Source organism: Bombina bombina, chromosome 9, assembly GCF_027579735.1.
Source record: "Bombina bombina isolate aBomBom1 chromosome 9, aBomBom1.pri, whole genome shotgun sequence".
In the NCBI taxonomy this organism is placed as follows: domain Eukaryota; kingdom Metazoa; phylum Chordata; class Amphibia; order Anura; family Bombinatoridae; genus Bombina; species Bombina bombina.
The window spans coordinates 258,722,159-258,794,247 of record NC_069507.1 but is presented as its reverse complement, the minus strand read 5'-3'; the positions used below and the strand labels follow the sequence as shown (position 1 = coordinate 258,794,247).

The window sequence follows — 72,089 nt, the reverse complement described above, 5'->3', positions numbered from 1 at the left end:
GCAGAGAAACAGTTAATAAGAGAACCACACCTTGCAGTCTGCATTATGCAGTGTTTGCAGGGTGCGGTTACCTAATTAACTGTTTTACTGCTGGGCCGCACATAAAACTGGCCTTAGAAGGGGCACTTCAGTTGAGCCTTTTCCAGCCCCTTATCTGGCATGGCACAGTGAATTTATATAATTGGGTAAATTATTATTGTATGTTTTAGATTAAGGGTACAATTAAATAAATTAAGCTATCTATCTATCATCTACTGTATCTAACTGCATGTCTGTTTACCTATTAGTTGATTAATGAAATATATTTATTAATTAATTTCAGATTCCAAGTTAACAAGAATTCTGTTTATCTGCTTTATCAAGCAAGTCTATTTCCCTCTTGTTGAAAAACCTCAAGCCCATGGTCTTTGGTCTTGTCCAGAGATCAGAATAATTATAGAATTTCCTAAGAAAAATAAACTATATCTATCTATATATCTATAATCTATCTTTCTATCTATCTATCTATCTATCTATCTATCTATCTATATCTATCATCTATCTATATATATATATATATATTTATCATCTATCTTTCTCTATATCTCTCTTTTTAGCTATCATCTATCTATCTATCTATCTATCTATCTATCTATCATCTATCTATCTATCTATCTATCTATATCTATCATCTATCTATCTTCTATCTATCTATCTATCTATCTGTCTATCTATCATCTATCTATCATCTATCTATCTATCTATCTATCTATCATCTATCTATCTATCTATCATCTATCTATCTATCATCTATCTATCTATCTATCTATCAATATATTATTCAATATATTATAATCAATATAATATATATAATCAATATTATTATCGTTTAAAATCTATTGATTAGTAGCTTTACTGTCCCCATCTGACCTGCCCATTTCAAAGAAAACACAGAAGGGTTGAATTGACTTTAGCAATTTATTAGAGTATCAGAAACACAGATCACTAAAAGGAGCCAAGATAATTAAGTGTTTGTTCATAATGGGAGCTTGATTTAAATAATTCTGTAGATTAGAGAGAAGAATGACACTTTAGTTGGCAGCCATGGTGTTCTTGATCCAGGAGTTGTAATTGCAGACTTTTGTGTAGACACCAGGATAGTTTCGTTGGGCACATCCGTAACCCCATGAGACAACACCCTGCAGCTGGCCATTACATACTACAGGTCCTCCAGAGTCACCCTAAAATTTGGAAGATTATTATAACAGAGAACCAAACTCTTTATTAGCACATAAATCATATTATATTTGCTAATATATAGAAAAATTATACATATATGTGCAAAGTTTCAAATTGTTATATATGATAAGAAAAAAATTTAGTGCACACATCGACGATAGCAGTTATAGTTTTCTTTTGGATAATATATTTAATGATGTTTTAATAATATTGTGAGAAAATGGAAGTTATAGCAATTATAGGGAGGTCTTTTATTTTCTTACTACAGCTTCCGGTAGGCACATCATTTGATATTGAAAATAATATATGGAAGAACTAAAAGAGAATATTTAACTAATAAATATTAAGAAGTTACCTGGCAAGAATCTTTTCCTCCAGCCAAGTACCCAGCGCAGAACATGTTTTTGGTAATCTCTCCAGGATAGGAGCCACTGCACTGACTGTCACTTAAAATAGGAGCACTCAGACATTGCAGGAGATCTGGGGAATTAGCTAGAGAGACAACCAGGAAAAACAGTTATTGTGAACCTTAATTAGAGATGGAATAATAGTGTTAATTTAAAAGTTACTAAAGTGTTTACTCACTGCCACTGCTGAGTGTGTTTCCCCAGCCAGAGATCAGACAGCTGGTGCCAGCGGCGGCACATCCAGAGGGCAAAGCTACAGCCTTCACATAGGAGTTGAGAGTAGCAGGAGAGGCGAGCTTGATGAGCATGATGTCATTGTCCAGGGTCCTGGAGTTGTAGCTGGCATGTCTGATGACCTTGGCAGAGTTGATGAACTGCTCTGTGCCCTCACTGTTAAAAATGTTGTGTTCTCCAAGTCTGACCTGGATTTTCCTGCAATATATGAGTATTATCAGAAAGGAATGTTCAAAGTATAGAGACATTACAATAAAAGAGAAGCATATTACAAGCCACTGCAATAAAAAAATAAAAAAATAGTTCCACTTCAAAAAACGTCTTTTTATTTATAACTTACGATTTGTAGCAGTGAGCAGCAGACACAACCCACTGGCTGGCTATCAGGGACCCACCACAGAAATGGTAACCAGAGTTCAGGGACACCTGATATGGGACAGAGTTCTTGCCGCAGGTGTAACCTCCTACAATCTTATCATCATCATCAAAAGCAGCTGTAGAGGAAGACATTTAAATAGATATTTTTAGGGGTTAATAAAGTATAAATTCTCACTAAGTTACTAACTATCAAAAACTTGCTGGCATTGAGAGCAATCACACAAACCCTTTCTTTAGTATTATATTGTAATGTAAGTGTAATTCCTTCACATCTGTAACCTTGCATGTTGCACAACTATTCTTCTATTCTACCAGAAACACTTACAATAAATCCGCTTTGGATATGCTAGTAATAATATCCTCTGCATTGTGTAATGGATGTAATAATCTCTGTGTCACCTCCACTCATACTTGCTCACAATTAAATCATTAACACCAAGTATAGATTTTATGTGCAGCGCTACTTAGGAAAAGTTCTAGAGATATAGGCGCCTATTTATTATGGTGCTAGCGGACATGATCCGATATTGTGGATCATGCCTGCTGCACATCGATAAATAGCGACAGCATACACTCTCGGCATTTATCATTGCACCAGCAGTTCTAGTGAACTGCTGGAGCAATTCCACCCCCTGCAGATTTGCGGCCGCTAGCAGGGGAATTCAATCAACCCGATCGTATTCCACATTACAAAATGATAGCTTTACAAAAAGGGTTTGACTCTAACACATCCACTAAATGTATCCTATATCTCTGGTGTGTGTGCACTAAACCCCATTCTACCCTTCTGGTATGTCTGTTGGTGTATGTGAGTGCACGTGTGTTTTATAACTCATCAGTGTGTGTACCTATCAAAATTGATCCTAACTCTTCTATATCCCTCTCAGCTGGCTCTATTGTCACCTGAGATATTTTTTAGACAAGCTGACATTGTTTGGAGGAGTAAATTACTTCCTTTGCATATTTCTTTGTTGTTCGTTTATTGCTCCCTATTTGTCCTACGACCTGTGTCGATTACATCTTTGCTTAGAATATAAACTTTTGTTACACATACACACAGACATGCATATTTTATATCAGATATAGGTCTATGTATATAAATATATCTACTAGCATTGCATAGCAAGTCAAAAAGCTCTGAAGCTAAAATCTGCCTATCTAAAATTCTTTGAGGGAGCTTTCAGTACTGACCAGACTTTTTACAAAATCTCACAAGACCAGAAAGCTTTAAATAATAGGGTCCTAAATGATCTAATCTAGATAACTGGTTGGAATTAAGCTACAGTTAATCTAAGAGACAACGCACAATGGGGCCTATTTATCAAAAGTCTTGCGGACCTGATCTGACAGTGCGGATCAGGTCTGCAAGACATCGCTGAATGCGGAGAACAATACGCTCTCCGTATTCAGCATTGCACCAGCAGCTCACAAGAGCTGCTGGTGCAACGCCGCCACCTGCAGACTCGGGGCCAATGGGCTGTCAACAGGGGGTGTCAATCAACCCGATTATACTCGATCGGGTTGAATTCCGGTGATTCCTGTCTGCCTCCTCAGAGCAGGCGGACAGGGTTATGGAGCCCGCTGAAGACTCGCCAGAAACACGGATCGTCAAGCTCAGTTCGCAGTTGATAGATAGGTCCCAATGGGCTAGATTACAAGTGGCACGCAAACTTAGCTAGAAGTAAACTTTTAACATGGGCGGGTTAGCCCATGTATTAAAAGTTGAAAGTAAAAGTTTGTGCTATGAAATACATAATAGCCCTTTTCAGTCAAATACCTTGTCATATATCACATACCTAAACATTTTTTATTATATTTATAAAAAATATCTTAACAGAAAGTGTAAATATGAGTGTAGCACTTTATTTTAATGTATTTTTGTTGTGTTTGGTGCAATTTTTTTTAACCCTTACACTTTACGCAAGGTCTTCAGTCACTCTAACCTGCAGAGCGCAAATTTCTTATGCGCTTTAGCACACCGTTTACTTTCAACTTATACTATGCAATATGCAAGTTGCAATGTTGTTTTTTTGCGTCCCGCACTAATACCCTTTGTAATCTATCCCACTATGTTACTGTTACTAAATGTGAATTACTAACTTTGCACAAACGTTCAGTTTTATAAACTATTTATTCATATTTGATCAATAAAATGTTATAGAGGTAAAAAAAGAACAACAACTTACCAGCTGCTCCAAGCAAAACGGCAATGACTAAGAACTTCATGTCTGCTCTCTGTATTGTACAGGTATTACTGTGCTGGATAGCACATTTATATATTGCTTCAGATGCCCAACTCAAGGACATCAGCCTCATTAGGGATAAATAGCTGCAGATAAAGAACTGGCATATATCTGGATGAAACTGTGCCCAACCCCCAGATGTTCCCTTTTCTTCATGTGTTAAAATATTCCCATATAATAAGTAATTCCACTGTACGTACACGTACTCGGTATCCCCTTTTATGTTAACCAATTAATGGAGATGTGTAGCCAAATAAAATTGATTTGGATAATATTTTTTGTATTGGTATTCAGGGAAATTAATTTCCCTGAATATTTAGTGGCTGCACTATTGGTATTCGTTTAGTTTAAAACTAAACGAATAGGGAATTTTCATTAAACATTTACATTAGTTTTCCTTAAAATTAATGTAATTGTTTCAAAGCTACAAATGGAAAGTTCACCTGTAGCTACAAAACTTACCTTAGTATTCTCTGCAGATCATGGAGAGTGTGCTAAGGTAAGTATCACCTGTAGCTACAATACTTACCTTAGTATTCTCTGCAGATCATGGAGAGTGTGCTAAGGTAAGTATCACCTGTAGCTACAATACTTACCTTAGTGTTCTCTGCAGATCATGGAGAGCGCGCTAAGGTAAGTATCACCTGTAGCTACAAAACTTACCTTAGTGTTCTCTGCAGATCATGGAGAGTGTGCTAAGGTAAGTATCACCTGTAGCTACAATACTTACCTTAGTGTTCTCTGCAGATCATGGAGAGTGTGCTAAGGTAAGTATCACCTGTAGCTACAATACTTACCTTAGTATTCTCTGCAGATCATGGAGAGTGTGCTAAGGTAAGTATCACCTGTAGCTACAATACTTACCTTAGTGTTCTCTGCAGATCATGGAGAGTGCGCTAAGGTAAGTATCACCTGTAGCTACAATACTTACCTTAGTGTTCTCTGCAGATCATGGAGAGTGTGCTAAGGTAAGTATCACCTGTAGCTACAATACTTACCTTAACCCTTTGACTACCACGACATCCAGACAAACACTTGCCCAAAATACCAGAGCATTTTTAGCATTTTTGCTATCACTCACTTTTTATTTACCTATCAAATCTATATATATATTTTTTAGTAGACAACCCAAGGTATTGATCTAGGCCAAAGTTGGTATATTTCATGAAAAAATTGGTACTTTGGGTTTCTCACAGAAATTATTTACATACTGCTTGTGCAATCATGGCACAAATGTTTGTAAAAGTTTCTCTGAGATGCTCTTTGTTCTGTTCTGTGCTGTAGCTACAATACCTTAGTGTGCTCTGGAGAGCATGGAGAATGCTCTAATGTAAGTATCACCTGTAGCTACAATACTCACCTTAGTGTGCTCTGGAGAGCATGGAGAGAGCGCTAATGTAAGTATCACCTGTAGCTACAATACTTACCTTAGTGTGCTCTGGAGAGCATGGAGAGCGAGCTAAGGTAAGTATCACCTGTAGCTACAAAACTTACCTTAGTGTGCTCTGGAGAGCATGGAGAGCGAGCTAAGGTAAATATTCCCTGTAGCTACAAAACGTATCTTAGTGTGCTCTGGAGAGCATGGAGAGCGCACTGAGGTAAATATCCCCTGTAGCTACAATACTTACCTTAGTGTGCTCTGGAGAGCATAGAGAGCGTGCTAATGTAAGTATCACATGTAACTACAATGGTGCTCGGACATCAGGAAACTTATAATTTAATTTTTAGTATTATAAAAGAAAAAAATACAGATATTAATCCTATATCAATTACTGTAGATTTTGAAAGAGCAGCAATAAATTGCTTGACACATTTTTTACAAAATACAATAATTTACGGATGCTTTTTCCTTTTTTCCCAATGCCTTTGGATAAAAATACAATCTTTGGGCTTAAAAATATGGTATAATAATGAAAAAAATGCTCTGATCATAAAATGCTTAGAAGCATTAGCATTTGTGCCAGTGGAAGATGTAGGGGCCTATCTATCAAGATCCGTAGGGAGCTTAAGGGCCCGTGTTTCTGGCGAGCCTCAAGGCTCATCAGAAACACCAATTATGAAGCAGCGGTCTAAAGACTGCTGCTCCATAACCCTGTCCGCCTGCTCTGATGAGGCAGACAGGAATCGCAGCAATTCAACCCGATCGAGTACGATCAGATTGATTGACACCCCCTGCTGGCGACCGATTCGCCGCAAGTCTGCAGGGGGCAGAGTTGCACCAGTAGCTCTTGTGAGCTGCTGGTGCAATGCTGAATACGGAGAGTGTATTGCTCTCCGCATTCAGCGATGTCTGTCGGACCTGATCCACACTGTCAGATCAGGTCCGACAGACATTTGTTAAATAGGCCTCGTACTTGAAACATTTAAAGGGACACTGTACCCTATTTTTTTTATTTTGTAATTCAGAAAGAGCATGCAATTTTAAGCAACTTTCTAATTTACTCCTATTATCATTTTTTCTTCGTTCTCTTGCTATCATTATTTGAAAAAGAAGGCATCTAAGCTTTTTTTTTTTGTTTCAGTACTCTGGACAGCACTTTTTTATTGGTGGATGAATTTATCCACCAATCAGCAAGGACAACCCAGGTTGTTCACCAAAAATTGGCCGGCATCTAAACTTACATTCTTGCATTTCAAATAAAGATACCAAGAGAATGAAGAAAATTTGATAATAGGAGTAAATTAGAAAGTTGCTTAAAATTTCATGCTCAATCTGAATCACGAAAGAAATTTTTTGGGTACAGTGTCCCTTTAATGACTTTGTAAAATCAATAGAAAAACAAAACAGTAATATTTTATCTGAATTTTTAAATTATTTTGAAAAAACCTGGATTGGCGAACTACAACAAGGTACAAGAAGAAAACCTACGTTCAATATTACGATGTGGAACACTTTTGAAAGAACAAAACTAGGGTTACCTAGAACAAATAACTCTCTAGAAGGATGGCACAGAGCATTTGACCAACGAATGTCTGTAACTCACCCACGCATTTGCAGACTAGTTTCAAAAATAAGAAAGGAACAAGCAGAATGGGAGTTAAGAATTGAAAAAATTGATTCTGGAGTTGAACTGAGAAAAAAAAATAAAATATGAAATCATAAACAACAGGATAAAGAAAATTTTAGAAAAATACAGTGAATACTCAAGATAAGACTTTTTAAAGCCAGTAGCACATAATATATAAGATTTACTTAAATAAATCACAAGACATTCGGCCGAGGGCACATACGATCCAAAGTTTTCTGTTATATTCAGTGACTCTGGCGCAGCAACTGCCTCTGGGAACCTATCCATGGGTCCCTACCCTCACGATGTACTTTTAACACATAATATAATTATAAGTTAATATATTATAATATGTATATGTACATTATATAATATATATGTATGTTTTTATATATATATATATATATATATATATACACGTTAATATATAATATATATGTATGTTTATATATATGTATGTTTATATATATATATATATATATATATATATATATAGTATGTATGTATATATAGCAAAGCAGTTTATATATATTTATGTTATATATAAGTTAATTTAACCCCTTAATGACAACTGACGTACCAGGTACGTCATGCAAAAACTAACAGTTAATGACAATAGACGTACCTGGTACGTCAGTTGTCTAACAGAGTGCTGGAAGCGATCGCAATTGCTTCCAGCAGCTCTGAGGGTATTGCAGTGATGCCTCGATATGGAGGCATCCTGCAATACCCCTTTACAAGCCTCCGATGCAGAGAGAGCCACTCTGTGGCCCTCTCTGCACCGGTAGCGATGGTGCCGTTGCCCGGGTGGGAGCGCGCGTGTGTGCGCGTGCATGGGGCGCGTGCACATGGGGCATGCGCGTGCACGGGGCACGTGTGCACGTGCACACGCACGTGCGCACATTAGCCACACTGACACCAATGAGGGCAGAAAGGGAGAAAAAAGTAAAAAAAAAAAAAAATTTTATATAAAAGGATCTGGGAGGGGGAGGGGGTGGGGGTATTGTGGGGGGGCTGCTACACTACAGAAAGAGTTGTAAAGTTAAAAATAAAATAAAAACTTTGGTTTTTGGGGCCAAACTGGGTACTGGCAGACAGCTGCCAGTACCCAAGATGGCGGTAATTAAGTAGGGGAGAGGGTTAGAGAGCTGGAGGGGGGGGGGGGGTCAGGGAGGTTGGGGCTAAGGCAGGGGTCCATCACAGCTAAAATATTTTATTATTTTTATTTTAAAAAAAAACAAACTCTTTTATTTAGTACTGGCAGACTTTCTGCCAGTACTTAAGATGGTGGTAACAATTGTGGGGTGGGGGAGGGAAGAGAGCTGTTTGGGAGGGATCAGGGGGTGGGATGTGTCAGGTGGGAGGCTGATCTCTAAAATTAACCCTGCAAGCTCCCTACAAGCTACCTAATTTAACCCCTTCACTGCTGGGCATAATTCACGTGTGGTGCGCAGCAGCATTTAGCGGCCTTCTAATTACCAAAAAGCAACGCCAAAGCCATATAAGTCTGCTATTTCTGAACAAAGTGGAGCCCAGAGAAGCTTTTACAACAATTTCTGCCATAATAGCACAAGCTGTTTGTAAATAATTTCAGTGAGAATCCTAAAATTGTGAAAAATGTTAAGTTTTTTTTTCATTTGCTCGCATTTGGCGGTGAAATGGTGGCATAAAATATACCAAAATGGGCCTAGATCAATACTTGGGGTTGTCTACTACACTACACTAAAGCTAAAATTTACCCTACAAGCTCCCTAATTAACCCCTTCACTCCTGGGCATAAAACACATGTGGTGCGCAGCGGCATTTAGCGGCCTTCTAATTACCAAAAAGAAACCCCAAATCCATATAAGTCTGTTATTTCTGAAAAAAGGGGATCCCAGAGAAGCATTTACAACCATGTGTGCCATAATTGCAGAAGCTGTTTGTAAATAATTTCAGTGGGAAACCTAAAGTTTGTGACAAAATTTGTGAAAAAGTGAACTTTTTTTTTTTTATCGCATTTGGCGGTGAAATGATAGCATGAAATATACCAAAATGGGCCTAGATCAATACTTTCGGTTGTCTTCTAAAAACAAATATATACATGTCAAGGGATATTCAGGTATTCCTGACAGATATCAGGGTTCCAATGTAACTAGCGCTAATTTTGAAAAAAAGTGGTTTGGAAATAGCAAAGTGCTACTTGTATTTATTGCCCTATAAATTGCAAAAAAAGCAAAGAACCTGTAAACATTGGGTATTTCTAAACTCAGGACAAAATATAGAAACTATTTAGCATGGGAGTTTTTTGATGATTGTAGTTGTGTAACAGATTTTGGGGGTCAAAGTTAGAAAAAGTGTGTATTTTTCCATTTTTTCATCATATTTTATAAAAAAATTTTTACTAAATTATAAGATATGATGAAAATAATGGTATCTTTAGAAAGTCCATTTAATGGCTAGAAAAACGGTATATAATATGTGTGGGTACAGTAAATGAGTAAGAGGAAAATTACAGCTAAACACAAACACTGCAGAAATGTAAAAATAGCCATTGTCATTAAGGGTAAGAAAATTGAAAAATGGTCCGGACATTAAGGGGTTAATTGTCTTTTCTTTTCTTGATTCCCAAAAATTCCAATAGAGGACAATCTTTTAATATTTATGTTCTTGTTGTTAATAAAATAAAACATTATTTTTAATAAATGTCATCAAGTTTATTAATATTTTATACCCAGTCCACTATTAAAAATGTTTTAGCTAAAACCATAATTTTTAAGCCTCATTCCCACCCAGCAGCCGGATAAATGTCTTTCGGATTATTATTCGTCAGACAAGTGTCCGTCAGACAAGTGTCCGTCGAATAACAGTCCAGCCACAACTATGAAACTTACCTTAGTGTTCTCTGGAGAGCATGGAGAGAGTGCTAATATAAGTATCACCTGCAGCTACAATACTCACCTTAGTGTTCTCTGTAGAGCATGGAGAGTGTGCTAAGGTAAGTATTAACCCCTTAAAAATATGAAAGTAAACAAATAAATACTGACGATTTTCATCAGTATTTTTTTATTTTCTTTCATTTTTGTTTTGTGCATTCAGATTCTTGTGACGAATGTGCAATTGTCCGAACGTGAATGCACATGTCTACCAATTAAAAAACAAAATATTACAATTGTAAGATTGTATAGTATTTTTGTATAGGATATAATATATATATCTGATGTTCCACTGTTCAGAGCTGCCTAAACTGTTGATACATTTTAATTAGAAAAAGTGGGATATCTTCAAGTTGATAATTGTTGTAGAAAATGATAATGTAAGTTCTATATATTTACATATGGTATTAAAAAGAAATGATGTATGCATGCAGGTGCTAGGGTGTTTATATGAATTTATGTATTTATTTATTTATCTTATTTCATTATTATTTTGTGTGCAAACCCGAAGCGGCACTAGACAAAATGTGTCTATGTGACAATGAAATACTTTAAATTCCTATCTTAAAAACATAGACATTTCAAGTATTAAAAACACATAACAACATATTAAAATTGATTTAAAATTAAATTGTATAATTCAAGGTATTTGACTGGGAAGTTTGTGTATATATATATATTTAATGTATATATAAATAGGTGTGTATACATGTCAATATAGGTGTATATTTGTGTATATATGTATGTATTTACTTTTATAAACACATAAATACACATGTATACATACACACATACACATATTTAGACATATATATTTAGTGTATATACACCTTTGATCCCTTCCCAGTGAAACACCATGTTAAACCCTTTTTTTTTTAAAAAAAATCAATATAAAAGATACTTTTTATTATAAAATGTGTATATATGTGTGTAATACTTTATTTGAAAATGTTTTGCATGTCTTTTGTGAAACTTTATTTTAACATTAACACTTTAATTCAGCACTATTTTGTCTTTCGCTCTAGTGCAACCACTAATTTTCAACTGTTAATATCAGCAATATTTAGCGTGGTCTCAATCTTCAAAGAAAGAAAAGGACGCACTAAACCTTCTCTGGTAAATTTCTTTTACCATGTAATTGTAAAATCAATTTGTGACCTAATTTTAGTGCATGACCCCACATTTCTAAGTCATCTATTCCATGACAACCCAAAGAAAACAAGACCACCAGTTTATGGGGAAGAAAAGGCAGCAGCTTATTTATTTATAAACAATCAACAAGTAAAATTTTTATTATAAACATTTATAACCTTTCTTTATCTTAAAATACACACAGTGCTTGCTTAGTGTCCTCTCTCTAAGCCCCCACCCTCTTTTTGGGGTGGGGCGTACACCATCACTTTTCTTCCTGTTACCAACAAGCGTACCAGCAGCCATTATCCATCAGGCGTAAGCCTCAATAGACCATAGCAAGCACCCCGCCATAGCTGCGACAACCAACCTCTTCAAGACCTAATTTAGGGGAGGGTGGGCGGGCAAAATCCTCCTTCCGTGCTGCTCCTGGGCTTATTTGTGATGTAGCTCTTCAGGGGAGGGATATTTAACACCTTCACTTAACCTCCAGCCCATTTCTTAGAACCTTCCATTCCTTTAATTAAGTGGGGGTCAAATGTGCCCTTATTCCACTTCTGTCAACCGGGCTTTTCTTTCCAGTGATATTGATATCACATCCAGCAGTAGCATTAGAGCTCCACTTGTAATTTGGGTCTAAGTGTGCTTTAGTTCCAAAATGTAATACATTAAGATAAACACCATCCTGCCCTAAAGTATTCCTAGAAGGCCAGATTTCTTGGAGTGTTGAATCATCTATTTTCAGATAGGAAAATATTGCTAGGGCTTATGTATTTGAGAAACCCTGCATTAATATTATGTAACAACTATCGAAAGCTATATGGCATCTTATAGTTTAGAATTTTTATTTATTCTAAGGTTTAACAACATCCTTGACACATTTCATAGGATAATTGTATCTTAAAGCCATATTTAATTTTCTGGAGCATATTTGGTTGATGTTCTTATTTGCAAGTTTATTTCGGTATTCATCTTCCAAATATTTAAGCAATACTTGATTTCATTTAATCTTAATTTTAGATACAGATCCCTTCAAGTGAATGGCTGCTTTTCTGGAGAATGCTGCTGGTAGAGGGCGGATTAAACCTCAAATAGCTAAAGTTCCTGATTAGTTAAAGTACCTTTAAATACAGTATAATTGCATAAAAACAAGGTCATAATAAAAAGACGATGCAATAGCACTTATTCTGAATTTTAAATGGCAGTACATTTTTTTTCTGTCAAAATTCACAATTTACTTCAACTTGCCGGACCCTGTATCATGTGACAGACATTGGTCAATTACAGACTCGTATATGCATAACCTGTATACTTCTGTGCATAGTAGCTGGTAATCGCTTACCAAGTGAAAATAGTTTTTTTTGTGTAATTATGTGAGAGGAACTTGTTATAGTAAGTGATGATACATAAGACCTGCTTTAGTAAATAAAGTTGGAACTTCCCCATATTTAATGCTTTTTGAATACTTGCATATAGTCAAATAGTGACCCTTTTTTTCAGAAGGCTTTACATTTATAAATTAGGATTTCACCTTAATTAGAAGCTGGTCATTCCTACATATGTATTTACAATATGTGTGAGAAACCAGGGCATCTTCATTAGGTATCAGGTGCAAGTGTACTCCTGAATTCAACCCAAAGTTTCAGTGATGTACAAAAATAGATGTTCAGTGCATATCCCAAACCTTCATCAATTTTACAACTTTTCACATTTAAACACAAACATTTGTGTTTCAATTTAAAGGGACACTGAACCCAAATTTTTTCTTTGTGATTCAGATAGAGCATGAAACTTTAAGCAACTTTCTAATTTACTCCTATTATCAAATTTTCTTCATTCTCTTGGTATCTTTATTTGAAATGCAAGAATGTAAGTTTAGATGCCTGCCCATTTTTGGTGAACAACATGGGTTGTCCTTGCTGATTGGTGGATATATTCAACCACCAATAAAAAAAAAAGTGCTGTCCAGAGTTCTGAACCAAAAAAACCCTTAGAAGGCTTCTTTTTCAAATAAAGATAGCAAGAGAACAAAGAAAAATTGATAATTGGAGTAAATTAGAAAGTTGCTTAAAAATTGCATGCTCTATGCTCTGAATCACGAAATAAAAAAAATTGGGTTCAGTGTCCCTTTAACTTTCTGTTGCTACTTCACGCTGCATTTTAATACTTTACCCTTTGCCTTGGCTTTCCCTGCTTATTATTATTATTATTATATCTCTTAATGATGCATTGCATCATTTTGCCCCTTTTTAAGTGTAAAGCTTCCCTTTAAAGTCCTAAAATATTTGCAAAATTATACTTATATATAAACAAGACTCAATTCATAAGACATGTAAAATAAATAACCTATTTATTTAAAATATCCATGAGAAAGATCATCTTATGTTAAATTAAATCCAGTCAGGATATATCTCGTAATACAAGAGCTTTAGTTGGCAGCGATGGTGTTCTGGATCCAGGAGACGTAGTTGCAGACTTTGGTGTAGACACCAGGATAGTTCCTGAGAGCGCAGCCATAGCCCCATGAGACAATACCCTGCAGCTGTCCGTTACACACCACAGGTCCGCCAGAGTCACCCTGAAAGACGGAAAATTATTATCACAGAGAATTCAACTCTTAATTATAATCTTAATCATATTAGTTGTGAGCATCTAAAGGAAAGTGTACATATATATGTCAAGTCTAAAATAAAATGTGTTTTATAGACTGTATCTAAAAACAAATGTCAAAAATAAAACAAATATGGAAATAAAATATCATTTGCAGAAGAAAAAAAATGCAATTATAATGCACTGTAAAAAAGCTCCATCTATGAGGACAGGCGATGTTACCTGGCAGGAATCCTTGCCACCTTCCAGATATCCAACACAGATCATGTTGTTGGTGATCTCTCCTGGGTAGGCACCGGTACACTGGGCAGTAGTCAGAATGGGGGCGCTCACGCACTGCAGGAGATCTGGGTAGTTGGCTACAAATGAAACAGACATTTATATAATTATTTTATTACTAATTATGATTTAAAAAAACTGAAAAAAAATATTTTTGAAAATTATTTTTTCTTGTATATTTTATTTTGATCAATAAGTCTGTTAGAAATACTGAATATAGGAAAGACTCTTTTAAAAACATCAAATAGTTCATGCCTGTTTGCATCAACTGATATTTTCTTAAAACATTGTAAACTGTGTATTTAGTGATAGTTACTCACTGCCACTGCTGAGTGTGTTTCCCCAGCCAGAGATCAGACAGCTGGTGCCAGCGGCGGCACATCCAGAGGGCAGAGCTACAGCCTTCACATAGGAGTTCAGGGTGGCGGCAGAGGCGAGCTTGATGAGCATGATGTCATTGTCCAGGGTCCTGGAGTTGTAGCTGGCATGTCTGATGACCTTGGCAGAGTTGATGAACTGCTCTGTGCCCTCACTGGTGACAATGTTGTGCTCTCCCAGTCTGACCTGGATGCTTCTGCAGGTGTGATGAGATCAAGAATTAAAAAGGAATGTATAACACAGTCTTAAATAAAAATGCCTTTTATAAAAGCAATAAATATAAAAGGCATATTTAAAGCATCCAGTCATGAGAAAAGTTGTAAAGCCTAATGAACTAAAGTTAACTCTTTAGAATTAAATAAAGAAATTAAAATACCTTTGAAAAGTACACAAAAAACAAACAATATAACTTATAACATAACGAAAACAATTCATGTAACTTACGTTTTGTAGCAGTGAGCAGCAGACACAACCCACAGGCTGTTAATCAGGGACCCACCACAGAAATGGTAACCGGAGTTCAGAGACACCTGATACGGGAGAGCATTTTTGCCACAGGTGTAACCTCCTACGATCTTATCATCATCATCAAATGCAGCTGTAGAGTAAGACATTTAAAATTGATATTTTTATAGGGGTTACTAAAGGATGCTTTCTAACTAAGGGATGGTTTTAAAATAGGTGCCAGCATGGAATGTAATCACAGTATGATATTGTAATCAAATTATACAGAACAATATTAAACATAGTTTCCTAATTCATTTATTAAGAAAAATATTTTGAATGTTTGAGAGAAAGTGCCATAAATAATGCTATACATATTTATTTCTGATTAACAAATAGTTTGTATCATTAGTGAATATAGGTTAGTATATCAATGCTATTTACAATTTCTAAAATTACTATTTATATGTTTCTTTACAATAATTGTTAATAATTTTAATTAAAAAATGTCTATTAAAATTAATGCTGAATAAGTGTTTTAATTAAAAAAATAACAATTCAAAAATATAAAAATTAAACTATGATGTATTTAATGTGTGACATACAATCAATTCATCAATACAGGTATACTCAATTTATTCATTCAATATTTATTTAGTACAGACAAATGGTTAGCATATGTAATTTGTAATGACTTTTCAATAACATTCAACAATCCCTCATAAAATACTTGACATTTTTAAATATTTTAAATACAAAGTGGTTTTAGTGTTTCAAAAGAAAAGTTTTAGATACATAAAATTATACATTTTCAATTTATAACTTAAATTTCATACACAACACATATCATATCCCACTAATCTGAAAGTAAAAAGGCATGAATATATTTATTTATGTATTGGTTACAAAGAGTTAATATGATTAGATATAATATATTGGTCAGTCTACATCAACTTAGTTGTCAGAACTTCAGTACAGATTGTTCTGCTAAAGGCATTGACATATCTGATTATTTTAATTGACACATTTAACTTCTTATCAGATAAATACCTGGATTAATTTATCATCTAGTGATTGAATGTAATTTTTTTAACTATTTTACAAAGTAGAGCAAGTCTTTTAAATTTTGGGCAATAACAAAAGTTTTAGTTTATTTTGAGAAACTTTTTAAACTCACAATTTGTATATTTGAGAGGGAAACAAGTCATTGAATATTTAAAAATAAAATGGAAAATTATTGAGTACGAATATTATTGAAAAAACAGATTAGTATTGTTTTTATTTTTGGACTTATTGACTTAAGATTATTATTATTTAGATTTCTCAGTGAGATTATTTGCTTGTATTAAAATAATAATGGTTTGTCTGTTTTGTTATCTATAAAATTGGCAGAAATCAAAATATAAAAATGACTATGTAGCTACAGTTTCCAGTTGTATCACCCATTACTATATTACACAGAGAGGCTTGGAGGAAATATGGTTTGTTACATTTCAACAAACGTTTAATGCGTACTGTTGTCTTTCAACTCATAGTTGATATATTATCCTTTACCAAAATGAAACACCACATCTACTTTGCTTTTCTCTATATTCCAATACAAATTTTTACTCATGTTGCTTAAAATATTTTTATTTAATTGTATTGTGCAATTAATTTGCATTCTACTTAAAATGAAATAATACAAAAAAAATCAATAGCACTGGGTTATATGTAAATAATAATTTGATTGATAGAGAGATTGGTTGCTGCCTGGATTGAGTTCCTGTTATAATCTACTGGAAATAATGTTTTCTATTTCAAAACTTACCAGCTACTCCCAGGAGCACACAGAGCAGGATAAACTTCATCATGGATATTTGTTAAGGAATAATTTTGTTGTAGACCAGCTTGGTATTTATACTATTTGTTAATGTTAATCATTCTAAACCCAATACTTTTTTCCATTACCATATCACAGTATGGAAACATGATGTAGTTAATCTATACACAATGTATAGAGCTGAAGAGGAAGCTTATCAACAAACTTGCTATTTTAGTTATAGAAGGTACGTTAAGAAGGTTATAGAAGGTACACAAGGAAGAGATAAGCTAGCTAAAGATATTTGTAAATAAATATTTATAACAGACACTCATTTCACAGTTATTCTAAGAAAAAAAAAACACTGAGTACAGAATTACGCCTTTTGAAGAATTCATAAAATTATTTTATAATTCAATAACAAGTCTCTCCAAATATGTCAGAGATTTTCACCCAATAGTCTAAGTACGTGTTCTACACCACTGTTTGAGACCTATAACTATAGTAAAGTACAGAAGAAAGCTACACGTTAACGCACATTCATCAGCTTTTATGACCACCAGGGCAATTTTAAGTATAGACACTCATCTATAAAGACATTTATTTTCTGAAATAAAAGAACAAATAAACATACAAACTTTAAAGCACTAAACCCATAATAATAAAATATAGAGAAATTGGAAAATTATACTATAAACCAATGCAATTATTTCAAGTCAATTTACTGTCCTGGACTTTTGCTCAACACCTATCAATATTACAATGGTTAATTTTCAAAGATGCCGTTCATCATCTCTATTATTTATTTCTCCTGATTTATAAAGCTATTATAATATGCAATACATCATAATACTGATATTTAATAACTAGCCAACAAACAAATAAAACAGAAACTCAAGTTCTTTGTGGATTTCATAGAGAGTTTAATTAAATTAGTTTATTAAAGGGACAGTAAAGTCCAAATTAAACTAGAGCATGTAATATTAAACAACATTCCAATTTACTTTTATCATCAAATTAGCTTTTTTCTCTTGGTATTTTTTGTTAAAAGCTAAAGCTATGTAGGCTTCTAGGCTGATTTCTGACTCTGGGGCTGTGAATAGCTAATAACATGTACTGTTTGTTTATGTGTGCATTATAGATAACATTGTGCTCATTCTAGTGGAGTTATTTAAGAGTCACTCTAACTAACGGGAATGCAAGTCTGTCAAAAAATCTGAGATAAGGAGTCAGTCTGCAGAAGTTTAGATACAAGGTAATCACAGAGGTAAAAAGTATATTTCTATAACTGTGTTGGTTATGCAAAACTGGGGAATGGTAAATAAAGGGATTAGCTTTCTTTTTTAAAAATAACAAATTTGGTGTTGATTGTCCCTTTAAGATAAATTTTATTACAACAATATCAAATGGGATAACTGGGATCTTTCTTCTTAACTGCACTTCATGTAGTGTTCAAAACATGTGCATATCTCTTCAACAAAGACTTACATTAGAACAAAGAAAAGTTCATAATAGAAGTAAATGGGAAAGTTGTTTAAAATGTCACACTCTCATTTTTTTGTGTTTCATGTCCCTTTAACCCCTTAACTGCCAAGAACGTACCAGGCACGTCCTACAAAAAATGGTCATAAACGACCAAGGAACATACCTGGTATGGCCTCAGGGGTCTCAAGCGGGGGAAGTGATCTCGATCACTTCCAGCCGCTTTCAGGGCATTGCAGTGATGCATCAATATTGAGGCATCGTGCAATACCCTTTTTTAGGCAAACTGATGCAGAGAGAGCCAGCGATGGTGCAGATTCGTTGGTGGCGTGGGAGGGATATGAGGGAGGCGGGTGGGCGGCCCATCGCTGGTGAAGTTCCCGATCCTGTTCCTGCGGTCTGCATGAGGGGGCGGGGGAACGAGTGCGCACGCTACATTAAGTGCTAATGCTATGTATGGGAAGGAGGGAGGGGGGAATAAATGTTGCAAAAGGGATCTGGGAGGGGGAGGGTGTTGAGTGGGGGGGGGTAGCTACACTACAGAAAAATGTTTTTTTTATTTTGTTTTATAAAGCAAGGCATTTTTTTTTAGCAAACTGGGTTCTGGATCCCAGAGAAGTATTTACAACTATTTGTGCCATAATTGCACAAGCTGTTTGTAAATAATTTCAGTGAGAAACCTAAAATTGTGAAAAAAGTAATTTTTTTTTTTCATTTGCTCGCATTTGGCAGTGAAATGGTGGCATAAAATATACCAAAATGGGCCTAGATCAATACTTGGGGTTGTCTACTACACTACACTAAAGCTAAAATTTACCCTACAAGCTCCCTACAAGCTCCCTAATTAACCCCTTTACTCCTGGGCATAAAACACGTGTGGTGCGCAGCGGCATTTAGCGGCCTTCTAATTACCAAAAAGCAACCCCAAAGCCATATAAGTCTGTTATTTCTGAAAAAAGGGGATCCCAGAGAAGCATTTACAACCATTTGTGCCATAATTGCAGAAGCTGTTTGTAAATAATTTCAGTGGGAAACCTAAAGTTTGTGACAAAATTTGTGAAAAAGTGAACTTTTTTTTTTTTATCACATTTGGCGGTGAAATGGTGGCATGAAATATACCAAAATGGGCCTAGATCAATACTTTGGGTTGTCTTCTAAAAACAAATATATACATGTCAAGGGATATTCAGGTATTCCTGACAGATATCAGGGTTCCAATGTAACTAGCGCTAATTTTGAAAAAAAGTGGTTTGGAAATAGCAAAGTGCTACTTGTATTTATTGCCCTATAAATTGCAAAAAAAGCAAAGATCATGTAAACCTTGGGTATTTCTAAAATCAGGACAAAATATAGAAACTATTTAGCATGGGAGTTTTTTGGTGATTGTAGTTGTGTAACAGATTTTGGGGGTCAAAGTTAGAAAAAGTGTGTTTTTTTTTCCATTTTTTCATCATTTTTTATAAAAAAATTTTTAGTAAATTATAAGATATGATGAAAATAATGGTATCTTTAGAAAGTCCATTTAATGGCGAGAAAAATGGTATATAATATGTGTGGGTACAGTAAATGAGTAAGAGGAAAATTACAGCTAAACACAAACACTGCAGAAATGTAAAAATAGCCATTGTCATTAAGGGTAAGAAAATTGAAAAATGGTCCGGTCATTAAGGGGTTAATTGTCTTTTCTTTTCTTGATTCCCAAAAATTCCAATAGAGGACAATCTTTTAATATTTATGTTCTTTTTGTTAATAAAATAAAACATTATTTTTAATAAATGTCATCAAGTTTATTAATATTTTATACCCAGTCCACTATTAAAAATGTTTTAGCTAAAACCATCATTTTTAAGCCTCATTCCCACCCAGCAGCCGGATAAATGTCTTTCGGATTATTATTCGTCAGACAAGTGTCCGTCGAATAACAGTCCAGCCACAACTATGAAACTTACCTTAGTGTTCTTTGGAGAGCATGGAGAGTGTGCTAATATAAGTATCACCTGTAGCTACAATACGTACCTTATTGTGCTCTGGAGATCATGGAGAGCGCACTAATGTAAGTATCACCTGCAGCTACAATACGTACCTTATTGTGCTCTGGAGAGCATGGAGAGAGTGCTAATGTAAGTATCACCTGTAGCTACAATACTCACCTTAGTGTTCTCTGTAGAGCATGGAGAGTGTGCTAAGGTAAGTATTAACCCCTTAAAAATATGAAAGTAAACAAATAAATACTGACGATTTTCATCAGTATTTTTTTATTTTCTTTCATTTTTGTTTTGTGCATTCAGATTCTTGTGACGAATGTGCAATTGTCCGAACGTGAATGCACATGTCTACCAATTAAAAAACAAAATATTACAATTGTAAGATTGTATAGTATTTTTTTATAGGATATAATATATATATCTGATGTTCCACTGTTCAGAGCTGCCTAAACTGTTGATACATTTTAATTAGAAAAAGTGGGATATCTTCAAGTTGATAATTGTTGTAGAAAATGATAATTTAAGTTCTATATATTTACATATGGTATTAAAAAGAAATGATGTATGCATGCAGGTGCTAGGGTGTTTATATGAATTTATGTATTTATTTATCTTATTTCATTATTTTTTTCTTATAGGATCCACTAAATAAAAATGTGTTATCCAAATAGGTAAATAGGCCCCTTTTAAGTCCAGATTCACAAAATAATTCTGCAGGTCAATACAGCTGATGTACCTTAAAGTGATGGTACACATTTTTTTTTTTTATTTTTTTTTTATATCTTTATTTATAACCAGCAGTGGATACAGAAAAAAAATCAAATCACCAATCTTGCGCCGCACAGGACCCATAATCACATGTTACATATAACAAAAAGAAATAAAAGGCACAGTTAAACAATTCTCGATATTAAACAAGATTCTGCCAATGAATAACTTCCATAATAGGCTGTATACCCTGCTGGGGTTTTTGTTTTTGATTTTACACACCTAGACATCACAGACAACCTAAACATTCTAGGGCCAAATAATCTTAAAAATTTAGAGATAGTGGAGGAAATATAGAGACACTAACAAAAAACATCATATATAATAATCATGTCCTCTCTCCGGAGGATCATCACCATCCCATTTCCTCCCGTTTTAATTGAAAATTCAAAAACATAATCATCTTAAGAACATCCTAATTATGCTAAGTATATTAAACAGTTAGATATCACACCTAAAGTAATACATTAAATCTTATCCAGCTCCTCCATGGAGTCTTGAGTCTAGTGCACATGACTAACATAATTCAAAACGTGCTCCATATCGATCTTAAGAAGAAAATAATAAAATAAATGGGTAAATTAATCTAATTATCAAGAGAGTTTAAAGGAGCCGGGCCAGTCAAGTATGAAAGCAGTGAGAGATATCAATACTATGGCACATCTAGGCCATGATTCACTGGTCAGATTCCCTCAGAACAAAACACAGCACCCTCCCCTTAACCTCTCCTATTATCTAATAAGAAGTGATACCTATCTTGCATCACCTTCAGGGATCCATAACTGGCCCGTGCTAACCACACACACCCAGTCACTCAAGAACACCTATACCACATCGCAACAACAACAACAACAACAAAAAAAAAAAGAAAAGAAAAAAAAGAGAAGGAAGGAAGGAGAGAAAAAAAAAAAAAAGAAGAAGTAAGTAGTGTCCCCCTTCCCTTACTCCTCATCCAACCCCGCCACGATCCCTATGTCATTATCAGAAACAACTGCCCATCCTTGAGGGAAACGACCTATTAGGATATTCTGGGAGACAAAACTAGATTTACTGATATAGCTAATCAGTTGACTTTGAATATTATTTGGAAATGATTTAATTACACCCTCCCATTTATATAAGAAGAGCTGGATCTGCTCATTGTTTAGATTTTGTATATTATATTGTTCCATTATTATTTGTCTAGTGACTGCTTTCTTAAATTCTGAAAATGTTGGTGCATGTACCGCTTTCCAATTTTTTTATATAATGTTGCGGGCTAGAATGAGCAATGTGTTAATGAGTTTATAATCCTTACCACCCTTCGCATATTTAATCAAAAATACCATGTCATGTGGGCCTATGATTATTCTAGGATTGACTGAACGCTTAATCCAGTAAATTATCTTGTGCCAGAATTGCAAGATCTTAGGACAGAGCCACATACAGTGCAAAATATCTGCACTCTCTGTATTACATTTTGTACAAAAATGAGCTTTTTTGTACCAAACAGTCATTTTACTCGGAGTGATATATACATTATATAGTAATTTTAAATGGGCTTCGCGCCACACTGTGGGTACCCAGGTATCGTTGATTAATAAAAGGCTATCCTGTACATCTGTGATCTCTATTTCTGGAAAGTATCCTAACCAGATCCGCTGTATATATTTAATTTGTCTAACCTTATTATGAGTATTTAATATATTATAAAATGTAGAGATTGAAAATCTTCCGGTTTGATATATTTTTATCCCAATCGCTAATGGGCCTAAATTCCAATTAGATTTATGTTCTGTTTGAATCCGGGATAAATAGTGTCGTATCTGGAGATAGGCAAAAAAGTCCTTACTCTGAATTCCATATTTAGCTCGGATTGAGTTGAATGTGTCAGTTAAATCGGGTTCTATCAGTAGCTGCCTGACATATCTCAAACCTCTCTCCCACCAGCCCTGGAAGACTAGAGTCTCATATCCAGGTTGAAATTCTGGATTTCCTTGAATTGTTAGAAATTCTGTCGCGAATGGGCTAACCTGTATTTCCAGACAATATTTTTGCCATGCCTTGATGATGTTTTTAAATGTTATCAAGTTATCAACATTACAGGGCAAGTTCCTAGTTAGGCAATGTAGAATGGCGTTTAAATCGAAAGGAGCAATAATACTGGATTCGAGCTGATATGAAGTGACATATTCCTTTTCGGTAATCCAGTCAATAGCATATTTTAGCAATGTGACCCAATTATAATATTTAATGTTAGGGAACGCTAAACCTGCTGCTGTATTAATGTTCATCAGCCTGTTAAATGCTATCCGGGGCTTCCCCCCCTTCCAAATGTATTTAGAACACATTTGGTTAAATTTCGAAATATCTCTATTTTTAAGGAACAAGGGAATATTCTGTAGCAAATATAATAGCTTAGGGAATAGGATTGTTTTGATTAACATAATACGTTGTATAAGGGAAATTGGGAGATTAATCCAATTATCTAAGGAGATCTGAATTTCCTTAAAGCAATTTGGAAAGTTCAGAGTATACCACTCTGAAGGGTTGTTACTTAAGACTATGCCAAGATAATTTATAGACTTGGTTTCTTTAAATGGATGTTTCACATTACCTTTTGATGGTTTCTTTATCCAGAGTAACTCGGATTTACTCGAGTTGACTTTATAACCTGCTACTGAACCAAACAACGACAGAATTCCCAACAATTTCGGTAAGTTGACTTCCAGGTTATTTAGAAAAACCAATAAATCGTCTGCATATAATGATAGGATAACCTTATGCCCTCGAATAGAGATACCCTCTAGTTGATCGCGCAGCATAATAGCTAATGGCTCGAGGGAAATATTAAATAAGAGGGGGGATAGGGGACAGCCTTGCCTTGTGCCTCTAAAGAGAGAAAAGAAGTCTGTGCATGCATTATTTATAATAATAGCAGAGACCGGGTTACTGTAAATTAACTGAATAAAATTATTAAACTGACCATTGAACCCGAATTTATCCAGTGCCATAAATAGATGGCCCCAACTTATGTAATCAAATGCTTTCTCTGCATCTAGAGCTAATATGGCAGCATCTCTTCCCCCCTTTTTACCGGGGAAATTATTCCAGAAGTAATCCAGAACAAGCATAGTCTTACGAATGCTTTTTACTGGATTTCTCCCTTGCATAAAGCCGACTTGATTCTCGTGTATGATATCTCTGAGAACAGGTTGTAATCGAGTTGCTATGATTGATGTTAGTAACTTATAGTCAGCATTAAGCAATGATATAGGTCTATAAGACTCGACCCTCTCTGGATCCTTATTTTTCTTTAGAATGAGCGTAACATTAGATGCTGTAAAATACCTGGAACAACTTGACTGTGAACCATAGTAGCTATTGAAGAGATTACATAAGATTGGGGTCACCTCCTCCTGTAGCATTCTGTAAAACTCTATAGGAAGGCAATCGGGACCAGGGGCTTTATTAAGGCGAGCTTGTTTAATAGCTGCATTTATTTCTTGTAATGTGATTGGTGAATTTAACTCTTGTGCATCCTCTACCGAGATTCTTGGAAGCTTCAGCTTGGACCAGAATATTTGACTATCAAGATTATTAGGAGATTCGGCTTTATAGATATCCTGGAAATAATTAAAAAATACTTTCTTTATGTCATCTGTCTGCGTAAATCGCTTCCCATTCTGCTTTACGGCTGTAATCCAATTACTACCCTTGGGTTTAGCGATTCTGGCCAGATATTTTGCAGCTCTACCAGTAAACCCTCTATATAGGGCCTTCTGTTTTAAGCCCTCTTGCATAGCTTTGTGTTTTAAAAAGATATCGCGTTGGGCTTTGGCATCGATGTATTTCTTCCAATTACTGTTGGATCTAGAGGCGACATATGTATTATAGCAGTTTCTCACTGCGTTTGAGAGTTGTAATTCTCTCTGCTTTATTTTCTTATTAAGTCTACATAGATATGCCTTAATGTGCCCTCTAAGAACAGCCTTTGCTGCTTTCCAATAAGTTTCCAGTTTCTCTATATAATTCTCGTTAAATCTATGATATTCTGCCCATTTATTTTTAAGAAAATTCAGGAATTTGTTGTTAGTTGCTAAGTATTTGGGGAAAAATAGACTGTTATTATTACCCCTCTTGAATGCGTTGCGGCCAAACTCCAATGAAATGATCGCATGGTCCGACAGGACAATCTCTTTAATATCAGCCTTGCATTCAGACCCCGCCAGACCGTCTGTTACTAAAAATATGTCAATTCTAGATAGAGACTGATAGCTAGATGATGCGCACGTGTATGACTTAGTATCTGGATGCTGTATCCTCCAGATGTCTCTTACCCCAAGTTGAGTGCACAGCTTTTGAAATATCCGTGTTTTCTTATCCCTCCTATATAAATCCTTCTTCCCGGCTCTATCTAAATTGGGCATGGGTGTTAAGTTAAAATCTCCGACTATAATTAGATTCTGTCCCATGTATCCCAGTAGCTTATTAGTGAGACCATTCCAAAAATGGACATCAACTACATTGGGCCCATATACATTACAAATTATGAAAGGGGTCGCGTTAATTTTTATTTTAAGAATTTGGAATCTACCGCCGGAATCTTGCTCTGTACCAATTATCTCATAGAGTAATTGTTTATTAATCAGAATTGCCAATCCTTTCTTTCTATCCTCCCCACCTAATGGAATGACTTCTCCCACCCATTTTGTTTTTAATTTCATGATCTCAGAATCCTTTAGGTGTAATTCCTGTAACATTACTAAATCAGGTTTATGTATTCCTAATTGTCTAATAATGGCTTTCCTCTTAATTGGCGAGGATATCCCGCCAAATGAGAGGAGATTTAAGGATTTCTTATCCACATTCATTCCCTTGATTATTGAGTTGGGCTGGGAGGTCATATCCCGCTATTGAAAGGAAAAGATGTGGAAAAGGGGAAAGGGGGGAGGCAGAACAAGGAGGAAAAAAGGGGCAAGAAAAGAAGGATAATAAAAGAAAGAAAAAAAAAAAAAATTCCATCCCCCATACAACCACATACTAACCACAATCATACAGAACCAGATTTTAAATCTCTTCCATACCATATAGGTACCAGTGTCAATCCTGACTATCTATCTTCTATATATTTTTGCTCAGTATACTCAGCGTATACCCTGTTCGTTACAGAAATCCTGAGCCTCTTTACTATTATTCAAAACTTTTTGAGCCCCGTCCATTAATAACACCAGCTTAGCCGGGTATATCATCCTGACGTTATAATTTGCATTTAGCAATTTGGAGCAAAACAGAGACATCACTTTCCGCCTTGCTGCCGTCTCACTGGAAAAATCTTGGAAGATTAAAATTTTATGTTGATCTATCATAAATGGATACAATTTCCTGTATTGCCTGAGAAAAATTACTTTATCTTGAAAGTTTAAAAACTTCAATACTATAGGTCTAGCAGGAGTATGATCTTTTCTTGCAGGGCGGATTACACCTGTTCTATGTATCCTCTCTATAGGTGCCGGAGTAGTAGAATTAATTCCTAAACTCTGGGGGAGAGTGACCGTTGCAAAATGCATCAGATCTTGATAATTGCTATCTTCTGGAAGACCAATAATTCTGAGATTATTGCGCCTAGATCGATCTGGGATCTTTCTTCTTAACTGCACTTCATGTAGTGTTCAAAACATGTGCATATCTCTTCAACAAAGACTTACATTAGAACAAAGAAAAGTTCATAATAGAAGTAAATGGGAAAGTTGTTTAAAATGTCACACTCTCATTTTTTTGTGTTTCATGTCCCTTTAACCCCTTAACTGCCAAGAACGTACCAGGCACGTCCTACAAAAAATGGTCATAAAAGACCAAGGAACATACCTGGTATGGCCTCAGGGGTCTCAAGCGGGGGAAGTGATCTCGATCACTTCCAGCCGCTTTCAGGGCATTGCAGTGATGCATCAATATTGAGGCATCGTGCAATATCCTTTTTTAGGCAAACTGATGCAGAGAGAGCCAGCGATGGTGCAGATTCGTTGGTGGCGTGGGAGGGATATGAGGGAGTCGGGTGGGCGGCCCATCGCTGGTGAAGTTCCCGATCCTGTTCCTGCGGTCTGCATGAGGGGGCGGGGGAACGAGTGCGCACGCTACATTAAGTGCTAATGCTATGTATGGGAAGGAGGGAGGGGGGAATAAATGTTGCAAAAGGGATCTGGGAGGGGGAGGGTATTGAGTGGGGGGGGGTAGCTACACTACAGAAAAATGTTTTTTTTATTTTGTTTTATAAAGCAAGGCATTTTTTTTTAGCAAACTGGGTTCTGGATCCCAGAGAAGTATTTACAACTATTTGTGCCATAATTGCACAAGCTGTTTGTAAATAATTTCAGTGAGAAACCTAAAATTGTGAAAAATGTAAAAAAAAATTTTCATTTGCTCGCATTTGGCGGTGAAATGGTGGCATAAAATATACCAAAATGGGCCTAGATCAATACTTGGGGTTGTCTACTACACTACACTAAAGCTAAAATTTACCCTACAAGCTCCCTAATTAACCCCTTCACTCCTGGGCATAAAACACGTGTGGTGCGCAGCGGCATTTAGCGGCCTTCTAATTACCAAAAAGCAACCCCAAAGCCATATAAGTCTGTTATTTCTGAAAAAAGGGGATCCCAGAGAAGCATTTACAACCATTTGTGCCATAATTGCAGAAGCTGTTTGTAAATAATTTCAGTGGGAAACCTAAAGTTTGTGACAAAATTTGTGAAAAAGTGAACTTTTTTTTTATTTATCGCATTTGGCGGTGAAATGGTGGCATGAAATATACCAAAATGGGCCTAGATCAATACTTTGGGTAGTCTTCTAAAAACAAATATATACATGTTAAGGGATATTCAGGTATTCCTGACAGATATCAGGGTTCCAATGTAGCTAGCGCTAATTTTGAAAAAAAGTGGTTTGGAAATAGCAAAGTGCTACTTGTATTTATTGCCCTATAAATTGCAAAAAAAGCAAAGATCATGTAAACCTTGGGTATTTCTAAAATCAGGACAAAATATAGAAACTATTTAGCATGGGAGTTTTTTGGTGATTTTAGTTGTGTAACAGATTTTGGGGGTCAAAGTTAGAAAAAGTGTGGGTTTTTTTTCCATTTTTTCATCATTTTTTATATTTTTTTTTTAGTAAATTATAAGATATGATGAAAATAATGGTATCTTTAGAAAGTCCATTTAATGTCGAGAAAAACGGTATATAATATGTGTGGGTACAGTAAATGAGTAAGAGGAAAATTACAGCTAAACACAAACACTGCAGAAATGTAGAAATAGCCATTGTCATTAAGTGTAAGAAAATTGAAAAATGGTCCGGTCATTAAGGGGTTAATTGTCTTTTCTTTTCTTGATTCCCAAAAATTCCAATAGAGGACAATCTTTTAATATTTATGTTCTTATTGTTAATAAAATAAAACATTATTTTTAATAAATGTCATCAAGTTTATTAATATTTTATTCCCAGTCCACTATTAAAAATGTTTTAGCTAAAACCATAATTTTTAAGCCTCATTCCCACCCAGCAGCCGGATAAATGTCTTTCAGATTATTATCCGTCAGACAAATGTCCGTCAGACAAGTGTCCGTCGAATAACAGTCCAGCCACAACTATAAAACTTACCTTAGTGTTCTCTGGAGAGCATGGAGAGAGTGCTAATATAAGTATCACCTGCAGCTACAATACTCACCTTAGTGTTCTCTGTAGAGCATGGAGAGTGTGCTAAGGTAAGTATTAACCCCTTAAAAATATGAAAGTAAACAAATAAATACTGACGATTTTCATCAGTATTTTTTTATTTTCTTTCTTTTTTGTTTTGTGCATTCATTCAGATTTTTGTGACGAATGTGCAATTGTCCGAACGTGAATGCACATGTCTACCAATTAAAAAACAAAATATTACAATTGTAAGATTGTATAGTATTTTTTTATAGGATATAATATATATATCAGATGTTCCACTGTTCAGAGCTGCCTAAACTGTTGATACATTTTAATTAGAAAAAGTGAGATATCTTCAAGTTGATAATTGTTGTAGAAAATGATAATGTAAGTTCTATATATTTACATATGGTATTAAAAAGAAATGATGTATGCATGCAGGTGCTAGGGTGTTTATATGAATTTATGTATTTATTTATCTTATTTCATTATTATTTTCTTATAGGATCCACTAAATAAAAATGTGTTATCCAAATAGGTAAATAGGCCCCTTTTAAGTCCAGATTCACAAAATAATTCTGCAGGTCAATACAGCTGATGTACCTTAAAGTGATGGTAAACATTTTATTTTTAGTACATACTTATATTTTGTGCCGTTTATAATAATGCTCTAGCACCTCTCCACCCCCATAACTTCACTTCTACAAACAATATGACATGCATTGTGATCCCACCAGCTGAACACAACAAAGCCTTTGCTAGCTACAAACACGAATATTAAATACCGCATGCGCACGGCTCTAAATGATGTATTCTCCATCATAGAAGTAAGCCTGTTGAACGACATGCTTACTGAATGGATGATGTTCAGAAAGCATGATTAGAGGACCGCGGGGGGCAGGAGGGGGATCGCATAAGAATGTAATATAAATTCATTCATTGTAAATATTTTTTAATATACGTGGTCAGATGGAAATGTGAGTATATTTTAAGGATAACACACAGATGAGACTGATAGATTTATGTTACACAGAGTTTACCATCACTTTACGATATCTATGTATCTTTGCTTTTAGTGCAGAGATTCAATAAAAATGTGATTAATAGAGATTTGGAAAACTACCGGTATGTCTTGTTTATTTTGCTTATTTAATATTCTCCAATAACCCTTTCATGTTAGGTTAAATTTGTCTACATCGAAACAATGTTCTCACGTAAACAAATTGAAATCACGCGATTGTGATTGCGATTGTGAGATTTCAATGATGGGATTGGGTCAGGGGGCAGGCCTACAACACTTGTGACCCGATCCCATTCAAGAATCGCTGTTAGCTTTAGTACAGCCAAACGGCTAGGACGTTGCATGCCGTCCTAACGGCGCTAAAGCCCAGCGCAAATAGGACGGCATGCAATGACCCAACATCGGGAAGAGGTTTTAAAGAAGAAACTACATTTTTTTTAATTATTATATGGAGATCCCTAGATATTTCTAAAGAGTGTTTGGATCAGGTGACAATATCTCATGCATGTAGCATAGATTTATGGTTTTATGGTAAGCTACTATTCGGGGAGATCATAAGCAAAGACTAAGGCACGCAGAAGAACTGCTTTAATAATTATACAGAGTGTTTTGTGGGTTAAAATGTAATTCAAGTTCCCAAAGATAGAAAATATGTTCAAGAGATTGACTGAGAAGGTTAAAGACATTACACATAGTTGTTTTAAAATGCACAAAAATGCACAAAAATTGTGAATCTATCTGAAATGTTATCTGTGTTTTTCAGCAGGGGTTATGAAAGGGGAAATAGAAAGAATAACTCTATGGTGTCAGGGGAAACTCATGTAATCAAACAAGGCATAAAAACATAGCCAGGAGAAAAGCTACATTTAAAATAAAACGTTCACAGGAATACCATAAACTTGGAATTCAATAAATCAATACATAAATACAAAATGTGTTAAATGTTTGCAGTGACTGAAAAGTCACTCAGTAAGTGAAATAATCCAAGGGCTAAATGACAAGTAGAGAGACACATTGTTCTCTCTATTAAGGGCTCACTGCACGTCTGAACTGGTATTACAAGTTGAAATAAAAAATGTAGAGCGACAGAGATAGACTCAGGTGCGTTAACTTCTGGAGTTTTTATATCACGACTCCCTTTCCACTTCTATGGGGCCTTTTCTCTTTATCGCTCGTGTGCAAACCCGAAGCGGCACTAAACAAAATGTGTCTATGTGACAATGAAATACTTTAAATTCCTATCTTAAAAACATAGACATTTCAAGTATTAAAAACACATAACAACATATTAAAATTGATTTAAAATTATATTGTATAATTCAATGTATTTGACTGGGAAGTTTGTGTATATATATATTTAATTTATATATAAATATGTGTGTATACATGTCAATATAGGTGTATATTTGTGTATATATGTATGTATTTACTTTTATAAACACATAAATACACATGTATACATACACACATACACATATTTAGACATATATATTTAGTGTATATACACCTTTGATCCCTTCCCAGTGAAACACCATGTTAAACCCTTTTTTTTTTTTTTTTTTTTTTTTAATCAATATAAAAGATACTTTTTATTATAAAATGTGTATATATGAGTGCAATACTTTATTTGAAAATGTTTTGCATGTCTTTTGTGAAACTTTATTTTAACATTAACACTTAAATTCAGCACTATTTTGTCTTTCGCTCTAGTGTAACCAATAATTTTCAACTGTTAATATCAGCAATATTTAGCGTGGTCTCAATCTTCAAAGAAAGAAAAGGATGCACTAAACCTTCTCTGGTAAATTTGTTTTACCATGGAATTGTAAAATCAATTTGTGACCTAATTTTAGTGCATGACCCCACATTTCTAAGTCATCCATTCCATGACAACCCAAAGAAAACAAGACCACCAGTTTATGGGGAAGAAAAGGCAGCAGCTTATTTATTTATAAACAATCAACAAGTTAAACTTTTATTATAAACATTTATAACCTTTCTTTATCTTAAAATACACACAGTGCTTGCTTATTGTCCTCTCTCTAAGCCCCCACCCTCTTTTTGGGGCGGGGCGTACACCATCACTTTTCTTCCTGTTACCAACAACCGTACCAGCCATTATCCATCAGGCGTAAGCCTCAAAAGACCATAGCAAGCACCCCGCCATAGCTGCGACAACCAACCTCTTCAAGCCCTAATTTGGGGAGGGTGGGCGGGCAAACACCTCCATCCGTGCTGCTCCTGGGCTTATTTGTGATGTACCTCTTCAGGGGAGGGATATTTAACACCTTCACTTAACCTCCAGCCCATTTCTTAGAACCTTCCATTCCTTTAATTAAGTGGGGGTCAAATGTGCCCTTATTCCACTTCTGTCAACCGGGCTTTTCTTTCCAGTGATATTGATATCACATCCAGCGGTAGCATTAGAGCTCCACTTGTAATTTGGGTCTAAGTGTGCTTTAGTTCCAAAATGTAATACATTAAGATAAACACCATCCTGCCCTAAAGTATTCCTAGAAGGCCAGATTTCTTGGAGTGTTGATTCATCTATTTTCAGATAGGAAAATATTGTTAGGGCTTATGTATTTGAGAAAACCTGCATTAATATTATGTAACAACTATCGAAAGCTATATGGCATCTTATAGTTTAGAATTTTTATTTATTCTAAGGTTTATCAACATCCTTGACACATTTCAGAGGATAATTGTATTTTAAAGCCATATTTAATTTTCTGGAGCATATTTGGTTGATGTTCTTATTTGCAAGTTTATTTCGGTATTCATCTTCCAAATATTTAAGCAATACTTGATTTCATTTAATCTTAATTTTAGACACAGATCCCTTCAAGTGAATGGCTGCTTTTCTGGGGAATGCTGCTGGTAGAGGGCTGATTAAACCTCAAATAGCAAAAGTTCCTGATTAGTTAAAGTACCTTTAAATACAGTATAATTGCATAAAAAACAAGGTCATAATAAAAAGACGATGCAATAGCACTTATTCTGAATTTTAAATGAGCAGTACATTTTTTTTTCTGTCAAAATTCACAATTTACTTCACCTTGCCGGACCCTGTATCATGTGACAGCCATTGGTCAATTACAGACTCGTATATGCATAACCTGTAAACTTCTGTGCATGTTCAGTAGTAGCTGGTAATCGCTTACCAAGTGAAAATAGTTTTTTTTGTGTAATTATGTGAGAGGAACTTGTTATAGTAAGTGATGATACATAAGACCTGCATTAGTAAATAAATTTGGAACTTCCCCATATTTAATGCTTTGTGAATACTTGCATATAGTCAAATAGTGACCCTTTTTTTCAGAAGGCTTTACATTTATAAATTAGGATTTCACCTTAATTAGAAGCTGGTCATTCCTACATATGTATTTACAATATGTGTGAGAAACCAGGGCATCTTCATTAGGTATCAGGTGCAAGTGTACTCCTGAATTCAACCCAAAGTTTCAGTGATGTACAAAAATAGATGTTCAGTGCATATCCCAAACCTTCATCAATTTTACAACTTTTCACATTTAAACACAAACATTTGTATTTCAATTTAAAGGGACACTGAACCCAATTTTTTTATTTGTGATTCAGATAGAGCATGAAACTTTAAGCAACTTTCTAATTTACTCCTATTATCAATTTTTTTTCATTCTCTTGGTATCTTTATTTGAAATGCAAGAATGTAAGTTTAGATGCCGGCCCATTTTTGGTGAACAACATGGGTTGTCCTTGCTGATTGGTGGATATATTCAACCACCAATAAAAAAAAAAGTGCTGTCCAGAGTTCTGAACCAAAAAAAAACCTTAGATGGCTTCTTTTTCAAATAAAGATAGTAAGAGAACAAAGAAAAATTGATAATAGGAGTAAATTAGAAAGTTGCTTAAAATTGCATGCTCTATGCTCTGAATCACGAAATAAAAAAAATTGGGTTCAGTGTCCCTTTAACTTTCTGTTGCTACTTCACGCAGCATTTTAATACTTTACCCTTTGCCTTGGCTTTTCCTGCTTATTATTATTATTATTATATCTCTTAATAATGCATTGCATCATTTTGCCCCTTTTTAAGTGTAAAGCTTCCCTTTAAAGTCCTAAAATATTTGCAAAATTATACTTATATACACAAGACTCAATTCATAAGACATGTAAAATAAATAACCTATTTATTTAAAATATCCATGAGAAAGATCATCTTATGTTAAATTAAATCCAGTCAGGATATATCTCATAATACAAGAGCTTTAGTTGGCAGCGATGGTGTTCTGGATCCAGGAGACGTAGTTGCAGACTTTGGTGTAGACACCAGGGTAGTTCCTGAGAGCGCAGCCATAGCCCCATGAGACAATACCCTGCAGCTGTCCGTTACACACCACAGGTCCGCCAGAGTCACCCTGAAAGAAGGAAAATTATTATCACAGAGAATTCAACTCTTAATTATAATCTTAATCATATTAGTTGTGAGCATCTAAAGGAAAGTGTACATATATATGTCAAGTCTAAAATAAAATGTGTTTTATAGACTGTATCTAAAAACAAATGTCAAAAATAAAACAAATATGGAAATAAAATATTATCATTTGCAGAAGAAAAAAAATGCAATTATAATGCACTGTAAAAAAGCTCCATCTATGAGGACAGGCGATGTTACCTGGCAGGAATCCTTGCCACCTTCCAGATATCCAACGCAGATCATGTTGTTGGTGATCTCTCCTGGGTAGGCACCGGTACACTGGGCAGTAGTCAGGATAGGGGCGCTCACGCACTGAAGGAGATCTGGGTAGTTGGCTACAAATGAAACAGACATTTATATAATTATTTTATTACTAATTATGATTTAAAAAAAGTGAAAAAAATTATTTTTTAAAATATTTTTTTCGTGTATATTTTATTTTGATCAATAAGTCTGTTAGAAATACTGAATATGGGAAAGACTCTTTTAAAAACATCCAATAGTTCATGTCTGTTTGCATCAACTGATATTTTCTTAAAACATTGTAAACTGTGTATTTAGTGATAGTTACTCACTGCCACTGCTGAGTGTGTTTCCCCAGCCAGAGATCAGACAGCTGGTGCCAGCGGCGGCACATCCAGAGGGCAGAGCTACAGCCTTCACATAGGAGTTCAGGGTGGCGGCAGAGGCGAGCTTGATGAGCATGATGTCATTGTCCAGGGTCCTGGAGTTGTAGCTGGCATGTCTGATGACCTTGGCAGAGTTGATGAACTGCTCTGTGCCCTCACTGGTAACAATGTTGTGCTCTCCCAGTCTGACCTGGATGCTTCTGCAGGTGTGATGAGATCAAGAATTAAAAAGGAATGTATAACACAGTCTTAAATAAAAATGCATTTTATAAAAGCAATAAATATAAAAGGCATATTTAAAGCATCCAGTCATGAGAAAAGTTGTAAAGCCTAATGAACTAAAGTTAACTCTTTAGAATTAAATAAAGAAATTAAAATACCTTTGAAAAGTACACAAAAAACAAACAATATAACTTATAACATAACGAAAACAATTCATGTAACTTACGTTTTGTAGCAGTGAGCAGCAGACACAACCCACAGGCTGTTAATCAGGGACCCACCACAGAAATGGTAACCGGAGTTCAGAGACACCTGATACGGGAGAGCATTCTTGCCGCAGGTGTAACCTCCTACGATCTTATCATTAGGGATGGGCGAATGTGTAAATTTTCGAATTTCGAATGTAGAACGAATGTTATTACCGAAATTCGAATTCTAAATCCGAATGTCGATAAGAACGAATATTCTTAAAAATTCGAAAATCGAATGTTATTTACAGTTTTCGAATGTCACTTTTGAATTCGAATGTTTATAATTATATCGAATGTCCACATTCGAAATTTCGAATTTAACATTCTTTTTAACAAATACTATTCAGAAGTTCAATAGTTCATGTGGTAGGGCTGGAATCTAGTAAATTGATTCACAAATAGATACAAATATATCATTTTGAATGTTTCCATATAGAATATTGCATAATTCAAATATTACATTTAAAGAAAGCATTAGAAATACTATTACAAACATATAAATGAAAATTTTTCGAATTCAAATATAAATTCGAATTTTTCGAATTCGAATATTGCATAATTCGAATATTACATTTAAAGAAAAAGCATTAGAAATACTATTAGAATCTAAATTCAAATTTTTCGAATTCGAATACACGTATTGCATAATTCGAATATTACATTTAAAGAAAAAGCATTAGCAATACTATTAAAATCTAAATTCGAATTTTTCGAATTCGAATACACGTATTGCATAATTTGAATATTACATTTAAAGAAAAAGCATTAGAAATACTATTACAATCTAAATTCTAATTTTTCGAATTCGAATATTGCATAATTCGAATATTACATTTAAAGAAAAAGCATTAGAAATACTATTACAATCTAAATTCGAATTTTTCAAATTTGAATACACGTATTGCATATTTCGAATATTACATTTAAAGAAAAAGCATTAGAAATACTATTACAATCTAAATTCGAATTTTTCGAATTCGAATATTGCATAATTCGAATATTACATTTAAAGAAAAAGCATTAGAAATACTATTACAATCTAAATTCGAATTTTTCAAAAAGAATATTTTCGAATGTAATCGTAAAATTCGAAACCGAACATTCGAAAATCGAATGTTAGAATGTTATGTAAACATTCGAAATTCGATTCGAACGAACGAATGTGTTAAAATTCATGCCGTTTTTCGAATGTTGCAAAACATTCGCCCATCCCTACTTATCATCATCATCAAATGCAGCTGTAGAGTAAGACATTTAAAATTGATATTTTTATAGGGGTTACTAAAGGATGCTTTCTAACTAAGGGATGGTTTTAAAATAGGTGCCAGCATGGAATGTAATCACAGTATTATATTGTAATAAAATTATACAGAACAATATTAAACATAGTTTCCTAATTCATTTATTAAGAAAAATATTTTGAATGTTTGAAAGAAAGTGCCATAAATAATGCTATACATATTTATTTCTGATTAACAAATATTTTGTATCATTAGTGAATATAGGTTAGTATATCAATGCTATTTACAATTTCTAAAATTACTATTTATATGTTTCTTTACAATAATTGTTAATAATTTTAATTAAAAAAAATGTCTATTAAAATTAATGCTGAATAAGTGTTTTAATTAAAAAAATAATTCAAAAATATAAAAATTAAACTATGATGTATTTAATGTGTGACATACAATCAATTCATCAATACAGGTAAACTTGATTTATTCATTCAATATTCATTTAGTAGAGACAAATGGTTAGCATATGTCATTTGTAATGAATTTTCAATAACATTCAACAATCCCTAATAAAATACTTGACATTTTTAATATTTTAAATACAAAGTGGTTTTAGTGTTTCAAAAGAAAAGTTTTAGATACATAAAATAAAATTATACATTTTCAATTTATAACTTAAATTTCATACACAACACATATCATATCACACTAATCTGAAAGTAAAAGGCATGAATATATTTATTTATGTATTGGTTACAAAGAGTTAATATGATTAGATATAATATATTGGTCAGTCTACATCAACCCAGTTGTCAGAACTTCAGTACAGAATCAGATTGTTCTGCTAAAGGCATTTACATATCTGATTATTTTAATTGACACATTTAACTTCTTATCAGATAAATACCTAGATTAATTTATCATCTAGTGATTGAATGTAATTTTTTTAACTCTTTTATAAAGTAGAGCAAGTCTTTTAAATTTTGGGCAATAACAAAAGTTTTAGTTTATTTTGAGAAACTTTTTAAACTCACAATTTGGTATATTTGAGAGGGAAACAAGTCATTGAATATTTAAAAATAAAATGGAAAATTATTGAGTACGAATATTATTGAAAAAACAGATTAGTTTTGTTTTTATTTTTGGACTGATAGATTTAAGATTATTATTATTAAGATTTCTCAGTGAGATTATTTGCTTGTATTAAAATAATAATGGGGTGTCTGTTTTGTTATCTATAAAATTGGCAGAAATCAAAATATAAAAATGACTATGTAGCTACAATTTTCAGTTGTATCACCCATTACTATATTACACAGAGAGGCTTGGAGGAAATATGGTTTGTTACATTTCAACAAACGTTTAATGCGTACTGTTGTCTTTCAACTCATAGTTGATATATTATATTATCCTTTACCAAAATGAAACACCACATCTACTTTGCTTTTCTCTATATTCCAATACAAATTTTTACTCATGTTGCTTAAAATATTTTTATTTAATTGTATTGTGCAATTAATTTGCATTCTACTTAAAATGAAATAATACAAAAAAAATCAATAGCACTGGGTTATATGTAAATAATAATTTGATTGATAGAGAGATTGGTTGCTGCCTGGATTGAGTTCCTGTTATAATCTACTGGAAATAATGTTTTCTATTTCAAAACTTACCAGCTACTCCCAGGAGCACACAGAGCAGGATAAACTTCATCATGGATATTTGTTAAGGAATAATTTTGTTGTAGACCAGCTTGGTATTTATACTATTTGTTAATGTTAATCATTCTAAACCCAATACTTTTTCCATTACCATATCACAGTATGGAAACATGATCTAGTTAATCTATACACAATATATAGAGGTGAAGAGGAAGCTTATCAACAAACTTGCTATTTTAGTTATAGAAGGTACGCAAAGAAGGTTATAGAAGGTACACAAGGAAGAGATAAGCTAGCTAAAGATATTTGTAAATAAATATTTATAACAGACACTCATTTCACAGTTATTCTAAGAAAAAAAACCCACTGAGTACAGAATTACGCCTTTTGAAGAATTCATAAAATTATTTTATAATTCAATAACAAGTCTCTCCAAATATGTCAGAGATTTTCACCCAATAGTCTAAGTACGTGTTCTACACCACTGTTTGAGACCTATAACTATAGTAAAGTACAGAAGAAAGCTACACGTTAACGCACATTCATCAGCTTTTATGACCACCAGGGCAATTTTAAGTATAGACACTCATCTATAAAGACATTTATTTTCTGAAATAAAAGAACAAATAAACATACAAACTTTAAAGCACTAAACCCATAATAATAAAATATAGAGAAATTGGAAAATTATACTATAAACCAATGCAATTATTTCAAGTCAATTTACTGTCCTGGACTTTTGCTCAACACCTATCAATATTACAATGGTTAATTTTCAAAGATGCCGTTCATCATCTCTATTATTTATTTCTCCTGATTTATAAAGCTATTATAATATGCAATACATCATAATACTGATATTTAATAACTAGCCAACAAACAAATAAAACAGAAACTCAAGTTCTTTGTGGATTTCATAGAGAGTTTAATTAAATTAGTTTATTAAAGGGACAGTAAAGTCCAAATTAAACTAGAGCATGTAATATTAAACAACATTCCAATTTACTTTTATCATCAAATTAGCTTTTTTCTCTTGGTATTTTTTGTTTAAAGCTAAAGCTATGTAGGCTTCTAGGCTGATTTCTGACTCTGGGGCTGTGAATAGCTAATAGCATGTACTGTTTGTTTATGTGTGCATTATATATAACATTGTGCTCATTCTACTGGAGTTATTTAAGAGTCACTCTAACTAACGGGAATGCAAGTCTGTCAAAAAATCTGAGGAGTCAGTCTGCAGAAGCTTAGATACAAGGTAATTACAGAGGTAAAAAGTATATTTCTATAACATTGTTGGTTATGCAAAACTGGGGAATGGTAAATAAAGGGATTAGCTTTCTTTTTTAAAAATAACAAATTTGGTGTTGATTGTCCCTTTAAGATAAATTTTATTACAACAATATCAAATGGAATAACTGGGATCTTTCTTCTTAACTGCACTTCATGTAGTGTTCAAAGCATGTGCATATCTCTTCAACAAAGACTTACATTAGAACAAAGAAAAGTTCATAATAGAAGTAAATGGGAAAGTTGTTTAAAATGTCACGCTCTCATTTTTTTTTGTTTCATGTCCCTTTAACCCCTTAACTGCCAAGAACGTACCAGGCACATCCTACAAAAAGTGGTCATAAACGACCAAGGAACATACCTGGTATGGCCTCAGGGGTCTCAAGCGGGGGAAGTGATCTTGATCACTTCCAGCCGCTTTCAGGGCATTGCAGTGATGCATCAATATTGAGGCATCGTGCAATACCCTTTTTTAGGCAAACTGATGCAGAGAGAGCCAGCGATGGTGCAGATTCGTTGGTGGCGTGGGAGGGATACGAGGGAGGCGGGTGGGCGGCCCATCGCTGGTGAAGTTCCCGATCCTGTTCCTGAGGTCTGCACGAGGGGGCGGGGGGAACGAGTGCGCACGCTACATTAAGTGCTAATGCTATGTATGGGAAGGAGGGAGGGGGGAATAAATGTTGCAAAAGGGATCTGGGAGGGGGAGGGTATTGAGTGGGGGGGGGGGTAGCTACACTACAGAAAAATGTTTTTTTTATTTTGTTTTATAAAGCAAGGCATTTTTTTTAGCAAACTGGGTTCTGGATCCCAGAGAAGTATTTACAACTATTTGTGCCATAATTGCACAAGCTGTTTGTAAATAATTTCAGTGAGAAACCTAAAATTGTGAAAAATGTAAAAAATTTTTTTCATTTGCTCGCATTTGGCGGTGAAATGGTGGCATAAAATATACCAAAATGGGCCTAGATCAATACTTGGGGTTGTCTACTACACTACACTAAAGCTAAAATTTACCCTACAAGCTCCCTAATTAACCCCTTCACTCCTGGGCATAAAACACGTGTGGTGCGCAGCGGCATTTAGCGGCCTTCTAATTACCAAAAAGCAACCCCAAAGCTATATGTCTGTTATTTCTGAAAAAAGGGAATCCCAGAGAAGCATTTTCAACCATTTGTGTCATAATTGCAGAAGCTGTTTGTAAATAATTTCAGTGGGAAACCTAAAGTTTGTGACAAAATTTGTGAAAAAGTGAACTTTTTTTTTTTTTATCGCATTTGGCGGTGAAATGGTGGCATGAAATATACCAAAATGGGCCTAGATCAATACTTTGGGTTGTCTTCTAAAAACAAATATATACATGTCAAGGGATATTCAGGTATTCCTGACAGATATCAGGGTTCCAATGTAACTAGCGCTAATTTTGAAAAAAAGTGGTTTGGAAATAGCAAAGTGCTACTTGTATTTATTGCCCTATAAATTGCAAAAAAAGCAAAGATCATGTAAACCTTGGGTATTTCTAAAATCAGGACAAAATATAGAAACTATTTAGCATGGGAGTTTTTTGGTGATTGTAGTTGTGTAACAGATTTTGGGGGTCAAAGTTAGAAAAAGTGTGTTTTTTTTTCCATTTTTTCATCATTTTTTATAATTTTTTTTTAGTAAATTATAAGATATGATGAAAATAATGGTATCTTTAGAAAGTCCATTTAATGGCGAGAAAAACGGTATATAATATGTGTGGGTACAGTAAATGAGTAAGAGGAAAATTACAGCTAAACACAAACACTGCAGAAATTTAAAAATAGCCATTGTCATTAAGGGTAAGAATATTGAAAAATGGTCCGGTCATTAAGGGGTTAATTGTCTTTTCTTTTCTTGATTCCCAAAAATTCCAATAGAGGACAATCTTTTAATATTTATGTTCTTGTTGTTAATAAAATAAAACATTATTTTTAATAAATGTCATCAAGTTTATTAATATTTTATACCCAGTCCACTATTAAAAATGTTTTAGCTAAAACCATCATTTTTAAGCCTCATTCCCACCCAGCAGCCGGATAAATGTCTTTCGGATTATTATTCGTCAGACAAATGTCCGTCAGACAAGTGTCCGTCGAATAACAGTCCAGCCACAACTATGAAACTTACCTTAGTGTTCTCTGGAGAGCATGGAGAGAGTGCTAATATAAGTATCACCTGCAGCTACAATACTCACCTTAGTGTTCTCTGTAGAGCATGGAGAGTGTGCTAAGGTAAGTATTAACCCCTTAAAAATATGAAAGTAAACAAATAAATACTGACGATTTTCATCAGTATTTTTTTATTTTCTTTCATTTTTGTTTTGTGCATTCATTCAGATTTTTGTGACGAATGTGCAATTGTCCGAACGTGAATGCACATGTCTACCAATTAAAAAACAAAATATTACAATTGTAAGATTGTATAGTATTTTTTTATAGGATATAATATATATATCTGATGTCCCACTGTTCAGAGCTGCCTAAACTGTTGATACATTTTAATTAGAAAAAGTGAGATATCTTCAAGTTGATAATTGTTGTAGAAAATGATAATGTAAGTTCTATATATTTACATATGGTATTAAAAAGAAATGATGTATGCATGCAGGTGCTAGGGTGTTTATATGAATTTATGTATTTATTTATCTTATTTCATTATTATTTTCTTATAGGATCCACTAAATAAAAATGTGTTATCCAAATAGGTAAATAGGCCCCTTTTAAGTCCAGATTCACAAAATAATTCTGCAGGTCAATACAGCTGATGTACCTTAAAGTGATGGTAAACATTTTATTTTTAGTACATACTTTTATTTTGTGCCGTTTATAATAATGCTCTAGCACCTCTCCACCCCCATAACTTCACTTCTACAAACAATATGACATGCATTGTGATCCCACCAGCTGAACACAACAAAGCCTTTGCTAGCTACAAACACGAATATTAAATACCGCATGCGCACGGCTCTAAATGATGTATTCTCCATCATAGAAGTAAGCCTGTTGAACAACATGCTTACTGAATGGATGATGTTCAGAAAGCATGATTAGAGGACCGCGGGGGGCAGGAGGGGGATCGCATTAGAATGTAATATAAATTCATTCATTGTAAATATTTTTTAATATACGTGGTCAGATGGAAATGTGAGTAAATTTTAAGGATAACACACAGATGAGACTGATAGATTTATGTTACACAGAGTTTACCATCACTTTACAATACCTATGTATCTTTGCTTTTAGTGCAGAGATTCAATAAAAACTATGCCATGAAAATGTGATGATTAATAGAGATTTGGAAAACTACCGGTGTGTCTTGTTTATTTTGCTTATTTAATATTCTCCAATAACCCTTTCATGCTAGGTTAAATTTGTCTACATCGAAACAATGTTCTGATGTAAACAAATTGAAATCACGCGATCGTGATTGCGATTGTGAGATTTCAATGATGGGATTGGGTCAGGGGGCAGGCCTACAACACTTGGCACGCCCACCATGACCCGATCCCATTCAAGAATCGCTGTTAGCTTTAGTACAGCCAAACGGCTAGGACGTTGCATGCCGTCCTAACGGCGCTAAAGCCCAGCGCAAATAGGACGGCATGCAATGACCCAACATCGGGAAGAGGTTTTAAAGAAGAAACTACAGGTTTTTTTTATTATTATATGGAGATCCCTAGATATTTCTAAAGAGTGTTTGGATCAGGTGACAATATCCCATGCATGTAGCATAGATTTATGGTTTTATGGTAAGCTACTATTCGGGGAGATCATAAGCAAAGACTAAGGCACGCAGAAGAACTGCTTTAATAATTATACAGAGTGTTTTGTGGGTTAAAATGTAATTCAAGTTCCCAAATATAGAAAATATGTTCAAGAGATTGACTGAGAAGGTTAAAGATATTACACATAGTTGTTTTAAAATGCACAAAAATTGTGAATCTATCTGAAATGTTATCTGTGTTTTTCAGCAGGGGTTATGAAAGGGGAAATAGAAAGAATAACTCTATGGTGTCAGGGGAAACTCATGTAATCAAACATGGCATAAAAACATAGCCAGGAGAAAAGCTACATTTAAATAAAACGCTCACAGGAATGCCATAAACTTGGAATTCAATAAATAAATAAATCAATACATAAATACAAAATGTGTTAAATGTTTGCAGTGACTGAAAAGTCACTCAGTAAGTGAAATAATCCAAGGGCTAAATGACAAGTAGAGAGACATTGTTCTCTCTATTAAGGGCTCACTGCACATGTCTGAACTGGTATTACAAGTTGAAATAAAAAATGCAGAGTGACAGAGATAGACTCAGGCGCGTTAACTTCTGGAGTTTTTATATCACGACTCCCTTTCCACTTCTATGGGGCGTGCGGAAAAAGCCTTTTCTCTTTATCGCTCGTGTGCAAACCTGAAGCGGCACTAAACAAAATGTGTCTATGTGACAATGAAATACTTTAAATTCCTATCTTAAAAACATAGACATTTCAAGTATTAAAAACACTATTTGACTGGGAAGTTTGTGTATATATATATTTAATTTATATATAAATAGGTGTGTATACATGTCAATATAGGTGTATATTTGTGTATATATGTATGTATTTACTTTTATAAACACATAAATACACATGTATACATACACACATACACATATTTAGACATATATATTTTCTGTATATACACCTTTGATCCCTTCCCAGTGAAACACCATGTTAAACCCTTTTTAAAAAAAAAAAAAAAAAAATCAATATAAAAGATACTTTTTATTATAAAATGTGTATATATGTGTGTAATACTTTATTTGAAAATGTTTTGCATGTCTTTTGTGAAACTTTATTTTAACATTAACACTTTAATTCAGCACTATTTTGTCTTTCGCTCTAGTGCAACCCCTAATTTTCAACTGTTAATATCAGCAATATTTAGCGTGGTCTCAATCTTCAAAGAAAGAAAAGGACGCACTAAACCTTCTCTGGTAAATTTGTTTTACCATGGAATTGTAAAATCAATTTGTGACCTAATTTTAGTGTATGACCCCACATTTCTAAGTCATCCATTCCATGACAACCCAAAGAAAACAAGACCACCAGTTTATGGGGAAGAAAAGGCAGCAGCTTATTTATAAACAATCAACAAGTTAAACTTTTATTATAAACATTTATAACCTTTCTTTATCTTAAAATACACACAGTGCTTGCTTATTGTCCTCTCTCTAAGCCCCCACCCTCTTTTTGGGGTGGGGCGTACACCATCACTTTTCTTCCTGTTACCAACAACCGTACCAGCCATTATCCATCAGGCGTAAGCCTCAATAGACCATAGCAAGCACCCCGCCATAGCTGCGACAACCAACCTCTTCAAGCCCTAATTTGGGGAGGGTGGGCGGGCAAACACCTCCTTCCATGCTGCTCCTGGGCTTATTTGTGATGTACCTCTTCAGGGGAGGGATATTTAACACCTTCACTTAACCTCCAGCCCATTTCTTAGAACCTTCCATTCCTTTAATTAAGTGGGGGTCAAATGTGCCCTTATTCCACTTCTGTCAACCAGGCTTTTCTTTCAGTGATATTGATATCACATCCAGCAGTAGCATTAGAGCTCCACTTGTAATTTGAGTCTAAGTGTGCTTTAGTTCCAAAATGTAATACATTAAGATAAACACCATCCTGCCCTAAAGTATTCCTAGAAGGCCAGATTTCTTGGAGTGTTGATTCATCTATTTTCAGATAGGAAAATATTGTTAGGGCTTATGTATTTGAGAAAACCTGCATTAATATTATGTAACAACTATCGAAAGCTATATGGCATCTTATAGTTTAGAATTTTTATTTATTCTAAGGTTTAACAACATCCTAGACACATTTCTCCACAGACTCACACCTCACACCAGCACAGCCATTCTACAGGCATATCATCAGACTACAGAGATTTGGAAAAAAAAAACATTTTAACAAGGTAACTCACCTGGCTGGTCTCTCTCCAATCAAGACACTGAGTGCAATTATTACTTATTTCTGTTGGGCTATCATGGAATTATTTCTAAATCTCATTGTAATATTTCAATCTTTTATTCACCAAACTTTGTTTCAAAAACTCTCCTCCCACCCTCTGTGCTTCAAACCACTCCTCCCCCCTAAACATTCTCACCAGGCATGTTTACCCTTCTTTCTCTCTCTCCACAGACTCACACCTCACACCAGCACAGCCATTCTACAGGCATATCATCAGACTACAGAGATTTGAAAAAACAACAACATTTTAACAAGACTCACACCTCACACCAGCACAGCCATTCTACAGGCATATCATCAGACTACAGAGATTTGGACGCACTAGCCCTCCAGTCCCTTCCCACCACCAACCCACCCTAGTGTTCACAAGGTATACACACACCTTCTAACAGTAATTATGTGCAGCTGTCACTAATATTTAAGAATAGAGAAACCAATTCAGACTCACAGCCTCTGTACTGACATTTTACCACATTCTTTTACACTTTTCAAAACCTCTTTTGCTCATTCACCAAACACTTTTTCCCCTATGTCATCACTCACTCTCAATTCACTCTGCCTTATATCAGACTTATTTCCCTTCTCCCTTACCTTCTGTGTTCATTCCCTCTCCTTTAGATTGTAAGCTTGAGAGCCTCTCTACCTGCAGGCCACTTTGTATTTAAAGTAAACTACTACTGATTGTGCTCAAGGGCAGGGCATTCCTCTCCTTTTGTATAACTCAATTATTGCTCCTACAACTGTAATGTACCCCAATATTGTACTTGTTTGTGTATTTAATGCATCCCTGTAATGTTTTATTCTTTGTATAGCGCTGCGTAACCTGCTGGAACTTTATAAATAAATGATAATAATAATAATAATTGTATTTTAAAGCCATATTTAATTTTCTGGAGCATATTTGGTTGATGTTCTTATTTGCAAGTTTATTTCGGTATTCATCTTCCAAATATTTAAGCAATACTTGATTTCATTTAATCTAAATTTTAGATAAAGATCCCTTCAAGTGAATGGCTGCTTTTCTGGGGAATGCTGCTGGTAGAGGGCTGATTAAACCTCAAATAGCAAAAGTTCATGATTAGTTAAAGTACCTTTAAATACAGTATAATTGCATAAAAACAAGGTCATAATAAAAAGACGATGCAATAGCACTTGTTCTGAATTTTAAATGAGCAGTACATTTTTTTTTCTGTCAAAATTCACAATTTACTTCACCTTGCCGGACCCTATATCATGTGACAGCCATTGGTCAATTACAGACTCGTATATGCATAACCTGTAAACTTCTGTGCATGCTCAGTAGTAGCTGGTAATCGCTTACCAAGTGAAAATAGTTTTTTTTGTGTAATTATGTGAGAGGAACTTGTTATAGTAAGTGATGATACATAAGACCTGCTTTAGTAAATAAAGTTGGAACTTCCCCATATTTAATGCTTTTTGAATACTTGCATATAGTCAAATAGTGACCCTTTTTTCAGAAGGCTTTACATTTATAAATTAGGATTTCACCTTAATTAGAAGCTGGTCATTCCTACATATGTATTTACAATATGTGTGAGAAACCAGGGCATCTTCATTAGGTATCAGGTGCAAGTGTACTCCTGAATTCAACCCAAAGTTTCAGTGATGTACAAAAATAGATGTTCAATGCACATCCCAAACCTTCATCAATTTCACAACTTTTCACATTTAAACACAAACATTTGTGTTTCAATTTAAAGGGACACTGAACCCACATTTTTTTTATGATTCAGATAGAGCATGAAACTTTAAGCAACTTTCTTATTTACTCCTATTATCAAATTTTCTTCATTCTCTTGGTATCTTTATTTGAAATGCAAGAATGTAAGTTTAGATGCCTGCCCATTTTTGGTGAACAACATGGGTTGTCCTTGCTGATTGGTGGATATATTCATCCACCAATAAAAAAGTGCTGTCCAGAGTGCTAAACCAAAAAACCCCTTAGATGGCTTCTTTTTCAAATAAAGATAGCAAGAGAACGAAGAAAAATTGATAATAGGAGTAAATTAGAAAGTTGCTTAAAATTGCATGCGCTATCTGAATCACAAAATAAAAAAAAATTGGGTTCAGTGTCCCTTTAACTTTCTGTTGCTACTTCACGCTGCATTTTAATACTTTACCCTTTGCCTTGGCTTTCCCTGCTTATTATTATTATTATTATATCTCTTAATGATGCATTGCATCATTTTGCCCCTTTTTAAGTGTAAAGCTTCCCTTTAAAGTCCTAAAATATTTGCAAAATTATACTTATATATACACAAGACTCAATTCATAAGACATGTAAAATAAATAACCTATTTATTTAAAATATCCATGGGAAAGATCATCTTATGTTAAATTAAATCCAGTCAGGATATATCTCGTAATACAAGAGCTTTAGTTGGCAGCGATGGTGTTCTGGATCCAGGAGACGTAGTTGCAGACCTTGGTGTAGACACCAGGATAGTTCCTGAGAGCACAGCCATAGCCCCATGAGACAATACCCTGCAGCTGTCCGTTACACACCACAGGTCCGCCAGAGTCACCCTGAAAGAAGGAAGATTATTATCACAGAGAATTCAACTCTTAATTATAATCTTAATCATATTAGTTGTGAGCATCTAAAGGAAATTGTACATCTATATGTCAAGTCTAAAATAAAATGTGTTTTATAGACTGTATCTAAAAACAAATGTCAAAAATAAAACAAATATGGAAATAAAATATTATCATTTGCAGAAGAAAAAAAATGCAATTATAATGCACTGTAAAAAAGCTCCATCTATGAGGACAGGCGATGTTACCTGGCAGGAATCCTTGCCACCTTCCAGATATCCAACGCAGATCATGTTGTTGGTGATCTCTCCTGGGTAGGCACCGGTACACTGGGCAGTAGTCAGGATGGGGGCGCTCACGCACTGCAGGAGATCTGGGTAGTTTGCTACAAATGAAACAGACATTTATATAATAATTTTATTAATAATTATGATTTAAAAAAACTGAAAAAAATTATTTTTGAAAATTATTTTTTCTTGTATATTTTATTTTGATCAATAAGTCTGTTAGAAATATTTAATATGGGAAAGACTCTTTTAAAAACATCAAATAGTTCATGTCTGTTTGCATCAACTGATATTTTCTTAAAACATTGTAAACTGTGTATTTAGTAATTTTTACTCACTGCCACTGCTGAGTGTGTTTCCCCAGCCAGAGATCAGACAGCTGGTGCCAGCGGCGGCACATCCAGAGGGCAAAGCTACAGCCTTCACATAGGAGTTCAGGGTAGCGGCAGAGGCGAGCTTGATGAGCATGATGTCATTGTCCAGGGTCCGGGAGTTGTAGCTGGCATGTCTGATGACCTTGGCAGAGTTGATGAACTGCTCTGTGCCCTCACTGGTAACAATGTTGTGCTCTCCCAGTCTGACCTGGATGCTTCTGCAGGTGTGATGAGATCAAGAATTAAAAAGGAATGTATAACACAGTCTTAAATAAAAATGCCTTTTATAAAAGCAATAAATATAAAAGGCATATTTAAAGCATCCAGTCATGAGAAAAGTTGTAAAGCCTAATGAACTAAAGTTAACTCTTTAGAATTAAATAAAGAAATTAAAATACCTTTGAAAAGTACACAAAAAACAAACAATATAACTTATAACATAACGAAAACAATTCATGTAACTTACGTTTTGTAGCAGTGAGCAGCAGACACAACCCACAGGCTGTTAATCAGGGACCCACCACAGAAATGGTAACCGGAGTTCAGAGACACCTGATACGGGAGAGCATTTTTGCCACAGGTGTAACCTCCTACAATCTTATCATCATCATCAAATGCAGCTGTAGAGTAAGACATTTAAAATTGATATTTTTATAGGGGTTACTAAAGGATGCTTTCTAACTAAGGGATGGTTTTAAAATAGGTGCCAGCATGGAATGTAATCATAGTATTATATTGTAATAAAATTATACAGAACAATATTAAACATAGTTTCCTAATTCATTTATTAAGAAAAATATTTTGAATGTTTGAGAGAAAGTGCCATAAATAATGCTATAGATATTTATTTCTGATTAACAAATAGTTTGTATCATTAGTGAATATAGGTTAGTATATCAATGCTATTTACAATTTCTTAAATAATTGTTAATAATTTTAATTAAAAAAATGTCTATTAAAATTAATGCTGAATAAGTGTTTTAATTAAAAAAATAACAATTCAAAAATATAAAAATTAAAGTATGATGTATTTAATGTGTGACATACAATCAATACATCAATACAGCTAAACTTGATTTATTCATTCAATATTCATTTAGTACAGACAAATGGTTAGCATATGTAATTTGTAATGAATTTTCAATAACATTCAACAATCCCTAATAAAATACTTGACATTTTTAAATATTTTAAATACAAAGTGGTTTTAGTGTTTCAAAAGAAAAGTTTTAGATACATAAAATAAATTATACATTTTCAATTTATAACTTAAATTTCATACACAACACATATCATATCCCACTAATCTGAAAGTAAAAGGCATGAATATATTTATGTATTGGTTACAAAGAGTTAATATGATTAGATATAATATATTGGTCAGTCTACATCAACCCAGTTGTCAGAACTTCAGTACACATTGTTCTGCTAAAGGCATTGACATATCGGATTATTTTAATTGACACATTTAACTTCTTATCAGATAAATACCTGGATTAATTTATCATCTAGTGATTGAATGTAATTTTTTTTAACTATTTTACAAAGTAGAGCAAGTCTTTTAAATTTTGGGCAATAACAAAAGTTTTACTTTATTTTGAGAAACTTTTTAAACTCACAATTTGGTATATTTGAGAGGGAAACAAGTCATTGAATATTTAAAAATAAAATGGAAAATTATTGAGTACGAATATTATTGAAAAAACAGATTAGTTTTGTTTTTATTTTTGGACTTATTGATTTAAGATTATTATTATTAAGATTTCTCAGTGAGAGTATTTGCTTGTATTAACATAATAATGGGGTGTCTGTTTTGTTATCTATAAAATTGGCAGAAATCATAATATAAAAATGACTATGTAGCTACAATTTTCAGTTGTATCACCCATTACTATATTACACAGAGAGGCTTGGAGGAAATATGGTTTGTTTCAGTCCAACAAACGTTTAATGCGTACTGTTGTCTTTCAACTCATAGTTGATATATTATCCTTTACCAAAATGAAACACCACAACTACTTTGCTTTTCTCTATATTCCAATACAAATTTTTACTAATTTTGCTTAAAATATTTTTATTTAATTGTATTTTGCAATTAATTTGCATTCTACTTAAAATGAAATAATACAAAAAATCAAGAGCACTGGGTTATATGTAAATAATAATTTGATTGATAGAGAGATTGGTTGCTGCCTGGATTGAGTTCCTGTTATAATCTACTGGAAATAATGTTTTCTATTTCAAAACTTACCAGCTACTCCCAGGAGCACACAGAGCAGGATAAACTTCATCATGGATATTTGTTAAGGAATAATTTTGTTGTAGACCAGCTTGGTATTTATACTATTTGTTAATGTTAATCATTCTAAACCCAATACTTTTTTCCATTACCATATCACAGTATGGAAACATGATCTAGTTAATCTATACACAATGTATAGATGTGAAGAGGAAGCTTATCAACAAACTTGCTATTTTAGTTATAGAAGGTACGCAAAGAAGGTTATAGAAGGTACACAAGGAAGAGATAAGCTAGCTAAAGATATTTGTAAATAAATATTTATAACAGACACTCATTTCACAGTTATTCTAAGAAAAAAAACCCACTGAGTACAGAATTACGCCTTTTGAAGAATTCATAAAATTATTTTATAACTCAATAACAAGTCTCTCCAAATATGTCAGAGATTTTCACCCAATAGTCTAAGTAAGTGTTCTACACCACTGTTTGAGACCTATAACTATAGTAAAGTACAGAAGAAAGCTACACGTTAACGCACATTCATCAGCTTTTATGACCACCAGGGCAATTTTAAGTATAGACACTCATCTATAAAGACATTTATTTTCTGAAATAAAAGAACAAATAAACAAACAAACTTTAAAGCACTAAACCCATAATAATAAAATATAGAGAAATTGGAAAATTATACTATAAACCAATGCAATTATTTCAAGTCAATTTACTGTCCTGGACTTTTGCTCAACACCTATGAATATTACAATGGTTAATTTTCAAAGATGCCGTTCATCATCTCTATTATTTATTTCTCCTGATTTATAAAGCTATTATAATATGCAATACATCATAATACTGATATTTAATAACTAGCCAACAAACAAATAAAACAGAAACTCAAGTTCTTTGTGGATTTCATAGAGAGTTTAATTAAATTAGTTTATTAAAGGGAAAGTAAAGTCCAATTTAAACTAGAGCATGTAATATTAAACAACATTCCTATTTACTTTTATCATCAAATTAGCTTTTTTCTCTTGGTATTTTTTGTTTAAAGCTAAAGCTATGTAGGCTTCTAGGCTGATTTCTGACTCTGGGGCTGTGAATAGCTAATAACATGTACTGTTTGTTTATGTGTGCATTATAGATAACATTGTGCTCATTCTAGTGGAGTTATTTAAGAGTCACTCTAACTAATGGGAGTGCAAGTCTGTCAAAAAATCTGAGATAAGGAGTCAGTCTGCAGAAGCTTAGATACAAGGGAATTACAGAGGTAAAAAGTATATTTCTATAACATTTTTGGTTATGCAAAACTGGGGAATGGTAAATAAAGGGATTACCTTTCTTTTTTAAAATAACAAATTTGGTGTTGATTGTCCCTTTAAGATAAATTTTATTACAACAATATCAAATGGAATAACTGGGATCTTTCTTCTTAACTGCACTTCATGTAGTGTTCAAAACATGTGCATATCTCTTCAACAAAGACTTACATTAGAACAAAGAAAAGTTCATAATAGAAGTAAATGGAAAAGTTGTTTAAAATGTCACGCTCTCATTTTTTTGTGTGTTTCATGTCCCTTTAACCCCTTAACTGCCAAGGACGTACCAGGCACGTCCTACAAAAAGTGGTCATAAACGACCAAGGAACATACCTGGTATGGCCTCAGGGGTCTCAAGCGGGGGAAGTGATCTCGATCACTTCCAGCCGCTTTCAGGGCATTGCAGTGATGCATCAATATTGAGGCATCGTGCAATACCCTTTTTTAGGCAAACTGATGCAGAGAGAGCCAGCGATGGTGCAGATTCGTTGGTGGCGTGGGAGGGATACGAGGGAGGCGGGTGGGCGGCCCATCGCTGGTGAAGTTCCCGATCCTGTTCCTGCGGTCTGCATGAGGGGGCGGGGGAACGAGTGCGCACGCTACATTAAGTGCTAATGCTATGTATGGGAAGGAGGGGGGGGGAATAAATGTTGCAAAAGGGATCTGGGAGGGGGAGGGTATTGAGTGGGGGGGGGGTAGCTACACTACAGAAAAATGTTTTTTTTATTTTGTTTTATAAAGCAAGGCATTTTTTTTTAGCAAACTGGGTTCTGGATCCCAGAGAAGTATTTACAACTATTTGTGCCATAATTGCACAAGCGGTTTGTAAATAATTTCAGTGAGAAACCTAAAATTGTGAAAAATGTAAAAAAATTTTTTCATTTGCTCGCATTTGGCGGTGAAATGGTGGCATAAAATATACCAAAATGGGCCTAGATCAATACTTGGGGTTGTCTACTACACTACACTAAAGCTAAAATTTACCCTACAAGCTCCCTAATTAACCCCTTCACTCCTGGGCATAAAACACGTGTGGTGCGCAGCGGCATTTAGCGGCCTTCTAATTACCAAAAAGCAACCCCAAAGCCATATAAGTCTGTTATTTCTGAAAAAAGGGGATCCCAGAGAAGCATTTACAACCATTTGTGCCATAATTGCAGAAGCTGTTTGTAAATAATTTCAGTGGGAAACCTAAAGTTTGTGACAAAATTTGTGAAAAAGTGAACTTTTTTTTTTTTTTATCGCATTTGGCGGTGAAATGGTGGCATGAAATATACCAAAATGGGCCTAGATCAATACTTTGGGTAGTCTTCTAAAAACAAATATATACATGTTAAGGGATATTCAGGTATTCCTGACAGATATCAGGGTTCCAATGTAACTAGCGCTAATTTTGAAAAAAAGTGGTTTGGAAATAGCAAAGTGCTACTTGTATTTATTGCCCTATAAATTGCAAAAAAAGCAAAGATCATGTAAACCTTGGGTATTTCTAAAATCAGGACAAAATATAGAAACTATTTAGCATGGGAGTTTTTTGGTGATTGTAGTTGTGTAACAGATTTTGGGGGTCAAAGTTAGAAAAAGTGTGGGTTTTTTTTCCATTTTTTCATCATTTTTTATATTTTTTTTTTAGTAAATTATAAGATATGATGAAAATAATGGTATCTTTAGAAAGTCCATTTAATGTCGAGAAAAACGGTATATAATATGTGTGGGTACAGTAAATGAGTAAGAGGAAAATTACAGCTAAACACAAACACTGCAGAAATGTAGAAATAGCCATTGTCATTAAGGGTAAGAAAATTGAAAAATGGTCCGGTCATTAAGGGGTTAATTGTCTTTTCTTTTCTTGATTCCCAAAAATTCCAATAGAGGACAATCTTTTAATATTTATGTTCTTGTTGTTAATAAAATAAAACATTATTTTTAATAAATGTCATCAAGTTTATTAATATTTTATTCCCAGTCCACTATTAAAAATGTTTTAGCTAAAACCATAATTTTTAAGCCTCATTCCCACCCAGCAGCCGGATAAATGTCTTTCGGATTATTATCCGTCAGACAAATGTCCGTCGGACAAGTGTCCGTCGAATAACAGTCCAGCCACAACTATAAAACTTACCTTAGTGTTCTCTGGAGAGCATGGAGAGAGTGCTAATATAAGTATCACCTGTAGCTACAATACGTACCTTATTGTGCTCTGGAGATCATGGAGAGCGCACTAATGTAAGTATCACCTGCAGCTACAATACTCACCTTAGTGTTCTCTGTAGAGCATGGAGAGTGTGCTAAGGTAAGTATTAACCCCTTAAAAATATGAAAGTAAACAAATAAATACTGACGATTTTCATCAGTATTTTTTTATTTTCTTTCTTTTTTGTTTTGTGCATTCATTCAGATTCTTGTGACGAATGTGCAATTGTCCGAACGTGAATGCACATGTCTACCAATTAAAAAACAAAATATTACAATTGTAAGATTGTATAGTATTTTTTTATAGGATATAATATATATATCTGATGTTCCACTGTTCAGAGCTGCCTAAACTGTTGATACTTTTTAATTAGAAAAAGTGAGATATCTTCAAGTTGATAATTGTTGTAGAAAATGATAATGTAAGTTCTATATATTTACATATAGTATTAAAAAGAAATGATGTATGCATGCAGGTGCTAGGGTGTTTATATGAATTTATGTATTTATTTATCTTATTTCATTATTATTTTCTTATAGGATCCACTAAATAAAAATGTGTTATCCAAATAGGTAAATAGGCCCCTTTTAAGTCCAGATTCACAAAATAATTCTGCAGGTCAATACAGCTGATGTACCTTAAAGTGATGGTAAACATTTTATTTTTAGTACATACTTATATTTTGTGCCGTTTATAATAATGCTCTAGCACCTCTCCACCCCCATAACTTCACTTCTACAAACAATATGACATGCATTGTGATCCCACCAGCTGAACACAACAAAGCCTTTGCTAGCTACCAACACGAATATTAAATACCGCATGCGCACGGCTCTAAATGATGTATTCTCCATCATAGAAGTAAGCCTGTTGAACGACATGCTTACTGAATGGATGATGTTCAGAAAGCATGATTAGAGGACCGCGGGGGGCAGGAGGGGGATCGCATTAGAATGTAATATAAATTCATTCATTGTAAATATTTTTTAATATACATGGTCAGATGGAAATGTGAGTATATTTTAAGGATAACACACAGATGAGACTGATAGATTTATGTTACACAGAGTTTACCATCACTTTACGATATCTATGTATCTTTGCTTTTAGTGCAGAGATTCAATAAAAACTATGCCATGAAAATGTGATTAATAGAGATTTGGAAAACTACCGGTGTGTCTTGTTTATTTTGCTTATTTAATATTCTCCAATAACCCTTTCATGCTAGGTTAAATTTGTCTACAGCGAAACAATGTTCTGATGTAAACAATTGAAATCACGCGATTGTGATTGCGATTGTGAGATTTCAATGATGGGATTGGGTCAGGGGGCAGGCCTACAACACTTGTGACCCGATCCCATTCAAGAATCGCTGTTAGCTTTAGTACAGCCAAACGGCTAGGACGTTGCATGCCGTCCTAACGGCGCTAAAGCCCAGCGCAAATAGGACGGCATGCAATGACCCAACATCGGGAAGAGGTTTTAAAGAAGAAACTACAGTTTTTTTTATTATTATATGGAGATCCCTAGATATTTCTAAAGAGTGTTTGGATCAGGTGACAATATCCCATGCATGTAGCATAGATTTATGGTTTTATGGTAAGCTACTATTCGGGGAGATCATAAGCAAAGACTAAGGCACGCAGAAGAACTGCTTTAATAATTATACAGAGTGTTTTGTGGGTTAAAAATGTAATTCAAGTTCCCAAATATAGAAAATATGTTCAAGAGATTGACTGAGAAGGTTAAAGACATTACACATAGTTGTTTTAAAATGCACAAAAATGCACAAAAATTGTGAATCTATGTGAAATGTTATCTGTGTTTTTCAGCAGGGGTTATGAAAGGGGAAATAGAAAGAATAACTCTATGGTGTCAGGGGAAACTCATGTAAATCAAACATGGCATAAAAACATAGCCAGGAGAAAAGCTACATTTAAAATAAAACGTACACAGGAATACCATAAACTTGGAATTCAATAAATCAATAAATCAATACATAAATACAAAATGTGTTAAATGTTTGCAGTGACTGAAAAGTCACTCAGTAAGTGAAATAATCCAAGGGCTAAATGACAAGTAGAGAGACACATTGTTCTCTCTATTAAGGGCTCACTGCACGTCTGAACTGGTATTACAAGTTGAAATAAAAAACGTAGAGCGACAGAGATAGACTTAGGCGCGTTAACTTCTGGAGTTTTTATATCACGACTCCCTTTCCACTTCTATGGGGCGTGCGGAAAAAGCCTTTTCTCTTTATCGCTCGTGTGCAAACCCGAAGCGGCACTAGACAAAATGTGTCTATGTGACAATGAAATACTTTAAATTCCTATCTTAAAAACATAGACATTTCAAGTATTAAAAACACATAACAACATATTAAAATTGATTTAAAATTATATTGTATAATTCAATGTATTTAACTGGGAAGTTTGTGTATATATATATTTAATTTATATATAAATATGTGTGTATACATGTCAATATAGGTGTATATTTGTGTATATATGTATGTATTTACTTTTATAAACACATAAATACACATGTATACATACACACATACACATATTTAGACATATATATTTACTGTATATACACCTTTGATCCCTTCCCAGTGAAACACCATGTTAAACCCTTTTTTTTTTTTTTTTTTTTTTTAAATCAATATAAAAGATACTTTTTATTATAAAATGTGTATATATGAGTGCAATACTTTATTTGAAAATGTTTTGCATGTCTTTTGTGAAACTTTATTTTAACATTAACACTTAAATTCAGCACTATTTTGTCTTTCGCTCTAGTGTAACCAATAATTTTCAACTGTTAATATCAGCAATATTTAGCGTGGTCTCAATCTTCAAAGAAAGAAAAGGATGCACTAAACCTTCTCTGGTAAATTTGTTTTACCATGGAATTGTAAAATCAATTTGTGACCTAATTTTAGTGCATGACCCCACATTTCTAAGTCATCCATTCCATGACAACCCAAAGAAAACAAGACCACCAGTTTATGGGGAAGAAAAGGCAGCAGCTTATTTATTTATAAACAATCAACAAGTTAAACTTTTATTATAAACATTTATAACCTTTCTTTATCTTAAAATACACACAGTGCTTGCTTATTGTCCTCTCTCTAAGCCCCCACCCTCTTTTTGGGGCGGGGCGTACACCATCACTTTTCTTCCTGTTACCAACAACCGTACCAGCCATTATCCATCAGGCATAAGCCTCAAAAGACCATAGCAAGCACCCCGCCATAGCTGCGACAACCAACCTCTTCAAGCCCTAATTTGGGGAGGGTGGGCGGGCAAACACCTCCATCCGTGCTGCTCCTGGGCTTATTTGTGATGTACCTCTTCAGGGGAGGGATATTTAACACCTTCACTTAACCTCCAGCCCATTTCTTAGAACCTTCCATTCCTTTAATTAAGTGGGGGTCAAATGTGCCCTTATTCCACTTCTGTCAACCGGGCTTTTCTTTCCAGTGATATTGATATCACATCCAGCGGTAGCATTAGAGCTCCACTTGTAATTTGGGTCTAAGTGTGCTTTAGTTCCAAAATGTAATACATTAAGATAAACACCATCCTGCCCTAAAGTATTCCTAGAAGGCCAGATTTCTTGGAGTGTTGATTCATCTATTTTCAGATAGGAAAATATTGTTAGGGCTTATGTATTTGAGAAAACCTGCATTAATATTATGTAACAACTATCGAAAGCTATATGGCATCTTATAGTTTAGAATTTTTATTTATTCTAAGGTTTATCAACATCCTTGACACATTTCAGAGGATAATTGTATTTTAAAGCCATATTTAATTTTCTGGAGCATATTTGGTTGATGTTCTTATTTGCAAGTTTATTTCGGTATTCATCTTCCAAATATTTAAGCAATACTTGATTTCATTTAATCTTAATTTTAGACACAGATCCCTTCAAGTGAATGGCTGCTTTTCTGGGGAATGCTGCTGGTAGAGGGCTGTTTAAACCTCAAATAGCAAAAGTTCCTGATTAGTTAAAGTACCTTTAAATACAGTATAATTGCATAAAAAACAAGGTCATAATAAAAAGACGATGCAATAGCACTTATTCTGAATTTTAAATGAGCAGTACATTTTTTTTTCTGTCAAAATTCACAATTTACTTCACCTTGCCGGACCCTGTATCATGTGACAGCCATTGGTCAATTGCAGACTCGTATATGCATAACCTGTAAACTTCTGTGCATGTTCAGTAGTAGCTGGTAATCGCTTACCAAGTGAAAATAGTTTTTTTTGTGTAATTATGTGAGAGGAACTTGTTATAGTAAGTGATGATACATAAGACCTGCATTAGTAAATAAATTTGGAACTTCCCCATATTTAATGCTTTGTGAATACTTGCATATAGTCAAATAGTGACCCTTTTTTTCAGAAGGCTTTACATTTATAAATTAGGATTTCACCTTAATTAGAAGCTGGTCATTCCTACATATGTATTTACAATATGTGTGAGAAACCAGGGCATCTTCATTAGGTATCAGGTGCAAGTGTACTCCTGAATTCAACCCAAAGTTTCAGTGATGTACAAAAATAGATGTTCAGTGCATATCCCAAACCTTCATCAATTTTACAACTTTTCACATTTAAACACAAACATTTGTATTTCAATTTAAAGGGACACTGAACCCAAATGTTTTCTTTGTGATTCAGATAGAGCATGAAACTTTAAGCAACTTTCTAATTTACTCCTATTATCAATTTTTTTTCATTCTCTTGGTATCTTTATTTGAAATGCAAGAATGTAAGTTTAGATGCCGGCCCATTTTTGGTGAACAACATGGGTTGTCCTTGCTGATTGGTGGATATATTCAACCACCAATAAAAAAAAGTGCTGTCCATAGTTCTGAACCAAAAAAAAACCTTAGATGGCTTCTTTTTCAAATAAAGATAGCAAGAGAACAAAGAAAAATTGATAATAGGAGTAAATTAGAAAGTTGCTTAAAATTGCATGCTCTATGCTCTGAATCACGAAATAAAAAAAATTGGGTTCAGTGTCCCTTTAACTTTCTGTTGCTACTTCACGCTGCATTTTAATACTTTACCCTTTGCCTTGGCTTTCCCTGCTTATTATTATTATTATTATATCTCTTAATAATGCATTGCATCATTTTGCCCCTTTTTAAGTGTAAAGCTTCCCTTTAAAGTCCTAAAATATTTGCAAAATTATACTTATATACACAAGACTCAATTCATAAGACATGTAAAATAAATAACCTATTTATTTAAAATATCCATGAGAAAGATCATCTTATGTTAAATTAAATCCAGTCAGGATATATCTCGTAATACAAGAGCTTTAGTTGGCAGCGATGGTGTTCTGGATCCAGGAGACGTAGTTGCAGACTTTGGTGTAGACACCAGGATAGTTCCTGAGAGCACAGCCATAGCCCCATGAGACAATACCCTGCAGCTGTCCGTTACACACCACAGGTCCGCCAGAGTCACCCTGAAAGAAGGAAAATTATCATCACAGAGAATTCAACTCTTAATTATAATCTTAATCATATTAGTTGTGAGCATCTAAAGGAACGTGTACATATCTATGTCAAGTCTAAAATAAAATGTGTTTTATAGACTTTATCTAAAAACAAATGTCAAAAATAAAACAAATATGGAAATAAAATATCATTTGCAGAAGAAAAAAAATGCAATTATAATGCACTGTAAAAAAGCTCCATCTATGAGGACAAGTGTTGTTACCTGGCAGGAATCCTTGCCACCTTCCAGATATCCAACGCAGATCATGTTGTTGGTGATCTCTCCTGGGTAGGCACCGGTACACTGGGCAGTAGTCAGGATAGGGGCGCTCACGCACTGAAGGAGATCTGGGTAGTTGGCTACAAATGAAACAGACATTTATATATTTATTTTATTACTAATTATGATTTAAAAAAAGTGAAAAAAATTATTTTTTAAAATATTTTTTTCGTGTATATTTTATTTTGATCAATAAGTCTGTTAGAAATACTGAATATGGGAAAGACTCTTTTAAAAACATCCAATAGTTCATGTCTGTTTGCATCAACTGATATTTTCTTAAAACATTGTAAACTGTGTATTTAGTGATAGTTACTCACTGCCACTGCTGAGTGTGTTTCCCCAGCCAGAGATCAGACAGCTGGTGCCAGCGGCGGCACATCCAGAGGGCAGAGCTACAGCCTTCACATAGGAGTTCAGGGTGGCGGCAGAGGCGAGCTTGATGAGCATGATGTCATTGTCCAGGGTCCTGGAGTTGTAGCTGGCATGTCTGATGACCTTGGCAGAGTTGATGAACTGCTCTGTGCCCTCACTGGTAACAATGTTGTGCTCTCCCAGTCTGACCTGGATGCTTCTGCAGGTGTGATGAGATCAAGAATTAAAAAGGAATGTATAACACAGTCTTAAATAAAAATGCATTTTATAAAAGCAATAAATATAAAAGGCATATTTAAAGCATCCAGTCATGAGAAAAGTTGTAAAGCCTAATGAACTAAAGTTAACTCTTTAGAATTAAATAAAGAAATTGAAAAGTACACAAAAAACAAACAATATAACTTATAACGAAAAAATTCATGTAACTTACGTTTTGTAGCAGTGAGCAGCAGACACAACCCACAGGCTGTTAATCAGGGACCCACCACAGAAATGGTAACCGGAGTTCAGAGACACCTGATACGGGAGAGCATTCTTGCCGCAGGTGTAACCTCCTACAATCTTATCATCATCATCAAATGCAGCTGTAGAGTAAGACATTTAAAATTGATATTTTTATAGGGGTTACTAAAGGATGCTTTCTAACTAAGGGATGGTTTTAAAATAGGTGCCAGCATGGAATGTAATCACAGTATTATATTGTAATAAAATTATACAGAACAATATTAAACATAGTTTCCTAATTCATTTATTAAGAAAAATATTTTGAATGTTTGAAAGAAAGTGCCATAAATAATGCTATACATATTTATTTCTGATTAACAAATATTTTGTATCATTAGTGAATATAGGTTAGTATATCAATGCTATTTACAATTTCTAAAATTACTATTTATATGTTTCTTTACAATAATTGTTAATAATTTTAATTAAAAAAATGTCTATTAAAATTAATGCTGAATAAGTGTTTTAATTAAAAAAATAACAATTCAAAAATATAAAAATTAAACTATGATGTATTTAATGTGTGACATACAATCAATTCATCAATACAGGTAAACTTGATTTATTCATTCAATATTCATTTAGTAGAGACAAATGGTTAGCATATGTAATTTGTAATGAATTTTCAATAACATTCAACAATCCCTAATAAAATACTTGACATTTTTAAATATTTTAAATACAAAGTGGTTTTAGTGTTTCAAAAGAAAAGTTTTAGATACATAAAATAAAATTATACATTTTCAATTTATAACTTAAATTTCATACACAACACATATCATATCCCACTAATCTGAAAGTAAAAGGCATGAATATATTTATTTATGTATTGGTTACAAAGAGTTAATATGATTAGATATAATATATTGGTCAGTCTACATCAACCCAGTTGTCAGAACTTCAGTACAGATTGTTCTGCTAAAGGCATTGACATATCTGATTATTTTAATTGACACATTTAACTTCTTATCAGATAAATACCTGGATTAATTTATCATCTAGTGATTGAATGTAATTTTTTAAACTCTTTTATAAAGTAGAGCAAGTCTTTTAAATTTTGGGCAATAACAAAAGTTTTAGTTTATTTTGAGAAACTTTTTAAACTCACAATTTGGTATATTTGAGAGGGAAACAAGTCATTGAATATTTAAAAATAAAATGGAAAATTATTGAGTACGAATATTATTGAAAAAACAGATTAGTTTTGTTTTTATTTTTGGATTTATTGACTTAAGATTATTATTATTAAGATTTCTCAGTGAGATTATTTGCTTGTATTAAAAAAATAATGGGGTGTCTGTTTTGTTATCTATAAAATTGGCAGAAATCAAAATATAAAAATGACTATGTAGCTACAATTTTCAGTTGTATCACCCATTACTATATTACACAGAGAGGCTGGAGGAAATAAGGTTTGTTTCAGTCCAACAAACGTTTAATGCGTACTGTTGTCTTTCAACTCATAGTTGATATATTATCCTTTACCAAAATGAAACACCACATCTACTTTGCTTTTCTCTATATTCCAATACAAATTTTTACAAATTTTGCTTAAAATATTTTTATTTAATTGTATTGTGCAATTAATTTGCATTCTACTTAAAATTAAATAATACAAAAAAATCAAGAGCACTGGGTTATATGTAAATAATAATTTGATTGATAGAGAGATTGGTTTCTGCCTGGATTGAGTTCCTGTTATAATCTTCTGGAAATAATGTTTTCTATTTCAAAACTTACCAGCTACTCCCAGGAGCACACAGAGCAGAATAAACTTCATCATGGATATTTGTTAAGGAATAATTTTGTTGTAGACCAGCTTGGTATTTATACTATTTGTTAATGTTAATCATTCTAAACCCAATACTTTTTCCATTACCATATCACAGTATGGAAACATGATCTAGTTAATCTATACACAATGTATAGAGGTGAAGAGGAAGCTTATCAACAAACTTGCTATTTTAGTTATAGAAGGTACGCAAAGAAGGTTATAGAAGGTACACAAGGAAGAGATAAGCTAGCTAAAGATATTTGTAAATAAATATTTATAACAGACACTCGTTTCACAGTTATTCTAAGAAAAAAAAACCCACTGAGTACAGAATTACGCCTTTTGAAGAATTCATAAACTTATTTTATAACTCAATAACAAGTCTCTCCAAATATGTCAGGGATTTTCACCCAATAGTCTAAGTACGTGTTCTACACCACTGTTTGAGACCTATAACTATAGTAAAGTACAGAAGAAAGCTACACGTTAACGCACATTCATCAGCTTTTATGACCTCCAGGGCAATTTTAAGTATAGACACTCATCTATAAAGACATTTATTTTCTGAAATAAAAGAACAAATAAACATACAAACGTTAAAGCACTAAACCCATAATAATAAAATATAGAGAAATTGGAAAATTATACTATAAACCAATGCAATTATTTCAAGTCAATTTACTGTCCTGGACTTTTGCTCAACACCTATGAATATTACAATGGTTAATTTTCAAAGATGCCGTTCATCATCTCTATTATTTATTTCTCCTGATTTATAAAGATATTATAATATGCAATACATCATAATACTGATATTTAATAACTAGCCAACAAACAAATAAAACAGAAACTCAAGTTCTTTGTGGATTTCATAGAGAGTTTAATTAAATTAGTTTATTAAAGGGACAGTAAAGTCCAAATTAAACTAGAGCATGTAATATTAAACAACATTCAAATTTACTTTTATCATCAAATTAGCTTTTTTCTCTTGGTATTTTTTGTTTAAAGCTAAAGCTATGTAGGCTTCTAGGCTGATTTCTGACTCTGGGGCTGTGAATAGCTAATAACATGTACTGTTTGTTTATGTGTGCATTATAGATAACATTGTGCTCATTCTAGTGGAGTTATTTAAGAGTCTAACGGGAGTGCAAGTCTGTCAAAAAATCTGAGATAAGGAGTCAGTCTGCAGAAGCTTAGATACAAGGTAATTACAGAGGTAAAAAGTATATTTCTATAACATTGTTGGTTATGCAAAACTGGGGAATGGTAAATAAAGGGATTACCTTTCTTTTTTAAAAATAACAAATTTGGTGTTGATTGTCCCTTTAAGATAAATTTTATTACAACAATATCAAATGGAATAACTGGGATCTTTCTTCTTAACTGCACTTCATGTAGTGTTCAAAGCATGTGCATATCTCTTCAACAAAGACTTACATTAGAACAAAGAAAAGTTCATAATAGAAGTAAATGGGAAAGTTGTTTAAAATGTCACGCTCTCATTTTTTTGTGTGTTTCATGTCCCTTTAACCCCTTAACTGCCAAGGACGTACCAGGCACGTCCTACAAAAAATGGTCATAAGCGACCAAGGAACATACCTGGTACGGCTTCAGGGGTCTCAAGCGGAGGAAGTGATCGCGATCCCTTCCAACTGCTTTCAGGGTACTGCAGTGATGCATCAATATTGAGGCATCGTGCAATACCCTTTTTTAGGCAAACTGATGCAGAGAGAGGACAAAAACTCAGGACAAAATTTAGAAACTATTTAGCATGGTTGTTTTTTGGTGGTTGTAGATGTGTAACAGATTTTGGGGGTCAAAGTTAGAAAAAGTGTGTGTTTTTCAATTGTTTAATCATATTTTATAAAATAAAATATATTAAATTATAATATATGATGAAAATAATGGTATCTTTAGAAAGTCCATTTAATGGTGAGAACAACGCTATATAATATGTGTAGGTACAGTAAATGAGTAAGAGGAAAATTACAGCTAAACACAAACACCACAGAAATGTAAAAATAGCCCTGGTCCCAAACTGTCAGAAAATTGAAAAATGCTCTGATCACTAACGGCTAGATTTAGAGTTTGGCGTTAGCCGTCAAAACCAGCGTTAGAGGCTCCTAACGCTGGTTTTGGGCTACCGCTGGTATTTAGAGTCAGTCAGGAAAGGGTCTAACGCTCACTTTGCAGCCGCGACTTTTCCATACCGCAGATCCCCTTACGTCAATTGCGTATCCTATCTTTTCAATGGGATCTGAAGTGAGCATTAGAAATCTAACGACAAAACTCCAGCCGCAGAAAAAAGTCAGTAGTTAAGAGCTTCTTGGGCTAACGCCGGTTTATAAAGCTCTTAACTACTGTGCTCTAAAGTACACTAACACCCATAAACTACCTATGTACCCCTAAACCGAGGCCCCCCCACATCGCCGCCACTCTATTAAAAAAATGTAACCCCTAATCTGCCGACCGCACACCGCCGCCACCTACGTTATCCCTATGTACCCCTAATCTGCTGCCCCTAATACCGCCGACACCTACATAATATTTATTAACTCCTAATCTGCCGCCCCCAACGTCGCCTCCACCTACCTACACTTATTAACCCCTAATCTGCCGAACGGACCTCACCGCTACTATAATAAATGTATTAACCCCTAATCCGCCTCACTCCCGCCTCAATAACCCTATAAGAAATAGTATTAACCCCTAATCTGCCCTCCCTAACATCGCCGACACCTAACTTCAATTATTAACCCCTAATCTGCCAACCGGATCTCGCCGCTACTCTAATAAATGGATTAACCCCTAAAGCTAAGTCTAACCCTAACACTAACACCCCCCTAAGTTAAATATAATTTAAATCTAACTAAATAAATTAACTCTTATTAAATAAATTATTCCTATTTAAAGCTAAATACTTACCTGTAAAATAAACCCTAATATAGCTACAATATAACGAATAATTATATTGTAGCTATTTTAGGATTAATATTTATTTTACAGGCAACTTTGTATTTATTTTAACCAGGTACAATAGCTATTAAATAGTTAAGAACTATTTAATAGCTAAAATAGTTAAAATAATTACAAAATTACCTGTAAAATAAATCCTAACCTAAGTTACAATTAAACCTAACACTACACTATCAATAAATTAATTAAATACAATACCTACAAATAACTACAATTAAATAAACTAACTAAAGTACAAAAAATAAAAAAGAACTAAGTTACAAAAAATAAAAAAATATTTACAAACATTAGAAAAATATTACAACAATTTTAAACTAATTACACCTACTCTAAGCCCCCTAATAAAATAACAAAGACCCCCAAAATAAAAAAATGCCCTACCCTATTCTAAATTAAAAAAGTTCAAAGCTCTTTTACCTTACCAGCCCTGAAAAGGGCCATTTGCGCGGCATGCCCCAAATAATTCAGCTCTTTTGCCTGTAAAAAAAACATACAATACCCCCCCCACAACATTACAACCCACCACCCACATACCCCTAATCTAAACCAAACCCCCCTTAAATAAACACTAAGCCCCTGAAGATCTTCCTACCTTATCTTCACCATGCCAGGTTCACCGATCCGTCCTCCGAAGTCTTGATCCAAGCCTCCGAAGTCTTCATCCAAGCCCAAGCGGGGGCTGGCGATCCATAATCCGGCTGAAGTCTTCTATCAAGCGGCGGCTGAAGAGGTCCAGAAGAGGCTCCAAAGTCTTCATCCTATCCGGGAAGAAGAGGAGATCCGGACCGGCAACCATCTTGATCCAAGCGGCATCTTCTATCTTCATCCGATGACGAACGGCTCCATCTTGAAGACCTCCAGCGCGGATCCATCCTCTTCTTCCGACGTCCAACTGAAGAATGAAGGTTCCTTTAAGGGACGTCATCCAAGATGGCGTCCCTCGAATTCCGATTGGCTGATAGGATTCTATCAGCCAATCGGAATTAAGGTAGGAAAATTCTGATTGGCTGATGGAATCAGCCAATCAGATTCAAGTTCAATCCGATTGGCTGATTGGATCAGCCAATCAGATTGAGCTCGCATTCTATTGGCTGTTCCGATCAGCCAATAGAATGCGAGCTCAATCTGATTGGCTGATCCAATCAGCCAATCGGATTGAACTTGAATCTGATTGGCTGATTCCATCAGCCAATCAGAATTTTCCTACCTTAATTCCGATTGGCTATCAGCCAATCGGAATTCGAGGGAGGCCATCTTGGATGACGTCCCTTAAAGGAACCTTCATTCTTCAGGTTGAAGTCGGAAGAAGAGGATGGATCCGCGCTGGAGGTCTTCAAGATGGAGCCGTTCGTCATCGGATGAAGATAGAAGATGCCGCTTGGATCAAGATGGTTGCCGGTCCGGATCTCCTCTTCTTCCCGGATAGGATGAAGACTTTGGAACCTCTTCTGGACCTCTTCAGCCGCCGCTTGATAGAAGACTTCAGCCGGATTATGGATCGCCAGCCCCCGCTTGGGCTTGGATGAAGACTTCGGAGGCTTGGATCAAGACTTCAGAGGACGGATCGGTGAACCTGGCATGGTGAAGATAAGGTAGGAAGATCTTCAGGGGCTTAGTGTTAGGTTTATTTAAGGGGGGTTTGGGTTAGATTAGGGGTATGTGGGTGGTGGGTTGTAATGTTGGGGGGGGGGTATTGTATGTTTTTTTTTACAGGCAAAAGAGCTGAATTATTTGGGGCATGCCCCGCAAATGGCCCTTTTCAGGGCTGGTAAGGTAAAAGAGCTTTGAACTTTTTTAATTTAGAATAGGGTAGGGCATTTTTTATTTTGGGGGTCTTTGATATTTTATTAGGGGGCTTAGAGTAGGTGTAATTAGTTTAAAATTGTTGTAATATTTTTCTAATGTTTGTAAAAAAATAATTATTTTTTGTAACTTAGTTCTTTTTTATTTTTTGTACTTTAGTTAATTTATTTAATTGTAGTTATTTGTAGGTATTGTATTTAATTAATTTATTGATAGTGTAGTGTTAGGTTTAATTGTAACTTAGGTTAGGATTTATTTTACAGGTAATTTTGTAATTATTTTATCTATTTTAGCTATTAAATAGTTCTTAACTATTTAATAGCTATTGTACCTGGTTAAAATAAATACAAAGCTGCCTGTAAAATAAATATTAATCCTAAAATAGCTACAATATAATTATTCGTTATATTGTAGCTATTTTATGGTTTATTTTACAGGTAAGTATTTAGCTTTAAATAGGAATAATTTATTTAATAAGAGTTAATTTATTTAGTTAGATTTAAATTATATTTAACTTAGGGGGGTGTTAGTGTTAGGGTTAGACTTAGCTTTAGGGGTTAATCCATTTATTAGAGTAGCGGCGAGATCCGGTCGGCAGATTAGGGGTTAATAATTGAAGTTAGGTGTCGGCGATGTTAGGGAGGGCAGATTAGGGGTTAATACTATTTCTTATAGGGTTATTGAGGCGGGAGTGATGCGGATTAGGGGTTAATAACTTTATTATAGTAGCGGTGAGGTCCGGTCGGCAGATTAGGGGTTAATTATTGTAGGTAGCTGGCGGCGACGTTGTGGGGGGCAGATTAGGGGTTAATAAATATAATATAGGGGTCGGCGGTGTTAGGGGCAGCAGATTAGGGGTACATAGGGATAACGTAGGTTGCGGCGGTGTACGGAGCGGCAGATTAGGGGTTAATAATAAAATGCAGGGGTCAGCGATAGCGGCGGCGGCAGAATAGGGGTTAATAAGTGTAAGGTTAGGGGTGTTTAGACTCGGGGTACATGTTAGGGTGTTAGGTGCAGACTTAGGAAGTGTTTCCCCATAGGAAACAATGGGGCTGCGTTAGGAGCTGAACGCTGCTTTTTTGCAGGTGTTAGGTTTTTTTTCAGCTCAAACTGTCCCATTGTTTCCTATGGGGGAATCGTGCACGAGCACATTTTTTAAGCTGTCCGCGTCCGTAAGCACCGCTGGTATTGAGAGTTGCAGTTGCGGTAAATATGCTATACGCTCCTTTTTTGGAGCCTAACGCAGCCCTTCTGTGAACTCTAAATACCAGCGGTATTTAAAAGGTGCGGGAAAAAAAAAGCATGTGTAGCTAACGCACCCCTTTGACCGCAGAACTCTAAATCTAGCCGTAAGGGATTAATGTAGTTTGCTCCCACACTTGATAAAAGTAGCTGACAGCTTTATCCACTACGGAAGTATGATACATAAAAGTGAATAGATATAATGGATATGTCAGAAAACATCTAAAAACAGAGGTCAAAATCTTTTTCAAAGGCAAGACTTTCATTAGCAGTATATATACAGAGTAATGCTAGTGACCAATTTAGTGACTAACAATCATTTCCTCTTTTCGAGAATCGTAAACCTTTAAAACCCTGGCATCATCTTATAGTCCACTTAAGAGCAAGAATAAATATGAATAAGTATAGTTACATTTCTTTTTTTTTCTCCATCTTCTCTTTCAACAATTCTGATTACATTTTAAAGCGTTTCCAATCCATCCTTAATTTTTCTTCTATTTAAAAATCTCTCACTGGCTATTAAAATAATATTACCTTATCATTATGAGTAGGTTACCCAATGTAAAAAATACTAGCTGTTAAACAGCCACATATTATTATTATTATTATTATTATTATTATTATTATCAGGTATTTGTAGAGCGCCAACAGATTCCGCAGCGCTGTAAACATAGTCGGTGTACAGGCTTTTGTAGGGGTCAAGTGGGTAGAGGGCCCTGCCTGCGAGAGTTTCACTGTTGTAGTCGGCTCTTATGAAGCGATCTGTAAACAGCTGGGCCCATAGGCTTACAATCTAAGGGGTTCAAGGGGAAAGCAATGGCGTTAGGAAAGGTTAGTGTTGGTTATATGCATCCCTGAATAGTAGAGTTTTTAGGGAGTGCTTGAAGCTGTTAAAACTAGGGGAGAGTCTTATGGAGCGAGGCAGGAAATTCCACAAGATGGGGGCCAGTCTGGAGAAGACCTGTAAATGTGAATGTGAGGAAGTAACAAGAGAGGAGGAGAGGAGAAGATCCTGAGCTGATCGAAGGGGACGGGAGGGAGAGTATCTAGAGACAAGTTCTGAGATGTAGGGGGGAGCAGTGCAGTTGAGAGCTTTATATGTCAGGGTGAGGATTTTGTGTTTAATCCTAGAGGCAAGAGGAAGCCAGTGAAGGGATTGGCAGAGAGGTGCAGCAGATGAAGAGCGACGAGTAAGGAAGATGAGCCTGGCAAAGGCATTCATAATGGATTGTAAAGGAGCTATGTGGCAGCTAGGTAGACCAGAGAGGACGGAATTGCAGTAGTCAAAGCCGGAAAGGATGAGAGAGTGGATTAAAATCTTGGTTGTATCTTGTGTAAGGAAATGTCTAATTTTAGCAATGTTTTTAAGGTGGAAGCGGCAGGCTTTAGCCACTGAATGTGAGGAGTGAAGGAAAGATCTGAGTCAAGTGTGACCCCAAGACATCGGGCATGCGGGGTAGGGGTAATGATGGAATTATCAACAGTTATAGAAATTTTGGGGGTGGAGACATTGGAAGAAGGGGGAAAATAAGGAGTTCAGTTTTGGAGAGATTAAGCTTAAGGTAGTGAGAGGACATCCAAGATGAGATGTGAGAAGGACAGTTAGTGACACGGGTTAATAAGGAAGGAGGTAGGTCTGGTGCAGAGAGGTAGATTTGGGTGTCATCGGCATACAAATGGTATTGAAACCCATGGGACTTTATTAAGGAACCTAGTGACAACGTGTAGATTGAAAAGAGAAGGGGACCAAGGACAGAGCCTTGAGGTACCCCAACAGAAAGTGGTAACGGGGCAGATGATGCTCCGGAGAAGGCTCTACTAAATGTACGATTAGTCAGATAGGAAGAGAACCATGAGAGAGCTGTGTCACAGATGCCGAAGGATTGGAGGGTTTGGAGCAGAAGAGGGTGGTCAACAGTGTCAAAGGCTGCAGACAGGTCAAGGAGGATAAGCAGAGAGAAGTGGGTTTGGATTTTGCTGTAAGTAGGTCATTGGTAACTTTAAAAGAAAAAATGAGGGTGTAGTACACTCCAATGTGTAATCACACCCTTAGGGGGCACCTCCTGTGACATACACACATAAGATATCAAATAATCACACAACACAAATATAGGACTATAGTACTAAACAATAAGAGGAACAATAAAAATGTACCAAAATCAGTCCAAGAATAGGTGGTGAAAATAAAATCCCAAAGTGTAATAAGTCCAAAAACAATAGGCAGCTCTCAGTCATAGGATAGTCTTCCTGATAGGTGGGTAACTGAAAAAAGAGAAAACACAGAGGCGCCAAACATGGCCTAGTACAGCCAAAAACAAAATCTTCAAGCCACACAAATAACAATTGAATACTCACAAAAGGGACGCACCCTTTGGTGCTATTGGGACAGACTGGAGCCTCTCAGTGGTCCATGAGATTAGAAAAATATTGTTGCTTATAAAGATTAAGGGCAAAATAGTAGGAGTTCAGGATGAACTTGTAGTGAAGAAAGTCAGCTGAACTCCGAGATTTTCTCCAATGTCGCTCAGCAGTATGGGAGCATCTGCGTAGGTATCGTGTCAGAGGAGTATGCCAGGGCTGAGGATGAGAGTGTGGTTTCTGAGCTAAGGTTGGAGGGGCCAGAGTGTCAATGACCGATGTAAGGATGGAATTATACTGGCAGATAGATTGGTCAGGGCAGGAAAAGGAGGTGATGGATGAGAGGAGAGGTTTGAGAGAGCTAGCGAGCTGATGCAGATCAAGTGACTTAGTGCTTCTGTGAAGTTTGGTGTGAGGGGTAGAGGGAGGGGGAGTTGTAGGTAGGGAAGTGATGTTGCAAGTTAGGAGATGATGGTCAGAGAGAGGAAAAGGGGAGTTTGTTAAATTTGAAAGAGTGCATCGATAGGTGAAAATCAG

At 34.7% G+C, this 72,089-nt stretch overlaps 4 protein-coding genes across 4 annotated transcripts; all 4 read right to left on the bottom strand.

Moving 5' to 3' along the window:
• Positions 1–938: 938 nt before the first annotated feature.
• LOC128639662 (trypsin-like) lies at positions 939–4,463 on the bottom strand. The gene is made up of 5 exons (XM_053691787.1): positions 4,424–4,463; positions 2,200–2,353; positions 1,804–2,057; positions 1,574–1,710; positions 939–1,220 (listed from the first exon to the last, which is right to left on the bottom strand). The coding sequence occupies exons 1-5, from the start codon at positions 4,461–4,463 to the stop codon at positions 1,071–1,073; spliced, it is 735 nt and encodes a 244-aa protein (XP_053547762.1). The 3' UTR covers positions 939–1,070.
• Positions 4,464–34,224: 29,761 nt separating this feature from the next.
• Positions 34,225–35,659, bottom strand: LOC128640545 (trypsin-like; the record flags this gene model as incomplete). The annotated part of the gene is made up of 4 exons (XM_053693015.1): positions 34,225–34,374; positions 34,632–34,768; positions 35,009–35,262; positions 35,511–35,659. Coding segments are annotated over 4 exons (690 nt in total), but the record flags the coding sequence as incomplete, so codon positions are not given.
• A 12,488-nt stretch (positions 35,660–48,147) lies between these two features.
• On the bottom strand, positions 48,148–51,258 carry LOC128640544 (trypsin-like). Its single transcript, XM_053693014.1, has 5 exons — positions 51,219–51,258; positions 49,434–49,587; positions 48,932–49,185; positions 48,555–48,691; positions 48,148–48,297 (listed from the first exon to the last, which is right to left on the bottom strand). The coding sequence occupies exons 1-5, from the start codon at positions 51,256–51,258 to the stop codon at positions 48,148–48,150; spliced, it is 735 nt and encodes a 244-aa protein (XP_053548989.1).
• Positions 51,259–60,056: 8,798 nt separating this feature from the next.
• Positions 60,057–63,179, bottom strand: LOC128639661 (trypsin-like). The gene is made up of 5 exons (XM_053691786.1): positions 63,137–63,179; positions 61,323–61,476; positions 60,838–61,091; positions 60,461–60,597; positions 60,057–60,206 (listed from the first exon to the last, which is right to left on the bottom strand). The coding sequence occupies exons 1-5, from the start codon at positions 63,177–63,179 to the stop codon at positions 60,057–60,059; spliced, it is 738 nt and encodes a 245-aa protein (XP_053547761.1).
• Positions 63,180–72,089: the final 8,910 nt, after the last annotated feature.

Coding starts and splice junctions, on each gene's coding strand:
- LOC128639661 (XM_053691786.1), bottom strand. CDS start 63,179: ATGATGAAGTTTATTCTGCTCTGTGTGCTCCTGGGAGTAGCTG. Junction 61,477..63,136: donor TGTGCTCCTGGGAGTAGCTG/GTAAGTTTTGAA, acceptor CTTACTCTACAG/CTGCATTTGATGATGATGAT. Junction 61,092..61,322: donor GCTGCTCACTGCTACAAAAC/GTAAGTTACATG, acceptor TCACACCTGCAG/AAGCATCCAGGTCAGACTGG.
- LOC128640544 (XM_053693014.1), bottom strand. CDS start 51,258: ATGAAGTTTATCCTGCTCTGTGTGCTCCTGGGAGTAGCTG. Junction 49,588..51,218: donor TGTGCTCCTGGGAGTAGCTG/GTAAGTTTTGAA, acceptor CTTACTCTACAG/CTGCATTTGATGATGATGAT. Junction 48,692..48,931: donor AAACACACTCAGCAGTGGCA/GTGAGTAAAAAT, acceptor TTTCATTTGTAG/CAAACTACCCAGATCTCCTG.
- LOC128639662 (XM_053691787.1), bottom strand. CDS start 4,463: ATGAAGTTCTTAGTCATTGCCGTTTTGCTTGGAGCAGCTG. Junction 2,058..2,199: donor GCTGCTCACTGCTACAAATC/GTAAGTTATAAA, acceptor CATATATTGCAG/GAAAATCCAGGTCAGACTTG. Junction 1,711..1,803: donor AAACACACTCAGCAGTGGCA/GTGAGTAAACAC, acceptor TTGTCTCTCTAG/CTAATTCCCCAGATCTCCTG.